At 34.4% G+C, this 72089-nt stretch overlaps 1 protein-coding gene across 1 annotated transcript; it reads left to right on the top strand.

The window, feature by feature from the left end:
* The first annotated feature begins 45513 nt into the window (after positions 1-45513).
* Positions 45514-45903, top strand: LOC145665221 (histone-lysine N-methyltransferase SETMAR-like). Its single transcript, XM_081732506.1, has one exon. It carries the CDS (start codon positions 45514-45516, stop codon positions 45901-45903), a length of 390 nt encoding a protein of 129 aa, XP_081588632.1.
* The last annotated feature ends 26186 nt before the right edge of the window (positions 45904-72089 follow it).

Genomic DNA, 72089 nt, shown 5'->3' with positions numbered 1-72089 from the left:
TTTAGCTACAGTGACTGAATGAAAATGTTGTGTATTATTGCATTCGTATCTTTCTAGTTTTGTTTAGATTTTTAGAGATGGCAGGAATTTTTCCATTCGATATTTTAACCCTTATTGAACTTGTGGAATGAAGACCTTGCATATGGGGTAACAGACTCTTTCAAGGACAGAATTGAAAAGCAAAAAGCATGGCGAAAAGTTTATGCAAGCCTTGCCCAGGATTTTGAGTTCATGGACAAAAAGAAACGAGAAACGACAGGTATGTATGCAACAGCGCAAATCTGTCTTCAACATTGAGGGGGCGGGTAAGATCGTTCCCATATTATATATATAGCGATGTTCAAAATATTTCTGTAGTCGAGAAACAATGCTGTGAAGGGTCAGGGGAGCAGAGTTGTCTTCAACATTGGGAGGCGGGCAGATTTGAGGCTTATTCTGAGTGGACATTAAGTTCATCTCACTTTCCTTTCTGGCGATCGGACAAAATCAAATTTCTCTCCCAAAAACACGTTTCAAATCGGATTATTGGGGGGGGATAATCTCCCCAGTTCCAAGATTGGAGGGGACATGTCCCTTTCATCCCCCCAGGATTTGCGCCAGTGTATGTATGGAGCAATGTAAAACAGAATTACTAATTCGAATCTTATCATTTAATCTACTATGACATTAATGTTAATTGCATGGAAAACAAAATAATATACATACAACGAAAATAATATGTTTACAGCATCTATTTAAAGCGGCACTGTTAAATCTAAACATGTTTAGGCATAGGACTATTTTTTTCTAAGTTTTGTACCGTCCTCCACACCTCTTCAGAACAGTTTTTGTAGTTCTTGTTTAAAAAAAATTCCCAATTATTATTTTTTTATTATTTGTTTTCATATATGGAGAAGATTTTTTGTGTGTCGCTTACTTCGCTCATCACCGGCAACGATATTATCGGGGCTTACTCCGATTTTGTTGGTATCGTGTGCAAACATGCTTACATTGTCAAAGTATGAACCTTTGAATGCAGTGTTATGTTAAGAAATAGAAAATAATCATAAGAGTCCAGATCTGGTGAATAGGTGGTGAGACAAGACATAGATCCCCTCTTGGGACATAAAGTCTTGCACAATCACTGCATTGTGACTTGGGGTATTGTCATGGAGCAGACGCCACTAAATATCACCCCGATACTTGAGCCTTACACGTGTAATACGTTACAGTAACCGCTCCAATACCTCAGGGTAAAATGAGTCATTAACTGTCTATCCTGTATGCACAATTCCCTTACTATCGTGAAAAACAATGGGCAAAAACTTCATTTTTCACTTTGACTGGTGCAGTTTTTTGGTTTGTGGAGAGTTAGAAGACTTTCCCTTTGCACTTTGACGTTTTGTCGACTGTTGATATTGAAAAATTCATGTCTCATCTCCAATAAAGATATTCAGAAGGAAGTTGGGATCTCCATTGGCGGTAGCAATCAGTTCTTTGCAGTGATCAACCCTGCCTCTTTATTGGTCATTTGTTAAGGAATGAAGCACGAAACGGGCGCAGATCTTCCTTTGCTGAGATCGTGGGTTATTATTTACCGCACAGTTTCTTTATTCACATGCAACTCCTCAGCAAGGATTCACAGTATCACATTTCAGTATCCTAGCTTTCTCCACCAATTCCTGTCTTCTCACTGTCCTTGCTGTACCCGGATGTTTATCGTCTTCAATTGACTCCTGTTACTCCCTGAAGCAACTGTGTCATGCAAATACACGCGCACGGGATAAACAAGTGGCTTCATGCACTTGTTGCAACATTTAATAAATTTCTGTAGCAGTCTTACCCAGACGCGCACAAAACTTGATGTTCGTTCTTTGTTCCATGTTAAAATCACAACGAAGCTTAGTAACACTAGTCTACATTCACCACGTCTATACACACAACTGTCAGTCACAATCAATGCACTTGGTATCAGTTACTCATGAAACATTCGTCTTTTATTTGCACCACAACTCACTTGCACAACTGCGCCACATGTTGAGAAAAAATCAGTCTCGATTACAAATTGCCACAGTGTGCATGTTCACTGTTTTATCTCTCCTAAAATAAAAAATAAAATAAAGTAAAAAATCTAAAATAACAATATATCCATCATTGTCAACTTGGGTGAGTGTCCATTTTTCATCTTAAAAGTTGTTATATGCTATGTCTAAACAAAGTATAATAATAAAATGGTCATATCCAAGGAATATTTATAAAAACGATTGTTATTTTCATATTCTTTAACTAAAACCCTTTCTAAGCAATTAAAATATGGCGGGACGAAGTCCTAGCAACTAGTCCTGATTGTACTTATCGTTTCAATGTAAACAAACACGGAATTTATTAGCTCAAAATGTATATTCATTTATAGAGAAATAAGTTTTATTATTATTATTATTATTATTATTATTATTATTATTATTATTATTATTATTATTATTATTATTATTATTATTATTATTATTATTATTATTATTATTATTAAATTTTTGTAAATGATTTACCAGGATTAATTAACGACGTCGGTGTCCTGATGTACAAGGTTATAAGGGTACAATTCGAATCTAAGTTCCAGTTATTAGCTAAGCTATGGAACGCATAACCTCTTACACCGTATATCGAATGTGACTAGTACAATGTGATTCAGGTAATATATCAACTTGTCTCATAGGAGGACCCGAAATGGACACTTATGATGTCTTTCTATGGCCCCACACTTTAAGATACATAGGTCTTGAAAGGTTTGGTTTCGATCCTATCTTGAATCTCCTCTAGTCAAGTCAACAATTCTAGATGTTTCACAAGAACTGGATTTCGAAATCCGGTGGTTACTAGCCCAGCAAAACGGTCGACGAGTAGACTCCAACTAGGCATCGAACTGAGAACTCATACAAGTCATTGGTTACCTGAGATGTCCACAACCTCCACAACAATATTTAACATGTCCATAAAAGTATGATTTTACAAAACACATGGAAATAAACAATTCACTTACAAAATATATTGATTGGATTAAACAATTACGCATCACAAATAAAACAGTATTAAATTTGCTGTAAAATCTTTCCGGTAACCTTTTCCTTTGCCAAATCAAAAATATTATAAAAATTTTTACACGAAAATAAAATGAAATGCGGGTATATATTGCAGAAGAACAAAATTATTAACTTTACATTTTTCTCTGTAATACGTATTCACATAGTTATTCCTTCATTTTGCTATAATTCATTTTGCCCCTATAATGAACATCCATACGCGGGGCAATGATAACAGTGAATTTCGGAACACGAACCAAGTACGAAAGGATCACTAAGCTAAAGACAAATAACTGCATTCACAAAAACTGCAGCAAATACAAAAGAATTTTATCAGATTTTTTTTAAAAAACCAAATAAGATTTTACCGCTTTTAGTTATGTACAATGGACAATCTTTTTAAAACTTATTGACAAGCAGACGCGTATTAAATGATCAGACACTAGTAGAAAACTTTGAAAATAATAAATTATTCATCACTTACTTAATTTAAAACATTTTATTGAAAGTTTCTAATATTTGGACAATGAAAAAAACTTCAAGAAAGTTAACAAAAAAATTGATAATTGTACTCTCAGGTTTTAAATAAAACAACAGTATACGAGATAGCAAGCTATAAATTTTAGGATTAACTTAAAACTATAGTAAAGTAATCGAAAATTGTATTTACGTACTTTTATAAACATTTATACCTCTGAGTGTACTTAAGTTTAAACTTGACAAAATGCTGTATTTGGCTGATTGCAGTATAAATAAACCATTATTATTATTATTATTATTATTATTATTATTATTATTATTATTATTATTATTATTATTATTATTATTATTATTATTATTATATTCTCTTTTAAAAAATAAAACTTTCTTGAATATTGGTGAAAAGCTTTTGTCTTCACAAGAAAGCACTTATCAATAAACCGTAAAGGAAAAAAAAAGGAATAATCTTGAAAAAAATTATTTAATTTTTACCAATCCGGTAGAATCTTTTTACAAATTACTAATGTTGGGGCTGTACTTGCTTCATCAGATTCATCAGAGAATTTAAAAATTTATTTCAATCGTCGCTTGTGGAGATTTTCAGAGTAATATTTCCGGAGCTGACGATACCCTAGCTTGTCCTTATAACTGCAGAACATGACAGTTTCTAAAACGAAATAGAATTCCCTCGAAATTACAAGTCTACCAAAGAAACAAACATTTCCACTAATCTTCCAAAATTTTGAGTTGCAGATGGGTAGCAATGCTTTAAAAAAAGAGGGGGGCTCCAATATACTAAATATAGAAAATGTGATTGCACAGGAAACTTACCTTTGTATGTTTTACAGAAATAAAGTCAACAGATGAAGGGACAAAACTTACAGAAAATACAAGCCAAGTGACTGCAAGTGATTAGACGGGCAATTTTCGAAAAGTAGAAAATAGTGAGAGAAGATACCATCTAATTATAAAGAAGGAACGTGAAGTTACAGATCAAAACCGTACTGAAAGAGGGATGGATATTTGGTGCAAAAATTCTTACCTCAAAATTTTCTGGCATACAGGATGTCCAAATGAAACCTCGCTGATTACAAATATTAATTGCATGGAAACTATTAGTTCCAGTGAATAACGGTTTGCGTCATATTGAAGAGCAACTCAAAGTTTGTTTTTTTTTTTTTGTCTATATATGCACTTCTATATGGGCCCCGTTAGTAGCTCTCAGAATGTCCAGTCGCTATTCAATCTCCCGCCATGTGTTATGTAGCATGTCCGGTGTGATCGAGTAGATAGCTTCTTCAAGTTTGTGACGAAGAGCAGGAATATCACGTACAGGTGTGACGTAGACTCTATCTTTGACATAGCCCCATAGAAAGAAATCCATATGGCTTATGTCGGGAGATCGCGGTGCCCAAGGAGTGGGTCCATCGCGTCGAATCCATCGCTGTGGAAATGTTCGGTCTATAGTCCTACGAACATCTAAACACCAGTGTGGTGGACACCATCCTGTTGGAATATCACGTTTGGTTGCAAAGAGAGTAGCTGTGGAAAAGCAAAGTGTTCAAGTATTTCCAGATAAACGGGGCCAGTTATTGTGTGCTCGATGAAGAAAAATGGTCCGATAATTCTGTCACGTTCCAAAGCACACCACACATTCACTTTCCCGCTATCTCTGATATATTCACGAACAACGTAGCAAACAATTTCATGCGTTTTCAGGTGGATTTAAATTGGCAGATATTTTGGTTGGTATATGGGAATGTTTACAGTATACTCATCATGAAGTTCTTGGAGAAATCGCAACATTTTGCCATTGAGAATGTCCAAATAAATATGCTGCTTCACGTTTATATTCACTTATTTTCATTCTGAATCCCTCCTTCCCCTTACCATCATAGAACATAGTCCAAAAATGAATGAAATAAGTTTAACGTTCCACGATAATGCTCTTTAGGCTAAGGGGGGTGATTAAAGCAAGTGAATGATGATGGAATAATTAGTGGAATGAGAAAGAGAGAGGAAACGGGAGTACCTCGAGAAAACTCACGGGCACGTTGTTGTTCACCACAAACTTACTTGACCGGAGATCGAACCAGCTGCCCCACGCACCAGTGGTAACCGCTCTACTACTGAGCCACCGTGTCCCTCTAGAACCTCGTCCAGCTTAAACCACATACTGTATGTGAAGCGTTTCATTGGGCTTCTAATGCATTCGATCTTAGTTTTTAATTGGAATACAGGGAAAACCACAACTTGTTGGCCCAAATCACACGTTTCCAGTCCGTAGCAAAAGCTGGCCCTTTTCCTTGTACGCGATGCCAAATGTCCATTATGTGAAGTTCCCTTTACAATGTTCTTTCACAAATTAGTTGAGATGTCCCTAAACCTTTCCGAACTTTGTAATTCCCGTATTTCGATAAGTAATTTTCATTGTCTACTTCATATATGTAAATCAATGTTTAGATACAAATATTGGGTAAATGCAAGTAATATCTATAATACTTTTATGGTAGAGAAAGATGATAAAATGTTTCGTATCTAGATCTGAAGCACCATAACGTTACCTTGTTTTTCCAAGTTAAGTCTTAATATTGAACATTGAGTAATAAAATTTCCAGCAGTCCTGGTAGGAACTCCCTTTTACAATATTGACAGTGAAAGAGTGTTTGTCCATACTTAAGTCTTCTAATTTAATTATTTTACTTTAATGTTGAATGAAAATACGTATGTGAAGTAAAGAGTCGGAAAAATACCAGAACTTTTGGAAAATAAACTTGTTTTTTATCGTTTTTTTTCAAGGCCAGAGGAAAAAGGAATATTTAAGAAGGTGAAAAAAGAAAACGAAAAATCGTAGTTTGTAATTTGTTAGCAGTTCTTTCTTGCACAGTCCTTGCAAGTCTAAATTTGAGTAGTAAATTTTATGCAATGTGCAATATCCTGTTTCTGTTGCACACAGTTACGTATCTATACTTCTTGTTACCAGGAAAGGAATTCATTCTCAGCCCCATCTTTGCTGTAATATATACTGTATAACAGAAAATATACTCAGAGGAAGATTTTTTTTTTTTTTTTTTTTTGAAGCAATGATACATTCATTAGATGGAAGCTCAATTATTTAAAGTTTAGAGCCTAATTATTTCCTTTTCTTCCTTAAATTTATTACCTTATTATAACTTTAAACTCGTTGTTTTTGATAATGTTAGATGCATTGTATTTACAATTTCGAATACTTTTAACAGAATTGAATGATTTTTATGTGTGAAACTTTTTCTGTTCTGAAGTAACATTTAAAAAATTTAAAAGAACTAGGCCTATATTCGCTGAGTAAACAAAACTAGAATTACTTAACTTTCAAAGTGCCGTCTTCTTTAAAAATCCTAGCCATTTACCTCTCCTTAAAAAATCCTGTACTCTTTATTTATTTATTTATTGAACAAATTCCCAGATACAGCATAACTTTGCCATTTTACACAGGGACATGCTAACAAAAGAAAGAAAAAAAACAAGACAACAATAACAATAACATAGAAAGAAGAGTGTAAAAGTAAAACTATTCCGTCAAAACTCGTTTAATTGCTCTTTCAAACACTGGGTAGCTCGAAAAAAATGTCCACATCAGTTGTTACTTGATTATAACAGTTTGGTATTCTATAAAAAAGAGTCCTCTGTATAATAGCCAACTAGGACGGGCAAGATGGAATAGGTGGGTATTCCGGGTGATGCGGGAAGGGACACGTAATGATAGTTCCTGAAGTAATATTTCCGATCTTAAGTTTCCATCTAGATACTTCAGGTCAGAGATAATTCTGCGTACTTCAGGAGTCTGAATATTAAGATGTTGCAAGAGTTCCTTCTTAGATAATGATCGAAGTGTAGGAACACGAAAACGGACTATAGCGAGGAAGAAATTGAGAACAGAATCAAGTCTGGAGAGATGTGTAGGTGCTGCCATGGCCCATATGGGAGAGCAGTATTCGATCTTGGGTGCTATTAAAGTTTTATAAAAAGTTGCTAATGAAGAAACAGTGCGTAGTTCGGTGAATCGATAAAGAAGTCCCAACATGCGCATTGAATTCTTTAATATTGAGGAGATGTGGTCAGAGAATGTGAATTTTGAATCAAACATGACACCAAGATCATTGTGACTAGCAGAATGTGTGATAGGGGAATCGTTGATATGGTATGTGGAAGGAACTGGAGACTTTTTCAAGGTAATAGTAATACTGTCACATTTCTTACTGTTGAGTTTCAAGTGCCACATTTCACACCAGCTTATAAGGTAATTTATGTCTTCCTCTAGAGCAATTGTGTCATGGAGACACGATATTTCTCTGTATAACTTACAATCGTCAGCGAAAAGCAGAAGGTCACTAGGTTGAGCTGATAAGTGCGTGTAGAGATCATCCATATACAGGACAAACAGCAGAGGCCCAAGTACACTCCCCTGAGGCACCCCTGAGATCACGGGTTGGGGGTTAGAAGTCGCCCCTGAAAGAACAACTCTCTGTTTACGGTCCTTCAAGTAGCTTGTGATTAGAGAGAGAAATTTACCATGTACATTAAATCTATTGGAGAGCTTATGAAGAAGATGAATGTGACTGACAGAATCAAAAGCCTTCGAGAGATCAAAGTAGATAACATCTAATTGAGGATTGTTATTCATACATTTGACTGCACAGGAGAGAAGAGTACTTAAATTTGAGAGACTTGAGCTTTTCGGTAGAAAGCCGTGCTGAGAACTGTGGATGTAAGGTGAGGTGAATTTAAGTAGCCTGTCTTTGATTATTTTTTCGCAGATAATTGATATTACAGAAAGGAGAGATATTGGCCTATAGGAGGATACATGATCTTTAAGTCCTGATTTATATATTGGGGTCACGTGAGCTAGTTTCCAACTGGTGGGATAATACCCTTCCTTGAAGCATCTATTGAATAAGATAGATAGAGGAACCGCAATAACTGAAGCAGTTTTGTTGAGAAAGAGAGGACTAATTTTATCAGGCCCAAGTGATCTATATGGAGATAACGATAGCAAGAGAGTCAGAACTTCGCCTGGGGCGGTAGAGAGATTGGATAAGGTTTCCGAACAGATGGGGCGGAGAGGGGGAAGATGGGTTGTAGAGGGAAGGGAAGTAAATGTTTTGCAGAAGTAGTTATTGAAGAGGTCGGGTCTTTGATCATCACTCGCTTCAGTATTTTCATCTTGAACTGTTGCCGGTATCCCCGGAGATTTTGTTCTAGATTTAATTACAGACCAAAAGACTTTAGGGTTACTAACAGTAAAATCACCAATTGAGTCCATGTATTCAAAATACTTACGCCGCTGTACCTTCTTGGCAAGACTTCTAATTTTAGCAAAGTTTTTGTATGTGTAGTCACTCGGATGTGATTTCCATAGAGACCAGGCAAGCTTTTTGTTTTTAAGAAGTTAAATTTATTTATTATTTATTTCAAATACAAATGCTGTAATAATTTTATACACGACTTAAAACTGAGATTACTGCCTCTTAAAGAATTTTTTTTTTTGGTTAAAGTTTCGAGATTATATTATACAAAAAAAAGTGTTATAGCAAAAAAAGAAAAAAGACAAAGAAACTAGTCCACAACCTCACGCAACACATGTATCATAAAAATTCGAAAGAAAAAATCTTTAATAAAGGTTTCAACTTCAGTTTGTGCAATTTGCAACTAATTATTCCAAAGTTTGTTTCCTCTATAGAGAAAAGAGCAAACTGTATTGAGAATCCAACAGACAAAGAAAAGTTCCTCATAAACAATCGCTTTGTGTTAGGTAACAGAACTCAGAATGAAAACTTTTACGAGTCAAAATCATGTACAGACTCATTAGGGATTTTAAAAAAATAGATGTTTTCTAAGAACTGTTGGTTGCTTTAGATCACATAAGGGAACGCTTTCACAATCAATGACAAAGAGCATTACAGAGACAAATTGCCCTCCAAAATAGATGCATTTCCCACAGTCAATTACACTACATGATGTCATAAGGAAGGTTAATACAATTTTGGAAAAATCCTGAATCATTGACCCGAACACAGCTAAATCACTGAAAATGGAAGTCCCTGCACTTTCTTGCATATTTGGTTTACCAAAGATACATAAAGATTGAGCGTCTTTAACTTACTAAGTAGCAAAATAGTTAATCTTAGTTCATCCCTCTGCTAGTTGTTGAGATGAGTTCGCCAGTAAACGTTAAAGCTGACATCTCATTCGTACAAACCCAATACGATTCAGAAAGTGTTAAAGTACATAATATTAGTCATATAGAGTGGTAAATGATGAAAATAATTTGATTTACGAGGAACAATCTGTATATTCCGTAATTATCTTCATATCCAGTCCCACTTATAAAATAAATAGCAGAATGAATATACTTTGAACCGAAAGTATGGAAAGTATGTGAAAAACATATACATTTTTATTGGTATCAAAGTAATAATTGTGGTGCGAGTTCGATTTCACTGGAATTACATAAACACTCATCCCCGTTTTCTCTCCTAGGGGTCACATTTCGTAAATCTCCATTGGTACTTACATTGATGTGAAATATACTGCGTATAATTAGCTCTTTTAGTTCCGAAGTTCTGATAACACAAATTTGGGCTGCTTTGAATTGTAAATCAAATTGTTCTTGTTCAAACATCTTTTCTGCATGTTTTAGCTTTGGTGTTTAACTGGCTAACAGGTGGTATTTTAATGTAAGAATAATTTGGTTAAGAAGAATGATTTTTCACTTACGGAAGCTATTGAATGCATATTTATTATTAGAAGAAAAAATGCTTCTACCTTGCATCCTGGACATGATAATTGTAAGAACATGTTGTTTCAGGACTTCTTCTGTCCCTTTTTCAATACTTCTGCTGCTACAGTAAAACATTGAAAAAGGGACCACAATAACCCTGAAACAGTATGCCGAGTCCCATGCCCGGGATGCGAGGTAGAAGCAGTTGTTTCCAATGAAGGATAACTAACTCAACCAACATCGTGTTTCCCGTTCCTTCCTATTGAATTTGATGCACTCCAGGATCATCTTCATTTGTGGTCTAATGAAGATATCAGCTTTACTGTTTGCCTCAAATGAATTGGTGGGATAGTGTCGACAGAATGTCCACCCGTCTGGAAATCCAGGAAATGTCAGGGAATTTTCCACTGCTTGCCGCTTCAGAAAAAAGATCAACAAAAAATCAATTAAATTTAAATAATTTGCTCGCATATTTTATGTTAAGTTGCGAGTCGAGGAAGATTTGTGTCTAAATTACGGCGCAAGCGAGATTGACTGATGCAGCAGGGTGCCTAGGAGTTTGTATGTCTTGTCTCACCCGTCTCTGGAAGATTGTGTGGCTTTTAGTGTCAGCATGTCGTCTGATCTTTAAGAAATATCTACTTCGAGAGCAAGTTAGAAAGGTTGAAATCATTTGGTGTTTGTACACTGTTATGCAACACCATTCATTATGTGGAAGGTGTCAAATGTTGATTTGTTCAAGCTAATGTTTCCGGATTCTGAGATTGCATCCAAAATGCAATTGCAGAGAACGAAGATTGCATACTCATTTGTACATGGTTTAGGTCCATATTTTCATAGAGAACCTCTTGATTTATGTAGTAAGCGCTCTCACTTTACTGTTGAGTTTGACGAATCATTGAATACGGTGGCCTAGGAGGGACAAATGGACTTTGCCATACGTTTCTGGAATCAGACTCCAATGAAGTGAACACTTGTTATTTTGATTCTGTATTCCTTGGTCATTGTACTTCTGCCAATTTACTTACAGCTTTTATTTCTGCCCTAAAAAGAGTCAACTTACGGAAACTGATATAAGTTTAAATGGATGGACCTAACGTCAACCTAAAAGTTTTTCAAGAAATAAAATCTTATCTTCATTAGGATCCGAGTTACCCTATGTTGTTGTATATAGGAACTTGTGGATTACATACAGTACACAAGTAGCGGTAAGGGAAACTGGCTGGGACATCACAAATTTTCTTCGTACTCTTCATTATCTATTCAGTAATGTTTCTGCACGTCGTGCCGATTACTCTCACTATTCAGGATCGAATGTGTTTCCCTTGAAGTATTGTGCTATAAGGTGGCTAGTAAACTCCAGGGTTATTGAACATGCAATTGAAATACTGCCACATGTGCAGAAATACGTTGAAGGAGTAAAAAAGGACCACAAAGTACCATTGTTTCTACTATATTGATGATAAATTTCTGAAAGCAAAGTTATCATTTCTGCTCTTTTTAGCAACTGATGTACAAATATTTTTACAAAGCTTTCAATCAGATCTTCAATTAGCGTCAATGTTGTATGAGTCCATTCTTGTCATTATGAAGAATGTTAGAGGTCCTTCAGAAGGGGTCCTTCAGAATTCCCAGAATCTCACAAATATTGACTTGTAAAAGCCAGAAAGTCTCCTATCAGCCAGAAATGTTGACTTAGGCTTTGCTACGAGAGCAGCTCTTTCAAGTTACAGGTCAAATAAACGAAAGAGATGTGCTTGAATTCAGATTACAGTGTCTCAAGGCAATGATTAGTTTGTACAGTAAATTGCTTTCTAAGTCCCCTTTGGCTTATAAGCTTACAAAAGGAATTTCTTACTTTGACCCAGAAGTAGCTAGACTATCTGATAAACGAAGCAAGCTAATGACTCTTGCATTGAACCAGGATCATGTCAAGGATCATCAGTTAGAAACATGGAACAAAGTAAGTACGTATCTATTTCATATTCACATTTATGACATGTACAAGACAAAGTGTTCAATTGATATAAAGGCAAAGGTACATGAGTACAAAGGAGCTTAATATTTCCAGTTTAGAATAATTTATCATTTTACATGTAGTTACAATCCTTGTACGATCACCATTCTTAGTGTATGCATCAACATTTCATCTTATAATCATCGAATTTAATACTGTATATAGAAAATGCCTTTCATAGGTTTGAAATTGTTTGTCAGGAAAAACATTGCCTGTTTGTTAGGGAAAACCGGGAAATGTCAGGGGATTTTAGAATTGAGCTCGAGTGGACACCCTGGTCGAGTGTATTTAAAGGTTGAAAACTTCTCAGTAAGAACTATGGCGAATTGTTTCATGAGATTCAGTTATATATGCAATGATTACAACACTTGAATGTCCATTAATGATACTTGACGTTACTTCCTTCAGAGAAATAGTTCTTTCTGTGGTAATGTGTTACAGTGTTCTTGCTGTTCCAAAGGTAAGCATAAGAACGAAAATGGTTAAACCCTTCTTGAAGACCAATCAGGAACGCCACCACACAATTTTGAAGCGTCAGTTCTGTTTATCATATTTCAATGTTTGTAGCAAGAGATGACGTAATGTATTTTTCTTTCAAGTACATGGAATGATCCAGGGAAGTGAGATATATTTATTGTCATATAACGCCGTACTCAAATGGTTTTAATCGTAAAAGACATATTTTAATCACAAAAAAGAAATTCAAAGATATTAACTTTCGTTTGATGTTTCACTTTGAGTAATAACAGTTTTGCATAAACGGTACAAACAATTCATTATTATAATAACATAATAATAATAATAATAATAATAATAATAATAATAATAATAATAATAATAATAATAATAATAATAATAATAATAATAATAATAATGTTTGAAATATTTATTGGAAACAAACAGCATTACACAGCCACAAGTGCCCCAAAAAAGAAAATAAAAAGGGGTTTATACAAGCATAGGGCGCATGCAGATAAACATAACATACAATTGATCATACAAAAATAGATAAATGAAATAAAATATTGGTTCAAAAAAAAAAAAACATGCAATGCTTATTACAAAGTGAAAAATACAAAGAAAGCAGTAGTAAAAAAATATATATAAGCATAATTATCATGCATTTAGAATAAGTGTAGCGTATAAAATACAAAAATAAAACATTATTCACGGTATGGTTGAAACAGTTTACAAAATATTAAAAAAAAAAAAAAAAAAAAAAAGGTTTCAGAAAAACATTATGTACATACTATTAGAGATTGAAAATAAGCATATCAAGTAAAATACACTATTCATAAGACTAATAATAATACCAAAAATAAAATGAGCATACAAAAAAGTAAAAGAATTGCATATGACATATTAATAAAAACTCAGAGCAAGATTAAAAAAAGAAGTGCAGTATCCGAAGAAAAAATGAACAAGGATAGAAGAGAGGAAAAGATGATTGGAAAATAAAAGATGAGAAAAAAAAACAACCTAAAAAACTTTAAAAAATCTTTCAAATGTCACCTTACAAGTTAATTAGGAAGCATTATAGGTCTTTTAGAATTTTAATTAATTGTGAACGGACTTTAGCAAAGTTACTTTGGAAGATATCTAGAACATAGTAATACTTGTTGGCTGTATCTGTAGTTTTATAGACTGAACATTTCAAAGTAGGAACATTCGAAACAAAAGGCACAAAATTTCTGACAATAATAATAATAATAATAATAATAATAATAATAATAATAATACGTGTACTAAAGTAGCATCTGCTACCAACTTATGAAAATTTAGCTATCAGAGAAATGTAAGGAAAGTTTGAGGGGAAAAAATTATTTCTTTCATTTAATTTCGGCATAAACAATCGAAAAGACCATTGATTTCTATATTGAGATAATTTTCATATGATCCAAGGTGAATTTGCTTTAATTGTTCATTCAAAAACACGATGGGATATATCTACTAACAGTTAATATAAATCCTCACATGTTAAAACATCCAAAAGTACTAACTGTTTCAAGGTACTCCTTGCCTCTTCCTCAGCAAGACGTCAATTGCGTGCTCATTTGTGATCTTACGTAGAAGTACATACCAATGGCTTTTGTTTACCCATAAATTAGAAAGAGAAGGAAATCTCATCACTTTATTCTACACGATGGACAAGCAGAGAAATTTCAACATCATGTATTTTAAGCACTAATAAGTTTTCTTTAGGATCACGGAGGAATTCTTCGAAACCGTTCCCAGATTTTATATTTTTGGATGTTTAATGTCTGCAAATTTTTATTTACTGTGAAATTATACTAAGATAATTCAAAAATCATAGAAGTTTATCTTTTTTCATCATGTTCGCAAAATGTTAGATTTCAGTATTTACGTACCTTAAAATTCAGACAGAGCAACGATTATGCTCTGTAACTGTGTAGCTGAAGGAAATGAATAAGAAATGAAAGTGTCATGAAGAAATGAATTAAGTGTAATGAAATTTTACTTTAATGTCCCACGATTATTCCCTTTATGCTGATGAAGAAGAATGATTCTGAAATTAAATTTTTATGCTCTCCTATTAGGAATCGTATCCGGAACTATGTGCACCAAAGGCAGAGTCAAATAAAGTAAGTGAAATAGAGAAAGGAAACAGGAGAACTCAAGAAAAATCACGAACACGGTGCTATCCACTACCATTTTGCATGTCCTGAACTTTAGTCAACAGACTAATAGTCTACTTTTGGCACAAAATATCCGTAAAATGATTTTATATTTGAAAAATAAATTAATGAATTAAAATAAAAATTTTACTGGGAAGTTGTTTTACGCTTACTATTGTATACATACTATTGTAGCAGATATGAAAAACATAACCCGCCTACTGTTTTATTTAATAGTACATGACACTGTCACGTTCCACGGAGGTGTTCAGGCAATGCCAATCTCAAAACAGTTAATTCATGCAGCAATAAATGCAAATGCCAAATGGAAAGAGGCTCTCAGAAGGAAGCAGACAACAACTAAGGCACATAAAATCGTTCGAGAAAAAGAAAAGAACAGCTGCAGAGTTGGAAAAACTTAAGAAAAAGGAAGAAAAAATTCCTTGAGAAGGCAGGAACGAAATCAACAAAATTAATGAACACAAGAAAAATTTTAAGAGAAAGATCCAGTAACGTGATCATAATTGGAAATCACAATATAGATTTTAGTGTTCTAGATTATAAAAATATTCTATATTTAGTATTCTACATGGAAATACTAAATATAGAATACTTTTATAATCTATAATACTAAAATTCACAATGTTTGTCAGTATTTGTATCTCGCAGCGACATTCTTGTGTGTATTTTCGTGTATATATTAGCCCTAGTTCATGTCCTGGAGTAATAATAATAATAATAATAATAATAATAATAATAATAATAATAATAATAATAATAATAATAATAATAATAATAATAATAATAATAATAACAATAATAATAAATCTAATAGAAGCAAATCACGTGAAGAGTCCAGTTTATGAAACTGAGTGTACTTTACAAGAAAGCAGTATGAAATGTAAAAACTTTTTACGATTTTTTGGGTATTATTATGTATGTTTTGTCATTCACATTTTTTGTATTTGAAATAAGGAGCGGAGAGGGATGGCTATAAGGAGAGATGGGAGGCCATCAAAAAATACATTGTATTTAATAATATTGTTCTTGCTAAAAATAAATAGGTATTTATTTTAACGTTGTTCATATTTTTATAACAGCTGTTACAACTAAGAGGGCAGATATTATAAAACTATAAATGTTTAGAGAATAGCGGTTACTTTACTTCACTAAAATTTAGTCTGGAAAAAAAATGTTTTGGTCTGGAAAACCTGGAAAAGTCAGGGAATTCTATTTGTCTGAAATAGTAGACACCCTGTATATATCCTAGAAATCGAATGTCTAGGATCCCTGTTCATGTGAGATAATAGGATTTAAAATGAAAGACTTCTGTGAAATTTAATTTTAATATACGCCACTCTGACAATGAGAAACACAGTAAAATGTACTGAACTGATCGCAGAAACTATTAGATACTCTTATAGACTAAGGCCAGTGAACGCGTTGACTGATAAATCGTGAGAGGTAGCCCTCAGTGGTCTGTATCATAATGTTTGTCCATCATTTATTGTTTCATAATTCTTCCCTCTAGCTGGCAGTGAATGAATAAGTATACCGCTAGTCATTTCTGAAATGAATAGCAGCCCCAAACCTAAAAAGGTTGGTCACCACTGTTATAAACTATAGATTGTTGATACTTATCATATGAGACGTTCTAAGTAATAAGGGCGAGCAAAAAAAAAAAAAAAAAAAAAAAAAAAAAAAAAAAAAAAATTGGTGAGTTCGCCCTAAATAATCGTAACGCCTCTATATGCTTATATTAACAATAAATTTAAAATCACCATGATTCTTTCCTAAACACATCATGTGTGGGAATACTTTTCCTTACATTATTCTCAGTAGAGTATATATCAGGATTTGCAATATTATATTTATCTATAATGAGTATGGCAACCAACTTGATGCTTTATACAGCTGTACATTATGCTTTATTTTTCCTTACATTGTACTTTATTATGCTTTTTCCCTAAATTATGCCTTAATATGCTGTTCCTTGAATTATACTTCATTTTTAACCATTTATATTACATATTTGTTTTATTTTACTCGTTTTTATTATACAAGAATTAAAAATGTATATGAAACTATTCATTTTCCCACTAAAAATTACATCAATACAACATACTACCTCATTTTGTGCAATTTTCCTTAATCGGTGTTTCGAAGAAGAAACATTTATCTTCTTATATTTAACGAATTTATAACAAACAGTACAAAATTGATAACCGCCTTCTACTTTGAAATGGTCAGTTGGGAATTCTCTTACTCTCTGAGATTGTATATACTCTTGATTTTGGCATCTTGGAATAGCTAAGCACAACCAGTCTTGCCTGTCTGTTAACACAAAGTGAGGAAATAAAATATCATTCTGAGCGGAAGGTGCGGACAGAGAAGGGATTCGAACTTTCCATTATTAGGCGTAAAGGCAATTGGTAGTTGATTTCCATTGTTTATGGCATTGATAAAGCCTTTGTTGACCAGTTTTTTCTTTGGAACAAAATGAATTAACAATTTTTCTTTATTGTACACATACACAAGGTTCTGGAATAAAAAGCATTAAGCATTATGGTTCATACTTTATTTCTGTAAATTACAGGGACGTTGCCAGAGTTCTGAGTTTTGGGGGGCTATATTTGCAAATGGAATAACCCATATTATATTATATATATATATATATATATATATATATATATATATATATATATATATATATATATATATATATATATTGTGTATTCACGATAATTCGCGGAATCGAGTGGCGCGGCAACTGCGGATAATCAACACGTAAGTATCGTTTGGAGAGCTCACCAATAAATTGTCCTAAATTAAACTTTAACTACTATTTCGGGGGTTAGAAGAGAAAAAAACATCTCTCTCCTACGAAATGTGATAATGAAACAATGATTTCAACTATGTATTAATAGTGTTTACTTATGCAATAAATTTCAGCTAGAACATTATTAAATGCAGTGCTTCATATAAATACTTTTTTATACATTTATATATAACTTTTTGCCTTGTATCTTTATATTCTTTGTAGCTGGAGAAAATAGTTACAAATAATATAGTAACAGACGTTCACTACTGTAAAAGGGTGACATGACTTCCAAGAGGCTACCTAAACTGAATACACAAGATATCAAGACTAAAATGCACTATTCTACATAGTTGAAGAAACATTATATGCTAGACTAATAAACTTCAATATAATTTCAACTGCATCTTCCGTGCGTCTCAAAAATAACATGAATATCAAAGAGGCCTACAATTATTTGAACTTTCGTGAACATAAAATATCTAATCAACGAAGTACATATACAATAAAATAATAATTGGTAAAATATTGTTCTAATATTACACCACCAATTTTTATGCTGTTCTTGCATCATCTGACAAGGCTCTGCCACACTGCATTTACAAATTACTTGCTAGATACAAACTGTGATGCTTATGCAACGACTTTGCGAATATGTCAATAACTTTCTTTCTTCTTCAAGCTTAGAAGCTATCACTTGTTCAAGTGCGACTAACACTGATGTTCTGTCCTGGCCTGACTTACAACGAAGATATGATTTGAGCCTCTTATGCACGCTGAAAGAACGCTCATAAGAAGCTGATGACAATGGTAGCGTGAAGACTATTTTGAGCAAATTCGCAGCAAGGGAAAAAATTGCCTTGGGCAGAGCAGCATGCAGGTCCGAGAGATTCTACTTTATATTTATATATGTGTGTGTGTGTGAAACCTGTCAACTTGGCCACCTCTCTAAGTTGGCCACCTGCTTATCTTGGCCTAGTTCGTCTTGAACCTGCATTTTCCCGTAAGACATTCGTTACTTACTACTCTATAAGTTGGCCACCTGCCTATCTTGGAAGTTGGCCACACTGAAGCAATGTTTACCCTATGATGATAATGATAAATTTATCTGTGTATCTTGGCCACGAAAAATACAGTTTTGTTATTTTTCTTAACTCTTTCGAATTCCCATATGAGAGGCAGATGTTCTGTATTTCTGACTGGACACAAAGAAACATAGATTCGCACGATTTGTTCTTGGAGGTCAATGGCCAGAACACTACCCTCATAAAAGGGTGGTGAAGGAAGATGTGAATAAGAAAAAGCACGTACAGGAATTCAGGAAATGGTTGTACGTATTTGTTTACCCTGTCTGTTTTGGTAAAACCATTAGCTATATCGGCTCCTTTCATCAGTGGAAAGCTTTAGTAATTCCGGAAAATTCTCAAGGTTAAAGCTCAATTGTCATTTATTGGCACCTGACTGCATGTCAAAAGGTAGCGGAGGTTTTGAGATATGAATTCCCTCAAGATTTTCTCAAAACATTTTTTGCTTCGAAGGAAACACTTCTATGTCATTAACAAGAGGTAGATAATTACAATATTAGAATGTGCATATCTGCCAAAAAGAATAAAGCAAATATGTCTTGAGTGAACCACCATTCAGTAACAACTGAAAAGAAGTCATATAAATTGCATATGAATTTCTCAATTTATAACTTAGTTTTTCTTGTTTTCAATCTGAATAACTCAGTGTGCTATAATATCAATTTTAATAAACTGCGTACATACACTTCTATTTCATGGTTGTTTGTGTTATTGTGTTTTCAAATCCGAATAATCTAATGTACCAGACTAGTTTTCAGGAAGAGAAAGGTATGCATATATAATAAACATACTATCAAGAGCGCCGATCCTGGGGGGACCGAGGGTCCCGGGTCCCCCAAAGCTCATGTAGCCCCTATTTTATTTATGAGTATACAATATTTGGTATAATTTGAGTGCAATTTGTCTTAAAATCTTCATATTTGCATTTGAATGGGCTCCCCCAAATTTACAGAGAAATCGGCGCTCTCGCATACTATAGTAATATTTTCTAGTACTTATATTTTTATGATTACTCTATATACATTATTTCTAAGTAGCTGTCGTGCCACTGCTTATTAAAATTTTACAATTAAGTAATACTAGAACTCCTATTGTAAAAATACACAAATCACACTTATTTTCTGTAAGTTGGCCACCTGTCTAAGTTGGCCACTTTTCGATGGAACCGATGGTGGCCAACATAGACAGGTTTCACTGTATATAACAACGCATGCATGTTCAGGAAAATCTATTTTGAATTGCGCAGCAAACTCTTTCATTGCTTCTCCATCAAGAATAGTAGAATAGTTTTGATTTAGGATGACATGCTTGAATTCTACGAATAACAGATAGCCTACATTTTCCTTGCAGAATCGTCCGTCGAACTCGTTCACAATGTTGTCAACTACTGGATATAGGAGTTCTGTACGAAAACTAGCTTCCGTGTAACCCTGTGATTTTTCTTCGAAATACTACCCGAAACTAGCAAATCTTTCATACTACTATGTCGCTTTTCTCTGCTCTTTGGTTGATTAAAGCACTCTATGCCATTTTGTTTGGCAAACATCAATGCTTTAGTGTAGAAACGCGATGTATTTTCCTCTGCTTTAATTTCTTTTATGGCTTCAACAACCGAACACATAAGTAGCTGGGTGCCTGCTTTGGTATATACAGAGGTTTTGCTGTGAGGTGCTAGCAACTTTCTTAGCTTCTTCCTTATCAACAGTGTCCGAATGAATATTTTCCTAAGTAACAATATTCACCTTATCAATTTCGCTATAGATACTCTCCAATTGCTTATCACTTTTTGCATGTGAAATAAAATATCCAGATTTTATAAATCTCTCCATACTTAACTTAATTTCAAGAACACATACATAGTAAACTTAACACAGCGCACTCCACGTTCAGGAAGAAAATAGACTCTTTCCCGCTCAGCTACAGTGTTGCCAGCGCCAGCACAGATAAGGGTCTAAGTAGTTTACATATTCCATCCTCCTCTGTTTTGACAGAATCGTTGTTAAATATAATAAAAATAAGAAAGTAAGTCTACACTCAGTATCTTCTCGTAAAACAATTAAAATATAAGACACTTTATTGTAAAACCCAGCAATGGGGGAGGTGGGCATCCTCCTAACCTCTAAGTCGAATCGATCTTTCAGCTTTGTCTTAGTCGGTTACAAAAAGTGAATTCGCATAGATTTTTAGCCCTTAATACCTCAAGGCAACTATAAGGCTGGAATCACTCAGAGCTGGAAGAACCTCGCAATGTTAACGAAGATGACGCCCAGTCCCCAAAGTTACTGATCTTATACTCTTATTACCACTCATTTAAGAAATAGCCTATAAATGGATTTTAAAAAATAACCTTTTCTTAGAAGTATGAATAATCTCAGTTTACTATGGATAACTTTTTCATTTATTGTCAGATAAAAACAATTTGTAACATATAATTGTAAATAAATATTTAGGGGGGGGGCAAGCCAAGATTTGAGTTGGCCGCTGCCCCCCATGCCCCTCCCTAGCTACGTCCCTGGTAAATTATACTTTATTATGCTTATAAGATTAGCAAATTTGAACATGTAAAATGGTCAAAATCACAGATATGGTACCAATCATAGGTGGAAGATTCCATTATGTTTTTACTGCTTTTTATGCTTTATGCCCTAATAATGAGAGAGCGAACTCGTCACGAATGCTTCCTAACTATAAAATGGGTTTTGCATAATCTAATAACAAATTTGGATAGTTCCTTCGAAGGTGAAACATATTCCAAAGTTGTAACTGCTAATGGACATAAATAATGATGAAGTTAATGACACAATAAAGATTTCAGAAAAGTGAACCCAAGCAATGGTAAAATTTTAAGATAAATTTAAATAATTTCAAATGTATTTAAACGATCTTTAAGAAGTTTCAATTACATTATACATACCATAGAGTCTATTTAAAAACGTTACCATTAGTGCTGTAAGTAATGCAGTGTTGCCAACTCGGTGTGCACTATTTTATTTTCAAATGGGATTGTGTTATGTTATTACGTATATAAGGTGACTGTACAATGATGAACAAAATGTCTCTTACGTTGCAGTGTTGCAAACTTTAGGAGTTATTTAGGGAGATAAATTGCTATAGTTTTAGCCCATAGATTGCAAAATACATGAGAAAAAAAATATGATTTCTGACAAGAGAGCCCCAAAGAGGACTATTCTAATCTTAAGTACAAAAATATGTAGACTGACTCAATAGTATTTTAAGATTATAAAATTATTTATAAATAATTGTCACTGCGTCTCTTTGTGGTTATTGTCGACTTGGTTAACACAGAACAAGGACGAGAAATAAACAAGACTATTATTTTTGGTTCAGGAAGTCTTCTAATTTTGGCGTACAGTGTTATCTCAGGCCGCCTTACAAGAGGAAACTGTAAGACTAATACAACGGATGCATACCACAAAGTAGACATAACACCGATTAGCTATCTTCTGTTTTTTCCTTACCTTATTGAATGTACGTAATTCTACTCAAATCCTTAATGAAAGATATAGATGTGAGTGAGAAACGATATGGCCGTGCTTCTTTACTATTAAGGTACGGGCAATATAAATGATACAAATGCTGATCAGTAATACATATGTGAGCGTGGAGTAATTATGGGTATTCACGGAGTTACAACGCCAGCACCAAGCACGGATAAACTTATTACATCCGGCTGAAGGACTAAAGCAAGACTTGTCATTCACCCCTGTATCCGTTATCTAACTGTCCTATGCAGCTACACTATTGGTACAAAACAGTCAACAATCAAACTATAACAGCACCGTAAAAGATTTCAGCAGCTCGTCGAATATATGTCTCTTATATCTTAAACTATATATTACACTTGGTGAAGAAGGGTTATTTCAGATTACAGTAACATTTATTAGCTAATGACAGTAAAACGCAGACATATATCCAATTGCTTGTCCAGAGAAGAAAACATATTCGGCGTAAATGGGTTGGATGGAAATAGGTACTTGTTTCAAAATTTGAAACATAATGTTTTTCATATCTAAGAAGTAAATCACAAATGAACTTTCTTACAGAAATACAAAGCAGTTTATTAGGAGCACTTGACATTATTATAAAAAGACAGGCTACCTTATGCTGAACTGCGATTTAAACAGACAACAATATTTAACTATTGAATATATTTGTAAAGATTTGAAGTACACTATTTCTTTCTTTTCTTTTTAACATAAGATATTCTCAGTTGTGCACATTTAAAGACAAAAGAAATATTCTAATCAATAAATTGTTAAAAAATTTTCATATTTTACCTCTTTCAATCAACATGATGTTGGTTGCGAAAAACTGGGAAATAATTAAATTCATATTACGATTTATACAAGACAATAACATAAGTAAAAAAAAGAAAAAAAAAAAAAAATCAAAGGAGTGTATGTGTTCAATGAATATAATTGTACAACAGACCACCTTAAAAAAGGAAATTATCTGGGTCTCATTCAATTTTTATCTCCAGCAATTACAGAAATTTAGTCAATATACCATTACTTTGGGCACTATTTAAATTTATGAATATATATATACGTGTGGAAAAAAAGTGTTAACAACGATATTTTCCAGTGTGTGCAGTTTTACTATACGGATCCATAGTATAAGAAGTAGTAATAGCAGGAGAAGGAGAAGGAGTAGCAATAGTAGTAGGAACGGGTTAGAAGCCCCGCAGGGGTTCTCTGGGTTCTCTTCTCGACATAAAATGGGTAAATTAAAGACTTCCTAACATTTTTCCGTGCATTTTAGAATCTGTGGATGCGTATAGTAAAATTGCACCTTCCAGTGTTTCCAGTGTACAATTATAAATCGAAAAGTTAGTTAAATCATTCACAAATCTACCATATTACTGTTGTAGGGAAAGGCTACAGGGCTATAGGTCGAGCCTCTGAAGAAGGCGTCTAAGGGAGGCCGAAATGGAAATGGTTGTGCACATCGAAATCGTACTGCTATTTCAGTACACAATAATCTAAATTAATACTAATTTAGTTCACATTTGCGCACACACTAAATTATAGATATACACCATTTTATAATTAAATTTACAGTATTAATTATATATCCTGTTTTTGTTACATGAATATTATCTACATAAACAGTAATGCTTATGTACTCATCTTATAAAAAATTTTTGGATTTTAAAACAATTTAACAGCAAGCTTCTGCATTTTCTCGGAATCAGTAATTACTGAAGTGAACATGACTTTCATAGTTGAAGAATTTTTACGATCCATTACGTACTTTTGGAAAGAATATTCAGAAGAGAATTGTTTCCAAACGAACACATCACATTTCTCATATCAAAATATTAAAAGCGTACAAATCAGAATTTCACAGTGAATTAAGCTAACCATTAAAGAACCAGGTCAGGAAGAGAGAGTGACCTGAAAAACACTAAAATTAACCAACTAATCAATGTGGTCTTGTGATTAGCATTATGGATTCCTACGCGGAAAATTAAGATTGGTATCTTACCCACTCCAGCTGTTTTTATTTTTACTTTCTTCCTTTCATTTTAATTTTGATTTTACTATTCAGAAAAAAACATTAGAAAACTTCATACGATGCGAGATATTGTCAAATGCTAACATCAAACAAATAGTGTCAAACGCCTGGACAAATGCAATCCAGCTTACACGAAACATTCCCCCACAGATTCAGGTTCTTATGCAAGTAAAAATTGGGAGTAGATGACGCACGAAACGGTTCTCCATTCTGAGATGAATCTCTAATGGAGAACTGTTCTGAGATGGAATCTCTGGAGCATGTTGTCTAATGAATACCACATAGTAATCTCAATATTGCTATGTATGTAATGTATTATTTCATTATATACTATATAGTAAGACTATCCATGGCTTTGGATTGATTATTTTAACAAAAGAAACACTGACCAAAGCTTAAAACCCTTCTATAATTTGTAACGGTTTGAAAATGTCTGTATTTTCATTTATTGTCGATAGTGTCTGAAGAAGGATATGTTAGATATCCGAAACCGTTACAAATTATAGAAGGGTTTTAAGCTTTGGTCAGTCTTTCTTTTGTTAAAATATACTATATGTTCAAAGAAATAAAAACATTGACCACGCATGAATCAGAAAATCCTTGAAAGCTTGAAAGTAGATGAAAATATCAAATCTAGAACAACTGCAGGAAGCAAGTTGGTAAATCATTGTCTCCATTGACAGACCTTCTCCTATTTTCCTCATTCCAACATCTTTTTCTTTCTGGAGCCTCTGGTCCTCAAGTTATTAACCAGCAAATTTGGGATTTGAAGTTGAACTCAATTCAAGTAAACGTCTACTATCATGCCAAATTTGCAAGTGCAAATCTGGTCAATATCGAATGAGTTCTATCAATGGCGTTTAGTGAAGTTCTTTTCTTTCTTCGAAAATTTGATTATGTCCAAATCTCAAATTTGATAGTCAATAACTCGAGAATGAAAGGTTTCCACTTGGCCATATCTGAGATGGTAGTAGAAGCATATGTAAGTACTATATTATGCTGTGCAAGCTTTTGGTTCCAGATTTAATGGCAATCAAAGTTGAAGTTTGAATAAGTCCAACTAAACTCCAACTCTAATATGTCTAAACTCCAACTTTGATGAACAATACCCAAAAGTGTGTACACAATATCTTACATGTTTTATAACCTCGTAAAGCTCTACCACCATGCCAATCTCGGTGAAAATAGGATGAGTTGCAATCAACCACTTTTTAATTATTTCTTTTTTAATTTCACCGAGAACATTACCAATGTTGAGGCCAATAACTCGGTAACCAAGGGTCTGCACAGCTTAATACGTCATATGCTTACTAAACTCCTCTAGGTCTATCTTCATACCAAAGAACTAAAGGTTATGCCACAAGTAAAACGGACCTATGTTTGGATACATTTCTAATTGCGGTTTTTATATTAATTAGAGGGTCCCGAATCCAATTGAACTATTTTTAAACATAGGCGAACAGTTTTCAGCACCTAGGTTGTATAATTAAAAAAAGACACGAAATGCGAACGGTAAGTATAAAACAACGGGGAAAATGGTGAAAGATGTTTAAAATAATTGTGGCTATAATGATGAGATGCATATTCTATGAGTACTAAATGAAGAGGTACAAAAATACCCATATTAATATCAACATACACGAAGCAAAAATGTGGGCATTACGAAAACAAAATGTATTTGAGTTTACGGAAATTTGTACGTTGAGGAGGATGGAAAACCTAGCTGACTGAAATGATAAATCAATAGGGGCACTGGACAATAGAATGGTTCAATAATAGTATTTTAAATACAGTGTGTCCGTAAAGTTGCGCAACCCAAAGTTTGATTGCGTATTTCTTTTGATCTAAGAATGATAACGACCTGAGACTTGAAACAAATCTAAGCATGATCTATGTAAATATTTTCGAGATCATGACCAATGCTGGAACTTGTAAAGTTTTTGTGTAGTAACGAAAGAAGTTATCGTAAGTGTAAAATAAAAAATGTGTAAAGTGAAGAAAATCAATATTCAGTTGCAGAAAACTGATTTCCTGCGGGTAAATTCCTGTGTATATGTACAGTATATCAACATTTATCCATTGGTGAGAAAATGTGACAAAGTTGATGCAATGTTGCCATATAAAAAGGCTATTTAATGCAAGTTCTTAAAATGGGTGTTTTTTGACAGAAACGCAACCCCTGTCAACACTGTTGTCGTAACATTACTGCAACACGTCTGTTTTAGTTTAGTTAATAATAAACAATGAGCATTTGCACATAATTGATAACATGAATTTTTATGCAAAAATTTGCCATCTTTCGTTACTACACAAAAACATTACAAGTTCCAGCATTGGTCATAATCTCGAAAATATCTACATAGAACATGCTTATATTTGTTTCAAGTCTCAGGTCTTTATCATTCTTCGATCAAAAGATATGCGCAATCAACTGCGCAACTTTACAGACACGCTGTAGTTAAGAGGTTAGGGCTTGTTGGGAAAGAAATTATAGTGTTGTCCATGAGAGGAGTCTCATATACTTTGTAGAATTCTCATTTCATCTGGATTGTCGAAATTCTTTCTCGTTTCGTTTCGTTTCGATTTACGGAACCCTTTTTCTCGTCTCGAAATTTTTTCGTCTCGTTTCGTAAATGTATATGGAAAATTTGTCCTGATTTTCTTCTTAATTTCATCTAGAAGTTATCAGATTTCTTCCGCCGCGTCACGAGAGGTCCATGAAAGATGTGACTTACCAATATTTAGTTTATATTATTATTATTGGACTATATTATATAATGACTTGCGTACCTTTAAACATTGATAAATGCTCATCATTATATTTATATAATTACTGTATTAATTTATAGTATAAGATTGTGAATCATGCAACACTAAAACAGTGTTCGAGATGTGCTCTAATAATACCCACTAGACTCGAGAGATTTTTTTGTCTCGTCTCGAAAACTAGATGAGAATTATCATGTTTCTCGTCTCGTCTATAATTTGAAAATTCTATCTCGGTTTCGAGAAGAGAAATTTTTCGTCTCATGAGTAATAAATACTAACTCTGTGAGACTTATCAGAAGCTAGTCAGAGGGGCCAACCCTGCTCTCAAGCCCACTTCCCCATTAGTACAGTGATGTTGAAATTGGATTTTGCTTATACTTAGTACGTTCCATTTGTCATCCCCGATGTTTATATACAAAAAACGTTAATGATTTCGATACATTTTACGCAACATACAAACTGAAACTATTTTCTCTTAAGTTTACATGTTCTGTTTCTCTTCGGAATACATTTCTCTCCTTCTATATTTCATTCGCTTTTATAATCTATCCAAAAATCAAATACTGTACAGTTATATTTATCACTATGTAAGTATTATACATACTTTCCAGAAACCTTATCTTTAACCCTTCACAAAATTCCAGCAAATTTGTTATATACTGTATTACTTATCTTTGTGAACTCTGTCGCCAGCATGTCCACAAAATTTTAACATCTACGAATGCAAATACATAACATTGGAAAAGAAAGTGAATTTAAAAAAAAAATGTATTCACACCTCTTATACTTAGCCGAATTGTTAGTACGTGTGATTTCGATATGTGTAGTCGAATTGTTAGTACGTGTGATTTCGATATGTGTAGTCTCTGGTTTTATTCCCGGCGGGAGAGCTAATTTGATCAAACATCATCACGTAATCGAGGAGCTACATGAATTAAGAGGCAGCAAACTCCGTTCCAGAAAGCCAGAAATAATGGCGCGTGGAAGTCGATGCTCTGATCAAGCATCACCCAGTGAACTTACGCCATTTGGCTTGCCAGAGCTCTTCATAATCTGTAGCACTAGGAAGTTGTTTTAATACGGTTAGCTAAATTCATCAGTACTTCAATGTCGTGAAATTAAAGAAAACTGAAAAGAATATAATAGCTCTGAAGATGTTACCGCTGTATAGTAACGAAAGCTCAGCACAGCAACATTCACTCTGGCAGCAATCCCGAGAACATTGGCTTAATAATTTCTTTATTATCTGTCTATCTTGCAATCCGCCTTACCTCTATATACACTGAAATAAAATACTAAACTTCGTGTCTTGCTGAAATAAAATACTAAACTTCGTGTCATAAAAGCCTCTGGCTGGACATACACCTAACATTTCAACTTATAACGCGTGATCATTGCATTTACTTCGAATGCCATTTTTCTAATATTGTCAGACCAGGGTAGTTTCCCAATTAATACAATGTGCTGCTGAAAAGTTCGTAAGCCAACCCAGAAGGAATGTACGTGGAATGATGAAATTTTACAGTTATTCTACATACTCCTTCTGAAGTTCAGTAGCCCACATTTTCTTGCAGGGTGCTCCAATTTTTGTAGACCAGTTAAAAAATTCTGAAAACTGTTCTTCTCACAACTGTACCGTAGCACTAATCACTTCCTTCTTAGATCAAAAATAGATCCTTTCAAACGTTATTTGAGTTTGAGAATAAGTAATTGTTTGACGGAGTTAGATCTGGGGAATAAGACACTAAAACTCTAGATCATGCAATATCATTTGTTTGTATTTCTCGATGGTCTCGATTGTCCTAAAGGAGCGATTTCTTTTCTTTTTTTAAAAAAAGAAAGACCTGTGGCGTTACACTTTCAATTTATCTTTCGGTTTTGTGAGTACAGTAATGCAGAGTAATGCTTTGGATTAAATGTCTGACCCTTGGTCACGTAGTTTATGAGTGCGACTCCATCCTTATCTCAGAAGAATGTTGCAAACACTTTTACAGCCGACTTCTGTCTCTGGAACTTTTTGGGCCGAGGGGAACCTGAGTGCCACCACTCCATTGACTGTGGTTTCGTTTTAGGATCATAGTGGTACAGCCATATTTTGTCCATGGTTACCATTCGTAATGCAGAAATTTGTCGGCATTGAGGTCAAAATGGGAAATGACTTTCCTTGATGATCTTACTCTTTCACGCTTTTGATTTGCTGACAGATTTTTGGGAATCTATTTTACCAAGAGTTTGTTTATGCCCAAATCATTATCAATTATGCTACCGACGCGTTCCGAGAAATGTCCACAATCTCTGCTGCACGTTTTGCTGAGACTCTGCTATTTTCAAGAATAATGTCATGAATTTCCTCCACAATTTTGGGAATAGTCATGTTTTTGGTCTTTCTGCATGTGGAGTGTCATCTGTTGAGAAATCACCACATCTAACTGTACCACGCACTTCTTCATATGTCAGAGGACAGTCCCGTAGTGTTTTACTGATGTCCTTCCGAATTTGTTTCGGTGACTTTCCTTGGTGGAACAAAGAAATAATGACAGCTCTGATCTTGATGTTCGTGAATTTCGCTGCTTGGACATAGACTACACGATCACTTGAGACCTGAAAAACAGAATAAGAATTTCGTTATTAATACGAAAATTTGTATTTGTACATACAGAATAATGTTCTTTAAAACTGTGCAATTTCATAATACTTGCACCCTTTCTGGGTTGAGCTACGAACTTTTCAGCTGTTCCTCGTCTAATACATGTTTATTTTTCCATAATGTCTTGCTCAAGAGGGTTTAAATCCCCTTGAGAAGGATGTTATGAAGAAATAAACATTTACCATCCTGTATATATATATATGACATTTCTGAAAGGATATAGGATTGAATGCTTGAAGTCCCCATGATAAAATTCTGTGTACGCTACTATTAACTGTAATATCACTGAAAGCCTCATGTTCTGAATATACAGTAAGGTCCCAAAGTCTTGTCACCTTTCGTGTTCCTGCTTGGTTATAGAAGGCCAGCAAGAGAAGGTCTCTGACAGCTCGCAATGACGCTGCCTCTACTCACGTGTCAAAGCTTTTTCGGTGCATCTATAGTAGCAATGTAATTAATGGTGTAAGACAGGGTGACCGTGGTTATTAACACTAGTCCCAAAGTAGGGACTGCAGTATCCCTCTGTATGTGGCAAGAAACGTCAGAGACCCTCTCTTGCTGACCCTGCTATAGTTATCTAGAACATCAGTATGGGCACCATCATTGTCAAGGCACAATATGAGGCGGCGCCATGTCCTGTGTGATCTTTTTCAATACCTCCCTAACAGGCTTGCTTTAAAACTTAAGTTGTCTGATATTGTTGTTTCGAGACATGTGGTTTAACTATTTCCCACCTGGAATTGTCACACGAGTTATCTCCTGGGAGGCTGCTATCTATTCACTTACCCCTTTACTCTCTCTCCCTATCTATCTCTAGGGTAACACCTTATCCAAGAATGGCCAAACAAGGGGAATGTAGTGAGCTGGAGCTCCATCCTGTATTTACAGGTTTTTCTTGCTCCGAAAAAGAACTCCCGTATTCCTACAAAGTCAATAAATTGCACCTTCGTTTGAGAAGAGAACTTTGCCCGTGGAATGGTCACAAACACATTTTTTTTTTTTTTTTTTTTTTTTTAAAGCAAGGTTCATGTCTTCGTCGCACGTTCTTATATCATCACTCAACTCAGTTACGAACGATGGCCTAGACTTTTTCATGTGTGTCAACATAGTCGTTTTTTGAACTCTAAGCTCATAGGATCTTTTCCGCAATGATTTTTTTTTGAGGGGGAAATCTCACCACAGTGCCCGCCACTGCTGCATATGTTTCTTGTCATGTTGATTGTCGACCTGTCCTCTTCTTACCCGAAGAAGTGTCGTTCGCTTCGGCGTAGCTTCTTTATTGAATCGTGCTGCAAAGTAACGTTGCACGTCTTTCATGGTTTACAAGGTGTGTGGATGTTTATAAGCCCATACACTTGCCAGAACACGTTCTTCCACACTGTAGGTACTTGTGTTAGCTATGTGAAGGGGACTTGGAGAATATATACGCAGACACGTTTAAAGAAAAACGGAGGTGTCAGTCATCTGAAAAGAAAATGGAATAAAAACACACATACATACAAACAAAAAGGAGGGGCAGGACTTTTTGATCATACTGTACATTTAATAATAAGTATTTGTAAAAGATCTTCCCCATTCTGTTTCACAAATAGTATTTTGGGGATAACACTATATTCTTAACATAAGAAGTACTGGGCTGCGGTGGGTCAGTGGTAGTGCATTCACTTCTGGTTCGTGGGGTCTCTGGTTTGGTCCCAGCTCTCTCCGAATGAAATTTAAGGTTCTATCGTTTCCTTCCACTTTCTTTATTCCACCATTATAATTATCTATGTCTTTATAACCGTCTCCCTCAGCCTCGGTGGATAATAATTGAACGTTAAACTAACATAAAATAAAAATTAAAAACTGCTCAGAGTCAACAATAGAAAGGAACAATAGAAATTCGTTTAAATTATAAAATTTTGAATTTACTTTATTTGTTGCAATAATTTAAATATCTATTACCATGAACACTCTAATTGTTATGTTAAGAATATAATGGTATCTCCAAAATATGGACGTAAGGTGAGTTTATAATAATTTCTTTCAATCTTTCTTTTTTATTCATATATTTTGATTAATTCATTTGCAAAATTTACGATAAAGTGTGCAGAATTTGGATTCTTAAAGGAAAAAAAAAATATGCGGGATTTTCAATAGTTAATATTTTTCATAAATAATAATGTAAGTGCAGCCTACGTACCTACGACGAGATTTCAATTTAATCTTACTATAAACCAATAGCCCTATGGAACAATGAAAGTTTACATATATTGGCGTAGATTTTTTATGAAAATTTGTATGCATGGACATATGATTGGATATAGTAAAATTTGGCGGTAATTCTAATTTGAAACTGGATATGGTTGTCTTAATCTAACAGTTGGAAAGATGAACATAAATACAGCTATGGTAGAGATTAGGTGTAACATCTATTACGGTAATTATTGAAAACTTACATATTTCAGTGGATGAACACAGAATTTTAACAAAAGGGATTCAAGCACAGTCTCATATCATTTCAGTACAAACGTGACCAATTTTATTTTTCCAAAATACCTTTCTCAATGTGGGACTTAAATCCAGAAAACTCCCCTTGCGTACGCCACTGACAGATATACCTGTACTTCATAATAAACGACATAGTTCGTTTTCACGGGTCACCGAGAAGTAGGACTCGTTTATGAGGGTTTTGCGACATATTGTATTGATAGAGCTTTCGGGTCTTCGTTATGTCAAGGGTATCAAGGTTAAGATTGGATATTTTTCGCGACAGATGGTGTAACTATCGGTATAGCTATGTAGCATGTCTTTCAAATTTGATATGAATTTCTATTACTTATCGTCTCTGCGACAGATAGCATTGATTCCAAAGTGTATCAACTTTTCACGATATATGGTGTTGATGCAGCTGTGGTTTATCTGGGTAGGCGTGTTATGCTATTCGATGAATTTTCTTTGAAAATTAAATTGAGTATGCAGCAAGTTGTGAAGTTTACAATTCTGTGGTGTTTTTGTTTAACCCTTAAGTACTCTCGCGGGATGTACACAAACCCCTAAACAGAACAGGTAAATTTTGTGTTGCTATAGCACGGCCAACAAGAGATGGTCTCTGACGTTTCTTACCACATGCGGTGGGACATTGCAGCACCTACTATGATACCAGTGTTACCAACCACTATCACTCTGTCTTATACCATTAATTAAATTGCCACTACAGTTGCACCGAAAAAAAACTTGACACGCGAGTAGTGGCAATGTCACTGCGAGCTGTCAGAGACGTTCTCTTACTGGACGCACTATAGCCTGTTTAAAAAATATAACAATGTTTCAAAACGAGTACAAAAAGTCTAATTGCAGAAAATACTTTTAAAAACATGTCTGGAGTTATGCTACATTGTCTTAATTATTTAAAAAATATTTTTATTGTAAAAAAGTAATATCAATTTGGGGCTCTATTGGACCCCTGCGCGAGTACTGCTATCACCAAAAACTGCGCGAGTACTTACGGGTTAAGAGGGTAGAGGGCTAGACATAGTTTTATTGACCATGAGCTTGGCTATCGGCTCAGACGATTGTTGATCTATTTCATAGAATGCTTATACTGTTTGGGGGTTAGGGAGCGCCCTTTCAAGTATGAAAAAAAAAACCTGAAAAAGTTTTTTTTTTCATCCCGTCCTGCATGGGCGGAGTAAGAAATTGTCTGCTGGAGGGAGGCAATGGGGGACAGACTTTTTGGTCGGTCTCGGAGGTTTTTAAAATGGAAATGTCTGTTTCTTGCACCAAACTCTACGTATATTACAAAATCATTTGTATAAGAAAAGTGGACTCGTAGTTCGCCTAGGAACATAACCAATTTTTATCAGCAGTAAAACTGTCAAAAGAGCATTAGCAGACACGAGTGGTCTGTCGATGAGTCGGATGTTGCCACCCTATTTTACAGTTAGCCGCTATCTACCATCACAAGGAGGAACAAGTAAGACTGGCCTATTCTTCCTAAGACTGGCCTATTCCACAAACGAACAAAAAAATCAAAGTAGGAATAAAATACAACTCATTTAACGAAGTAAATTCCCCTCATATTATTATTATTATTATTATTATTATTATTATTATTATTATTATTATTATTATTATTATTATTATTATTATTATTTCTTGTTGATGTTTTCTTGTGAAACTCAGAATCAATCTCACATAAAGCACTGGACCAGGAATCTCCAAACTACGGCCCACGGGCCAACACTGGCTCGCGAGCACCATCAATCCGGCCCACCACAGTTTATTTTGATTAAATTTTAAAATTTACTAAGTAAATTATAGAAAATAAGTCTGATATTTTATTCGACCAAATAGACAAATTAACTGACATGCATAATGAAATTCGACATTTAAACTGCAATTAAAGATATGAAATTTATCCTAAAACTACAATAAGTAACATACAATAAGTAATTTACATAATGAAATTCAATATTATAATTACGATTAATGAGATTTGTGTATATAGTTCTAATTTTCCGTTGTCAAATGTCCAGTTGTGGTTCAAATTTATTAGTGGGTATTATCAAGAATGACCTCAAGTTCAAATGCTCATCAGTTAACTTGGATCTGTGATTTTTTTTTTTTTTTTTTTGTATCTTTCATTTCAATGTTTTTTCACACAGATAAGCAGTTCCGAAAATAGAAAGAATTGAACGAACAAATTTATGCAACTGATCAATCTGTGTTAGTGGAAGACTCTTGGGGAATTTCAACAATGACGATTAAAAAAAAATATATATATATTGCTATACTGCAAATCAATCATTTCTATTTGAAGTTCTGGGTCAAACGCTTTTCTATCGGCATTAAAAAGATTTTGAAAAATCTTAATGTCGTTTGCAATTGCATCAAAATTTGAAAAACGAGTCTCAAAATTTATTTTTAAAGGGCTCAAAGCTTCAATCGCAAAGTCTACGGGAAATGGAGTCTCAGTTTGCTGACTGAATGTTTGTCATCTTCTAAAATATGTGAAACTTTTATTTTTCAATTGGGATTAGGCGATTAGGGAGGGCAAGAGGGGACAGTTGCCCCCCACTTTTTTGAAGTGACTCCTTAATGTATATAGTTTCATTTGAAAATGTAAAGTTTTTGTATATATTACTGGTTTATAGAAAAAATGATGCCATATAATATTTGGCGTTGCGTGAGTACGTATTGGTTACTTGTCTTCCCGTGGATTTGAGAAAGCTTTAGGAATTGTGTTTTAATTGGAATTCAAAGCAATTACTGGGGGGCGCGGTGGCTCAGTGGTAGAGCGTTCATCTCCGGTGCTTGGGGCCCCTAGTTCGATCCCAGCTCGCGCCGTGTGGACTTTGTGGTGAACAAACCGTGCTCGTGGGTTTTCTCGGGGTTCTCCCGTTTCCTCCCACTTTCTTCATTCCACCGTTTCATTCATCTCTCATCATCACCGTCTCCTTTAGCCTTGCTGGCATAACTGTGGGTTGTAAAATTCAAAGATTTCATTTTTTCAAAGCAATTACTATTGCAATTACGTATTTCTTTAAACGTCGTAGCATATGCTTGTAGTATTTACTATCTTTCATTTTCTAAGAGTAATAACACACATTTAATATCATGTGTGGAAGTTGTTCATTAATTCCCAATTTCAATATAATTTCTACAAAACAAGCCTCATTATTCATCACTATACTTAATATTATCCTTTCTATTTATTTGTTTTGCAATTTTTTATTAAATAATCTGAATGAAATCTCTTCTTACAGTTTCGTTCTTTAATAGTACAAAGGGCTAGTACCTACTTGCGTTGCTCTTGTCAATTTACTTAATAAAATATGAAGTAAGATATACAGTATTTTAACTGAAAAAGATAGTATCCTATTAGAAACAATAAGAAAACTAACATTGATATGCAAATATTCAGATTATGTCTTGCCCCCCACTTTTAACGTCCAATCGCCGTCACTGATTAAAACAAAATATTTTTGTCGAAAGAATTTAATGTAAGAGTATAAATGAGGCAGAAGCTGGTTTTCTCCTGGTAATTTTAAATAAGTCATTCATAGGTTTAGTTAAGTCTGTATAAATTGCTAACTTTCCTAACCACTCATTGCTGAACAACTCAGCCAGAGGACGATTCTTCTCTTTCAAAAAAATTTCGATGATTCTTCAGAGTTCAAAAAATTGCGTCAGAACTTTTTCCCAATTTGGTCAACGTACTGCAGTATAATATTATATATGACAAAGAATCCTTGTAAAACACACGGCGAAATTTCTATTGTATTTGTATAACACTTCATAGTACACATAGGTTGTATTCTTTCTTCAATGAAAGTCATTTTTGTTTAAGCTACACCCAGCACCAAATTCAGAAATTCACAAATTTACTATTACTTTCGCGAGTTTAGTTAACCAGAAAGTCCGTTTGTTGAAATGTGTAATAAATATTTAAAAGCTGTCAATTAGAATTTGGACATTCTGTATTATTCAGACTTTTTAAACATTAAATAAATTACTTTAAGCTGCATGCTAATTATTACTTTTTTAAATTTTATTTCCAGATTGTGCCTCATTTAAGAAATGTGGTTCCTTCAACAGACGAAAGAATCTGTCTGGATCCGAGTGGGTCACGTGTGCTGCTTAGGCAGCTTTGGTAAGCTCCTTATCAAGTAGAATAAAATAAGTGTGTTTCTTCTATTGACCTTTATTTGCAGGTTAGCAGCGATGATGACAAAAATATTAAAGGCATCGTGTACACATTAGCATATCGAAAACATGAATACAAAATTTCAATTAACGTAATTGTTCATAGTAGAATTAATTTTTAATGCTTCTTTTCAGCAATGAGTCCATATGAGACACGTACTGACAGTTTGATGGGATTCGAATCAGTGTAGAATTCCGTGACTAAGGTTAGCGTACTCGCTTTCGGTCCGTGCGATTCGATCATAGACTGACTGTCCGTGAAACTACAGGGGCGTTAAATATTTCAATCGACTCCAAATTTTACCAAATCATACACGAAGACCTAGGCGTGTATTTGCAAAATTCCCGCAGAGGATTCTCATATAGTTCCAGAAGGACGTTCATGGCACCATCGGTAGGGAATTGAAGAAAACAGAAGCCAATGATCCGAAAATTCTGAGCACAATCGTCACACAGAATGAATTATGGGTTTACGGATACAGAAAACCGAGCTAATGTTGTCAAATTGGAATCACGAAGACCCAGAAAATCCAGGCAAGCCCGATACCGGTGAAAGTACTACTGTGTTGTCTTTTATTGATATATTTGGGATCGTACATTGCAAATTTCTTTCTTGTGGCCAAACTGTCAATAAGGAGATCTACGCAGCTGTGTTACGAGGATTACGCGATTTTGTTCGACGTAAATATCCGGACTATAATATACTTAAGGAATGATGTTCGACTTCTTGCTCAAAGACAACATCGCCGTCGAACACCATTGCTCCTAATCATTGGATCTAATTCGATGTGACTTTTTCCTTTCTCCTACTGTTGATGATTGTGTTCGAAGGATCAATCACCGTTGATGTCAATTCTAGGAATCATCGTTAATTTTATTTATTTTTTTATGTAAGCACATTATTGATGTAGTCTCAAACTCTCTGAGCGCTATTGTAACTTCTTTATTTTTTCTAATTTACTCTGTACAATAAAATCAGGTACATTATATAGACTTGCTTCTTAGCCGACTTCCACTACTATTCTCTTTTATAGCTCTTCTTCATTCTCTCCTGTTATTGCACCCCTCTGCCTGTATTTTACTTCCCCATGTGTCGGGTTGTGAGAAATACAATGGAGTTACGATGGACGAGAATTAAAAAAAACATGTTCGCAGACTCTTTAGTAATTTTTTATCACCGTCAGGAGTTTCATTCTGCCTTTTAGCTACATCAAGATTTCACCGGGTTCGATGGCATCAAGTGAGGTTTCAAGAAAACGCATGCAACTGAGGTTTACAACCTTCGTTGACAACACCCGAGATTACGTCTATCGTCATAATTGTAGGATGTGTTATACCAAGTACCAGTTTCCATATTTGGAATTGGAAGAGATCGAAGGCGGAATCCGGAAAACGAACCAAGAACAAAATTATCAACCAGAAAAAGGAAAAGGAGATTGGAGAACCAGATTTCGACGGATTCACATCAGCTCATCGACCAGGGAGATACTGGATCTTCACCTGCAAAGCAAGATGATGTGTCAAACTGAGATTTGGAAACTCTTACGCCAAACACGTTTAAAGTACATCCTCAAAGTAATTCGCATCTCTATACCTTAACCCTTAGTGTGCAGTGCTTTTTCAAAAAGTCAATGTGTTCGTGTTTTATTTAAAATTCTAAAACTTCAAATCAGATTCCCTAGTAGATTATGTGTTACTTTTAGCATACGGCTGTCAAGTCTGTTAAATCTTTAAGTAAATGGTATTTTATGACATACTCATTTTATGTATAATAGCTTTAGATATAAATTTATAACATATCATTTAGGTTACATTTCACTATATTGAATCGTATTTAAAACTAAAGTATTGACGGGGCCGCGGTGGCTCAGTGGTAGAGCGTTCACCTCTGATGCATGGAGTCCCGGGTTCAAACCCTGCTACCGCCAGGTGAACTTTGTGGTGGACAAACACCGTGTGCGTGGGTTTTCTCGGGGTTCTCCCGTTTCCTCCCACTTTCTTCATTCCACCATTTCATTCATTTCTCATAATCACCCTCTCCTTTAGCCTAATCGGCATAACTGTGGGACGTAAAACTCAAAGATTTCATTTCAACTAAAGTATTGACACTATTAAGGACATTTAAAATAATATGACAAGGGAACACCGGCCTATTTCACAGTTTTATCACATCATTTGCTGAATGTACATACAATGAATATGGAAATACAATGATATGAACATACAATGAATTAGACATTTTGGTTCCAAAACTAGCTATATTGACAAGATCATTACTAAAAAAAAAAAAAAAAAAAAAAAAAAAAAAAAAAAAAAAAAAAGTGATCATTACATCCAAAGTATTGTCCCTTAATACATCAAGGCGTACGTTCCTTGGTGCAAAAACTGATCTATTAATAAACAAAATCCAATTCTAGAAAAGAAGAGCAGAATGAATTAAAATTATCTGAATGCAGAAACAGTAGATGAAAGTCATAAATATATTGGAGTATTTGCTTGTCACCTTCATTTACATGCAGCAAGATAAATAGTTTCAAATATTGAACACAAATATTACTTTTATACTCGCAAAACATAAACGACGTTCCCGCTAACTTGTTTTGTTCATGTAAATAATTATTTCATGGAATGCAAATCCCCTGAGAAAAATTACTTTATTGGAAGAAGAAAAAGTTGCCAAAGAAATTCAGGAGGACTGCAGATGCAGTGTCCCTAGTACATGCTATCCCTGGGATAAGGAGCCACCCGTACACATTTATTCATCTGACTCCCATCTGGAAATTGTAGTAATATTTTCACTTCATTATTTTTATTGTTTCCCTCTATGAGTGTCTTACATTCCAATAACTTCATCAAACTCATTTTGGAAAACAAAAACAAAAAGGCAAATCATAAACAAGAAGATCTATTGCAATTTCACTAACCACAACCTTGTCTAATCGAATTCTCTCCTCAGATTTCGATTGCACTAAAGGATCATTCTGCTACTATAGAGTCTCAAACAATTGCTAGTTGCTATGAAAGTTATAACTTTTGCTATAGTTCTATTATGATTTTGTTTACATCACTCATACACGCAGATCTATCTGCATATAGTACAAAGTAGCTAGGAAACGACTACGTACGTTGATGGAAGAAACAATTATTTTATCGGCGCGATTAGTTTTTCTACTTTTTCCGTACTGTGTACTGGTCCAACTACAACTCTGAGTGGCGTAGTTAAAAGAAACTTTTACCCAAAAAACAGAGGTTTAAACTTTTAAAAAAAAATATGAAAGTAATGTTCTATTTGTTTACAATTAATTACTGTACTTGGGTCATTCAGAGTTTATTTCTATCATACTTGAAAGCAAAAGGTGTTTTGGAAAATACAGTATTTAAAAACAGATAAGACTTTGATATGTCGGGCGATTAGTGTGTTCTGTCTTCCTGTCAGAGATTTCGCACCATATTAACTACTAAATGTAAATATTTGCTATTGTTTGTTTTCATTAGAATTTTAGCCTGAAAATAATGAATATACAAAATAATTTATTCAGATATTAATAATTTTTAAGAACTTGAATTTACGAAGGCTTGCTCAAACATTAGTAACAAATATGTTTTCTCGTCAAAAGATACTCTCTACTAGTAAAATATCTGTGTTGCATACTCATCAACAAAATCACTTTGATATTTTATACTTATTGATGAGCTATTTAATCTTAAATACCATAAAGCAGAGAACAATTCTCAGCTAGTAATCAATTTCTTCCAAAATGTGATGATGGTACCACTGAGTGATTGATATTATAATTGAAATACCTAATGTTTTTAGATGTGTAGGTTCTTTCAAAGGTTCTATATTTACAGGCAGATTCTCATTCGTCAGATCTACCAACCAAAGGTCTTGGTTTGGATCCAAAAATAAATGGAAATTCCTTGAGGAAACAAGAAGGATGGAAGAAGTTACAAGTGTTTTCAAGGAGCAATGGATCTAAACTTACTCTGGTCACATCCTTGATATTATGGAACTAAAAAAAAAAAAAAAATGATATTCTTTGTGGCATGAGTACAAAACCTACAGAGATAACTTGTGATGCAGAGGGAAATTGTGTACATATAGTCCTTAAATTACGTCTTCAACAAATGCTTGGATTGGATGATTAAGAGAATAATATACCGCCTAACTTCAAATTATAGGAAGAAATTAGTAAAATATACTGAAAAATATAGTTCGATAAAGCAGATAGCTTTGATATGATCATGAGTAACATAATGAACACTTCTTTGAAACAGATACGATAACTCCTTACTTTGAATGCAGTGATCTTATGTACTTCTAATATATTAAAAAAAAAAAAAAAAAAAAAGTTTGTTAATTTTAAGACGGGTTCCATAACTCTTGTGATTCATTTATCAGAAGATTGTAACGGAACTAAATTTGGAGAAGAAACATTCAATGTGAAGCCATTGCATTTGCAAAAACAGTTGCTCTTCTAATTTCAAAGGAACTTACCAGGTTTTAAATATAAAAGAAACTAAAACTGTGCAAATTGATAGTACATATCACACATCAAGACATATTTTTGCTAAAGCGGAATTGCCAATAAACGTCAATGCAAAGCGAAAAACAAGTAAACTCAAATGAGCGATCAGAAGAATCTAGAAAAGATGAACTTGAAAGAATATACAACTGTATACAACCTTCGTCAGCACGATATTTTTCTTAGTTTTTCCATGGACTACGTTGTTAAAGAATGAAAAATATATACACAATCAATTGTAAACTACACGGACAAGATGTTCCGATATGCGATGGAATACTTCGAAAACTTCACAACACACTTACGCCAAAACAACATTTTCTACAAAATATTTTATGACTAGTTGCATGTGAACAGTATTCACAAAAAAAAAAAAAAAAAAAAAAAAAAAAAGATTGAGAAGACAGTGTTCACCCAAAGAAGAATGTACAGTACAAAGTTGCTTCTCAACACAGTAAATGATTGTAGAGACATCGAACAACTAATAGCAATTATTTTAAAGAAGATGCTGTAATGTTTCACCGCTTATGACATTCTTTAACCTCTTCAAGACTATCCTATTCACTCTTTATTGTGCACCTGAGATCATTACACTCAATAGTACATGCAATTAGCAGAAGGTTTTAACATAACATCTTCAAAGAACTGAAACATCCAACACCTGCAATGAATTGTTGCTGTTACTGATTGTGGATTTTGAAACCAGCTTCTACATTAGAACTGCAGTTCGTGCCTGTTTTAAGTGCTATGGATGTTAGTAAGTATAATGTTAAGTCTAAATATTAATTTACTGTAGCATCTTTTTCTTTATTTTCAGAACAAGAAACAAAGTGGTTGAAGAGTCAAATATTATATACATATAACCATTTGAATTGTTTTTCAGGAAACTCACTGAGCAAGTCAAATTTATCATAGTTCCAGACTGTCACCAAATTCCTTCGAAATGACTTTCCCGAAGTCAAGAATTAGTTAAATCGCTTTCACGCTTACGCGAAATATATGAATTCATCTTATTTGGTGGAAATTGTTAAGCACGTAAAAGAAAGAATTTACAAGACACGAGTTAAAAGCTATTAGTCAATTTTATACACACACTTTGCTTTCACCACTAAAAGTTTCCTTAAAATTGTCCAGTAGCACAGCCCAACGCCCCAATCTCTCTGATCTATCGATTTCTGTGTAATCATTGCTGCCCCCTTGGCCAATACTTGTATAAGATGGGTGGGAAAGCAGATGGTGTTGGCATTGTTGTTTTTACTTAGCGTTTACCCCTCACCTGCCGGCAGCCATGGCCCTGGTGCAGTGCCATACAATGGATGTCGTCGCCATACAATGTCGTATTTCATCTGTATAAATTGAGGATAGAACATGTAGGGAATAAGCAGCATTAATTTTGACTTGTGTTTTGGTCTTTCCTCTAGAGCAGAAGAAAGTAAAAATCATAAAACCTTTCGATAAACCTTGAATTGATGTATCAAGTTACATCGGTCTTTTGGACGAACAGCCACAATCCCTTAGATAAATTTATGCTTCCCACATTGTCACAACAAATTTCTAACGGTTCCAGTTAGGTAGAACTCGTACAGCCTTCTGCCCATGCTCTTTGTCTCCGTAATGTTAACGCATGCAGCTGTCCTTGTGGACAGTTTGCAGCCTCAATTTGTGAAGGATTGCACGACTCACTGTAATTGGGCCACATGTAACCGTTTGACCGTAACATTGTGAGACAGTATATCTGGGATCTTTATTATCACAGATCTTGTAAGTTCCACTGATGTCCTCTTTGGATGCAATTCCTTTGGTAATAACAGTTGTAGAGAAGGATGCTGTGCATAACGTTTAATTAAATCACTAACAGTGGCCCGTCTCATGACAAAGCCATTATTTTGACACTGTTCTACTATGAAGGATATGTTAAAGTTTCCATGGGTCAGAGCCATGACGTATCTTCTTATCGGCATTTTGCCTTACTACAAGACCTTCACTCTGCTACATAAGTGAGAGATTGATTCACGTTGCGTACAGTTTTCTTGCTCTGTAAAACCCAATTTGACAGGTGTCACTGTCTTCAAGTTGTTCGGATGAAAAAATGATCAGCTTCTGTACTGAAGTGGAAGGAAGACCGAACTCAGTGCTTTGAGCTAACTACACAGGTTGTGTTTGTTAGAGAAGGTCTTTTAACTATTTATAGTTTACTTCTGTTGTTATTTTTGTTAGTTATTCATTTATTGAATTCTATGATCCATGATTTTGACTGACAAGATAAAAAGATCATGTAAAAACAACTGCAATGATAAAAATGATATAAAGGGAGTTATCCCTTGATTTCTAAATTATTGATATTGAGAATGTTGAATCTCAACTTAAATCTAATACAGTGAAACCTGTCTTGAGCAGAATCGAGCGGGACTCGCAAAAATTTCCGTTGAAGTCAGGTTTCCGCTTAATGAAGGTAGAATTTTCCTTTAAAAAGTATATGCTTATAACAAACATACTGGGAAAACATATTGCTGTGCGTACGTTGTTCAATTACAGTACTTCTTTCTTCTACAAATTAAAACACAAAATCTTCAAATGAACATAAAATATGCTTGACTTTTATTTTTTCCAATAGTCAGTATTGATTTCTGTATATATTGCTACTTGGCTGCTAGATTTTCCGCACACACTTTAGCCTCAGATACTACATTTACTAAATCAGTGACATTTTTCCGCAAAGAAAATTGTCCAGAAATATTTAACAAAGGAACGAAGAATTTATTGCAGATAGTGTAATGTATATGTTTGCCGCTCACAGGATGCCTAAAAATTTTCTAAACGCTGTAGTCCAGAATTCAGAATTTTCCTTTAAAGGTTTATTTTGCCTTCTGTTGTCCACATAAAACAGTTTTCATTTAATGAAGGAATTTATACACGTTTTTTACTCCAAAATTCATGAGACCTTGAAATGTTTTCGTTTAAGACAATTTTCGGTCTAATAAGGAGTCTGTTGAAGACAGGTTTTACTGTAGTAAACAAGTTAAGAAAACTCTTACAAAGAACGTAAAACTTCTTAAATATCATTGAATAAAGTTAACAAAACTTTAAAATATTTTATTCCTTTTAGGTTTTAGATATCTTCAAAGAAACTATGGTTATATGATCTTAATCTTGGAAATTACCTTGAAATTTAACATAAAGAAGAGCAAGATGTATCTCTTCCCTCTCAAGAAAGTAAGTTTTCTCTTTATCTTTGTTTAATTATAGACATTCCTTCTACTCCCACTAAGCGTGAAATCTTGGTTTCGATTACAAAGGGTGTAATTTTTATGTATATTTTTAAAATGTTATTTATATTCTCGAGAATCTCAACGTCTTATGTTTATTTCTATTAACAATTGTAACGTGGAGGTTGGGTTTCACGTTACTTCCTGGGTTCTGTCTCATGCTTGGGCGATATTTTGTAATAATAATAGGTATTTTTAGTTTTACATATGGAACGGACAAATACAATTTAGTAATTTGTCATGCTTTCATCTAGCCAAACGACCTTCTTGAATGTCTTTCATGAAATATGGTACCGAGCTCGATTATGACGAATGTATAGAATTCTTTTGTTGCCTCACCATTGTGAGGCAATCGGGATCATTGGATTAAAAGATAACAAATCCCAATCTATACAGAATGAGACAACAACGAAATGATGTGAACACCCACCAATCAACTGAAATCCGTCTAATCGGCCATAATACTTTGTGGGTTGAAGCGATAGAAAGAAAAAATAGTAGTGGTTATTATCCATTTAGCTATATTATTAGTTGGTTGGGTTGATATTTAGCTTCTCTCTCAGCATCAAAGCTATATGAGACGTGAACCTAGAATGTGTGTTCCAGACCGCATGATCTCCAGTCGGAATCGAACCCGGGACTTGAGCATCGAAGATGCGTATAGCCATGAGGGAGCTTAGCGATATTATTAAAATCACAAATTCTACATAGTATAGGGGTTTGGAATGAATTTAATCACTAACTAATTTAATCACTTACCAAGAAAAACAGAAAACACTTAAAAAAAAGAGAGAGAATAAATTAAATACAATATTGTTTCGCTTGGTACGATCAAAATGTCTGCTCTTATGTCTGCAGAGAAACCACTCTCTATATTGCAGCCAATGGATGAGCCGGAGTCACGCGTACGACGTCACAAACTCAGTAGATGTTCACGAAACAAACTGAGGTGCCCAGTCGTCAAGATGAAGTGTATTGTTGAACAGAGTCGTTTGAAAACGCATCATGGAGAGCACACAGCTGTGAGTGCTTACCCTTTACGAGTTTAAACTAAGGCTTTTAACACACAATTATGAGTAGTTATCCTTTATGAGCTTAAACTGAGACATTCTACTATCTAGTCGCGAAAAACAACAACAGTACATTTTCTTGCCTGTGACTAGGGACTGATAAATGAGAACTATAGCAATCAACAAAAGGGATTTATGATGAGCCCCTCAGCAATATCATGGAAGCGGGCCCAGGAAAAAGTGTTCGCGCCCTTGCAGACGGGTTGGACATAGACTCTACCACTGTCGTTCGGTGGTTTCCTGTAATAGGTAAGGTGAAAAAGTTAGAGTGGGTGTCACATGAGTTGATACCAGCTGACAAGGATCCTCATCTGGAGGTGTGCAGTTCTCTTAGTGTACTTAATAACCGGGAAGGTTTCCTACATCAGAGTGTCAATTGGATGAAAAATGGCTGTGCTGCGACAAACACAGTCCATCAGGATTGGATGGATCGTGATCAACGTCCAAACTCACCTCTCCAGTCTCACCATGCTTTTCTCCATCGATGTGAAACCGTCACTGTTGAACATTATAGTGGAGAATTGAATCAAATCACCGAAAACGTGTAAACAACCATCCAGCAATGAGTGACAGACATGATATATTTCTGCTAAACTTTCATATTACGCTGGAAGGACGGTGCAGACTCTCCATAAGTTGCAGTATGAAACCCTTCCTCACCAACCATATTCTACTGTTCTACTGACGTTTCTCCCACCGACTATTGTTTCTTCTGGCATCTTGATCACTTTTTAGTAGAGAATCCATGACAATCGGGCGATGCAATGCGCAGTTGAGAGCTTCGCATCGCAGACTCTAACCTTGTTTCATCATGAATATGCTGCTATAGCTGGAGACTGTTCTAACCAGGTATTTCTTCGACCTTTGAAAGTTACATGTCAGTCGGAGATTTCAAGAGCCACCAATCCTATCTCTCTCTCTCTCTTTTCTCTTTTCTTCTCTTCTCTTCTCTCTTCTCTCTCTCTCTCTCTCTCTCTCTCTCTCTCTCTCTCTCTATATATATATATATATATATATATATATATATATATATATATATATATATATATATATATGTGTGTGTGTGTGGTGTGTCATGACGTCTGTTAGCAGCGAAGTACTTATATGTTTTTTTTTTTTTTTTTTTCCACCATCCATCTTGGAAACAGTTATATTCCTATCGTTTCCATATTTGGGTAGGTAGTGAATATTACTTATAACAAAAATAATCCAAAGAACTAATCTCGTTTGGAATTTTTGGATTTATCATTAACTATGTTCTCATATTTTAAATTGGATTAGCTATAAGGAAACAAAAGAAACATTATGGGTTTTATGGTTTTAGTCCTTATAAAATTGTGCTTTATATGTTTAGTTCCAGTGCTCTTCCACATAATTTTGAGAATAGCATCTCGGTGGTATAATATTCTCTTCTGATTTAAAGTATCGTACTTTAATCTTGGGTCATATGTGTGCAAATTAATGACATTATTCCCGCAGATTCTCCTATTTTCTTCCACATCCTAACTTTTTTGCCCTTTCCCCCCAAACGTATTCACTTGCATCTATCAACTAAAAATTTTTATTCCATTTTCTTTCTACAGCACAACTCGTTCCATGGAAAATATCTTGGGTAGTATATTAAACGGAATCTCCTTCTTTGTATTTAGTCATATGATTGGTGTGAACCAGTCCACAATGCACGGTCGTCTGCAAGCCCTTGTCAGTGTCAGTGTGTCTTTTATCAGTATTTCGTAGCTTTTGCAATAGGTATCTTCTATTATCTGATGTATGTACTATAGTCTAGGTCTTACCTTAGGATTCTCTCCCACTCTAAATCTTTCTCCTAATTTTTTAACTAGTCATCATGTCATAAGAGTGTTCACATCAGATATTCCTATTTTATCGTATCTAATCCTTTTCAATAATTTTTGATTTGTTACTTTGTCCACTCTTGGAATTTTGGAAACAAGTCTGTAGCACCACACTTCAAAGGCTGTTATGCGTTTCTTATCTATTTGGCCGAACATCCTGGTCTCATTACCATATAAATATAAAGGTAGTTAGTAAGCTCTTGCGAATATCAATATTACAGAAAGTAAATATATTCTGTTTACTGTTAAAGGTGGCTTTAGCTTGATTTATTCTACTAACAACTTTTACCTTGAATCTTCCATTTGGTGTTATCTTACAACCAAGATATGTGAAATCTGACATTCTTCAACTTCTGTCCATCAATAGAACATCTTAATCTTGTTTTGTTCTTACTTGCTACCATTACCTTTGTCTTAGCTGTCTTAGAGTGATTGATCTTTATATTATAATTTTTGAGTACTTGACCAATCATATTAAGCACGGCTTTCTACTCTTGCTCATCTTCTGCTAACACAACTATGTCATCGGCAAATCCAAAGAAGTCCACTTTCTCATCGTGTATCCCCACTCCTTTATTTATTTATTTATTTTATTTTCTCTAGTAATTAGTCCGTTCTGTTAAATATAGTATCCATTAAATACAATAGGTAATAAAGAACAACTTTGCCTTACACTTGCTTGATGGCATCTTCCTCAATATATTCGCCACATCTTATCACAGTGGTTTCATTTCTATAGAACCGTTGTATTAACTCCCTATTTCTATAATTTACGCTCAACCGTTTCAGCATTCTAAACATTATTTTCCAATCAACTCTTCCAACTGACTTTTTCACATCGACAACAGCAATACACGTACTTTTATCTTTCGTATCCTCTTCTTCAAGACTAAATTCAATCCTAATATTGCTTTTCATTTCCTCTTACTCTTCTGAATCCAAATTGCTCACCTCAATGATAGATTCCAGCTTTCCTTCAATTATTCATAGAACGGTGGCCGCTGGTACTTTCAACTCATGAATTTATTAAGCTCATAGTTCTCTATTGTTCACATTTGATGGCTGACTGTTTTGCGTAATAGTACAGTAACACACTTTCTCAAGCCTTCCAGAAGTTGTCCTATCTCATACATTCTTTTGCACCAAGCGAAACAGCTCGTTAGTATTTGACAATCTGTGGCCTTGATAAGTTCTGTCAGAACGATATAAATACCCCCTTTCTTCTGTTTCTTTATGGTCTTTCAAATTCAGAGCCCAGTATACAATCTTCTTTCTCATCCTGAGCAGCCTTATCTTCCTCTTAGATCTTTTCCATGGAATAAACATATAATACAGAGTACATTCGGTGAACCACTTCAGCCACAAATAAGTATTCTTTGAATACTATACATACATTCAGTACTAAATTTTGATAAAGAAAAGAATAGGATAAAATATTTTATTGTCGTTAAACTTTACAATCTATAGACAATGTCCATTTAGTATGTAAATATAACTAATGTTATTCATCAGTAATAATAATCAACCATAATATAAAAAAATTCAGTGAATGGTTGATGTAATAACAAAATAAGCAAACTTCGTAATACTACAGAGATGATCAACCTTACCCCGAATTGACACCCATTCTTTTTCTTTTATATATAGTTTAGTATATAAGTCCATATGTTAACTAATGTTACTGAATACTTTGTACGTATTTCAGTGTTCTGTGATAAAAGGCTAAGGAATCATGGGCTCAATTTTATAAAGTGGTAATATTGATTTCATTATCATAATCATAATTTCTCACTATCATCTTTGTTCTAAAGGTTATAGATGTAAAATGTAAAATTCAAACAAATAACATTAGTTAACATTTTTTAAAAAATAATTTAAGCGAAAGAGGTATTGAGAGTACAAAGAGGTTTGAAGTGATAAAGAAGGAAATAATGTATACATAATTTTATTTATTTATTCCAAAGTTCATTCTAAAGTTCAACATAATTTGCACATTATTGTTTAAAAACTTTTCCAAGAAGAATTACTTGATCTGGCCTGCAGAGAACTGCTCTTTGCTCTTATAATGTCTAAATCTTTTAAAATTTCAGTCTATGCTACTATATAGATTATAATCATAGGGATCAAGATCTAGTGAATACAGTGGATTGGTCTTGCATTGAAGCTACAAATATCCAGTGATTTACAATCCTAGCATGAAAAAGATTTGTTGTTCGTTAAAAAGTAAACTTACATGTCATTCTCGCTTTCCTTTCAACACTTCTGAATTTTATTCAGGACGTTTCAATTATAATCTTCATTAGTTCTTTGGCTCTTCTAACGATACTTTGTATTTGGTAACCTTACTTTGCAGTTATAAAATAAGAACTATTATAATATAATAAGTAAAAACAATTGTTTAATCTTGTGTTTACATTTACATTATATTATAAATCATTAATATATACTAAACAAATATGTACTTTGAATTAAGAATAGATTTCTATTGTTTCTATTTGTTTCTTATTGCAAAAGCAATTAGCATTCTCAATATTTGGAGCGCTAAATATATTTTTGTCAATTTTTAGATCACTCAGGGTATGCAGCGTTGATTTTATGGTATGTAGCTTTAATTAAATGGGGTGGTTGGATCAATGGGTGGGTGGGGATAGTGTACCATCAATCTTCAGACACTTCAAAGGGTCAAAGGTGAAGATTGATGGTGGTTGGATTGACAGACAGGGGAACAGGCAGTGGAAGGAGGGCGTTTGGGCCGCTGGGCAGACGGTTGGATGTAGTTACGACTTTTTTTTTTAAAATCTGCACTTAACATATTGATCTTTTTTTTTTCTTGGGTGGCGTCGGATTGGGTGCGTGGGATGTCTTACAGAGGTAATGCCAGTCAAGTCTAGAGATATCCCAATTAAGAGGCAGAAAGGTTTTACTCTGAGCACACACACATCTATACGTAGACATATACACGTACGACACCACTTCCATGCACGCATACACAAGTACATACGTATAAATATATTAAATTACACACACACACACACACACATATATACACATAGATAGATAGATAGATAGATAGATAGATAGATAGATAGATAGATAGATAGATAGATAGATAGATAGATAGATAGATAGATAGATAGATAGATAGATAGATATGACACATACACATTTTGGCGCGGGACATCCGGATCCGATTCTCGACGGGAGCTCAAGTGGTTTAGATCTAATGTTAAACTGTAGCCCACGTCTCACATAGTCTCGTTGCTCAAAGGAATGTTAAACTCAAAAATATAACACACACACATTTGACACTGCAACACACACATCCATTACGTCATTTTTAGAAGATACTTGTTAACTGAATCCTGAGGATACCCAAGTAATCCTAACTTTTTCGATGACTGTGCCTTACAGTTTCTTGCCAACAATCATCAAACATTAATATCATTCCAATCGCATCTACAAATAGTTATGAATTTATTTCTTAAAAGAAAATCTACTTCTTACAGTTTTTCTCTCCATTCCTAAAACTTTACAAGGTCACTGTTCAATTCACATAATATAGAGAAATGGTGTCATAAATTGGTCTTCACATCCACCCCCGAATTTCATAAACCACGATATAAATCGTAGCCTCTTTTGACCTTAATTTGAACTTCGGAAACATAGTGACAACTGTAATTCCATTCTTTACCAAACATTCAGTGTTATCCCTTTTATTATGTTTTTAATTTGCATTTGTGTCCTTTTTAATTATGTTCTTTATAATACCTATAATTGTTTTCTTCGTTCTTCTCTTTGTACAACTTTTACTCCAAATGAATTCGCTGTTTAGTGTTATCTCCTCTTGTTTCAATTTCTTCGATATAATCGCTTTTCTATAATTTATTTTCCAATTCTTTTACTTCTTCAAGCTTCCATCATATTTTCCTTTTAATAATACTCATTGATTTCTACAGCTTCAAATTTTTATTCCTCTCTTTTTTCATTCCCATTATTCCGTTCTTTTCTAACCTTTCGTTCTCTTTACGCCGACATTCACCATAATTCAATAGTTATGTTGGAAATAAAATACTACTAGTGTGGTTATATCCATAGATATATCTTCAATATATTTTAATATTCTAAAGCTTATTTTTAATATTTTACAGCTGGCATGATCTTTATTTTTTTTCTAATTTACTAACAGTGTGCCATACCGACTCATATCGGCTTAATTTCATCACTGCCTTTATCATCTCATATTGTAATCTTGACTTTAAATGTTTCTACACATCTTCATGTGTACTCCACATAATGACACTTCTTTAATAAACAAACGTAATTGTTATATACAAAGAAACATTTTATTGTTTTCAACTTTTTCTTTTCTTTCTTAATGACTGATACTGAGACATGGATCTATAGCATAACGTAATCAAAACCACATGATCTCCCACCGATAGTGGAACCGGAGACACCTACGATTTGTAGATTTAAAAAAAACACACATTTTTTCTTAGTTTAACGTCTCATGTTTATGCACTGAGGCTAAGGAAGACGGTGATGATGAGATGGATGATAATGATGAAATGACGAAAGTGAGAGGAAACGGAAAACCCTGAGAAAATCCATGCACACGGTGTTTTTCCATCATATAGCTTACTTGGCTGGAGCTGGGGTTGACCCAAGGACTTACGCATCAGAAGTGAGCGCTCTAGCACTGAACCTCGCCGCATTCTTTTACATAAATATACTACACTACACAGATATTTCCAAATACGCGCACTCTAGCACTTCAGTTCGTAAGTAAGATGGAATACCCAAACCAACCAGAATTGCAACACAACATGCACGCATTTTGTGGTTACGGAAAGCATGTCACTAGCCGAGTTGCGTCACTTCTGTGTGGAGTTGGAATTGTTTATCATTGATATTTAATTGTATATGTCCCTGCTCATAGTGTCCAGTGTGATGTATGACTACAAGGACTGAAGGGTGAGCCTGAAATTTCGTTGTTACTCGACGATTGTTACACTTCCTTGATGAGTTCATCCACTTTAGCAATATGCTGGTCTGTAACACGCTTCGGTGCACCACTCTGCTTGTCATCCTCGAGCGACATCCATTCTTCGCGAAAGTGCTTGTTCTACTCATGAACTTCGGATAGTGATATACTGTCTTCTTTTTTCTTTTACTCTTTCTTTTTCTGCTTATGTAGGATCGATAGTTTTGAGGATTTGCTTCCACCTTGCTCACTTTCAAATAACAGTCTCTATTAACCTTTTTTCTTCTAAGTTAGCAGTTGTGCAATCTATCCACCTTGCTCTTCCTCTTTTGGCTTCTACTACCAAATTCCCACTTTCTTGTCGACATAATAATCATTTTCTCTCATAGTATGACCATACCACTGAAATCTTCTCTCTCGTACTTTCTTAGATATCTTGGTCATTTTAACGCTGTTATTATTTTCTTTCTGAACTCTTTCAACATAGATCTTTCTGTTAACGCATTTCTTCTGAGCACTTTTGTGTTGGCCAAGTCTAGTTTATTCTCTTACACCTTTCTTTATTTCCCATGTTTTTCTTTTTGCTCCGTACAAAATTGCAGGTCTTACTATGGTCTTGTAGACTCTTCCTTTCACCTTGAAACTTACCCTTTAATTACAAAGAGTACCTGCGATCTTCTTCCATTTCGTATCCCATCTTAATTGTGTGCTCTATTTCTTCGTCTAAATTCCCATTCTTATTCACTGTGGAACATAGGTATTCAAATCTTTTTACTTTCTTTATATCCTGTCCTTCCATCTGTACGGTTTCGTTTCTATCTCCTCCAAAGTTCACATATTCAGTTTTCTTCCCACTGGTTTCTGATCCTCTATCCTCCGAAGCTTTTTTCCACTCTTCCAACTCTTTTATGTTGGTATTATATTAAACAGTGTCATCTGCAAACAGCATATCCCAAACGTGATTGATCTTTCATACCTTCCTTATACGTATTTTGGATGAGACGAACACACCTTTCTGTTATACCTATACTTCTTATGAATCTTCAGAGCTCTTGAAGCGACATACAGTCATAAGCTTTCTCCAGGTCGAGAAACACTGCATGTAGTTCTTCTTTTTTTCTTGGTATTTTTACATCATTTGTCAAATTGCAAAAATCGCATCTGTTCTTCGACATGCATGAATCCGAATTATTCATCTCCTATAGATGTCTCCTCCCGAAGCCATCTCTCAAGGATTCCTTCCCAAATCTTCATTTTATGGGACATTAGCTTAGTCCCTCTTAAACCATCGCTACCTTGAATATCATCCTTCTCCTTAAAAATTGGTATTTTCATACTCTCTCTAATTCTTTGGGTATTCTTTCTTCAGCAAATACCCTGCATCAAATTTAACAATAGATTTTCTCTTTCTTCGTCGAAGCATATCCATATTTCCACAGATATTTCCTTATGGCCGGTTGTGTCCCTATTCTTTGTTTTGAGTACCGCTAATATTACTTCTTCTTTCTTTATGTTGTCTACAACTCCTTGGTTTGGTACATTGTTCTTCAAAATTAGTTACAAGTTATCTTCATTTAACAGTTTTCTATAGTAGTCTCATATGTTTACTTTATTCTCATATGTGACTTTATTCTTTCTGTAGTACTTCCCCTTTTTCGTTCTTTATTTGTATAGTATGAGAGAAATCTTTTGTCGCTTTGTCTCGTGCCTTAGCTATCCACAGGAGTTTCCTCTCAATTTTGCTAGTTTCAAGTTCTTTGTACACTTCTCGCTAGGCTTCTGACTTTACTTTTTCCACTTCTCTTTTAGCTACTGTGTTCAGTTTGCACAATCATTCTCGAACCTCGTCAATTCCTAATTTATCCCATTTTACTTTAGTACCTCTTTTCTCTTTATTGCTATCTGAACATCTTTATCTCACCACCAAATGTCTTTATCTACTGGAGCACTTTACCTGAAGTCATATCTACTACTTCTTCTCCTATATTTTTTAATGTAGGCAGTATTCATCTTCCACCATTTCTTGGCTCCTTTCATGACTTTTACTCTTTGTAATACATTTCCCTTGGACTCGCATCTTAGATTTTGGTCTTTGAATTGACACCACTTAATGTTAGTTGTAGTTCTCTTAGCGATTCTTTTCCTTTTGCAGGTGAATCACGATCAAGTACTACGACTCTTGTTCCAACTGCTTTTTGTTGATGATTATACAATTCTTTGCAAGTTGTCTTCTTCATAAGAGAGAATCTATTTTGGCTCTCCCTTGTTCCACCTTTATATGTAACAAACTGCTTTGTATTCTCTTGGATTAATGTGTTACATACAGTATAATCACATGCCAGTGCAAAATTTAATATTCTCACCCCTTACCCATTCTTTTCTCTGACATTTCAACCTTCGTGGACTTTTGAAGATATAACTCCTCCTCTGCATCAACATACCCGTTTAGATCGCCAATTATTCTTCCTTCCTTTGGTATGTTCATTCCAAATCATTCCACAAAGTGTCATTTTCTTCGGATTCGCATCCAACTTGCGGGTTGTGCACGTTCATAATACTAAACATTTCTTCAAGACACGGTTTGAGACTCATTGTTCTATAAGTCCTATTTGCAACAACTACCCATTCAGTTAGTTCACTAGTCAGGACAATTTCTGCCCCCATTGCTACCTTGTTGAGTTGCTTCACCATACAGTAGTTCATATCTATTTCTTAGGTTCTTCGCTGTATTTCCTCTCCACCTTGTTTCCTGCACACATAGTGCTTCTATTCTTTCTCTTGCCATTAGGTCTACCATTTTTTCTTTTGTTCTGCTCATTGACCCCACATTTATGATTCCTAATCGTATATGACGTAGCTTCTTTAAGGCAGTCTCTTATGCATCGCTTCCGAAGAACACTATGATTTTCCTAGGCATTATGTTGGTTTGACAGGATGTTGTTACATCCGGATGCATTTCCTGACGCTAATCCTTACCATTTATCCGGGCTTTGAATCAGCACTAAATTGTACTGGCGTGCACCTCCAGTAGTTCGTTTGAGAGTATTCCATAAATCCTTTCCATCCTCTTTATTCCTTGTGGTCATGCATCACAATAATCACAGAACATTACGCTCGGGTAGGAGAATATGCAATGTAGTATCAAGAAGGAACCACTTCACAAAGATTGACACTACTTATGACATTGATGCGGGAACTCCAAGCTAACAATGTCTAGTGGCACATTCCATAACTACAAAACGTATCCATACTGTGTTGTAATTCCGATTAGTTTTGTGTACCCTCTCCTATGATTGATAGTTATATGAACAATTACACTTCCACGACACATACCTTACCTGGCTCTCCATATGTTATGTATATTTCTACATAGCTTATGGCATTTTTATCAGCGCCCTAACACTTGGTCCGATGCCTACATTTTCATCCGACCCGATGTCCTATGGCCCAGATGTCTCTCCTGAAGTTTTCGTGCTCCCCTGTCTGTCTTCCCCCTACCCAGCCATTCTTTCAGCCACCCCATTGAAGCTGAAGGAGGAAAGCTGTTCTAAAGTTGGCCTAATAAAAAGGAATACTGAAGAAAAAGCAATGTAAGAAAGGAAGATCAACGTCCAAGACAGGAAATACCCTTCCATTAAGAAGATAAGTCATGCTAGAAGAGATTCGTAATTTAAAGCCAAGTTGAAATCATAATCCAAGGAGAGGGAAGGATATCAGCGAAGTACTAGTGAATGGAAAGCTGGATCATCAATAGAATGAAAAGAACATTAAGGTCAACATTGGATAGATTTGTTGTCAAGATCAATTATGTTCACATACTTGTTTTATAAATAAATATAAGAATTTGCTTTCAACTCAATACGTTTCTTTTAATTTCTTCAGTTTGTTTCTTAAAATATATTTTTTGAGACATGTTTTAACGATGTTGAATACCTGCGCTTTCTTTATTTTTTTAGCCTATTGATTTTTACGGGGAATTATTTTTTTCTTTCTTTCAAGTGAAAGGGAATTTTACTAGTTTTATTTTAAATGTACCTTTGTAAAAATTGTTTCTGTAATACAATAATTTGATTATTTAATGATCAAATTTAATTTCAGTAATATTGTAATGCAAATTGGTTTCGAAAAAGTAGCGGACCAAGAAGAAATCAGTAAAATAAGATCTTTAAAATTCCAGTTTATTTCCAAGAAAACAGAAAAATAATTCCATATACACAATAAAACAATGGGCTATGGAATAAAGATGTGGGTCTCAGCACGAGTTAATAAGGACGTATTCAGTGACTTTTAAAGGGATGAAAAGAGACATTTACGTGAGACCACGCATCCACATAACTTGTTAACAATAACGTTATCCATGAATTTCTTAAGAATCCAAAAACATACATTATCCATTGTCACTACTACTTATGTTCACTATCTTACCTCTCCTCTCTAAAGAGGGGAGGGGAGGGGACTAAACTGCTATTTTTATGTCTCACCTTCAACTGGAGTGACTCTGACCAGTGTTCATCTGAAAAGTTATTGTATTCTATGACTAAACAAAGTATAAAAATAAAATGATCATATCCATGGAAAATGATTTTTTATTGTCATATTCTTTATATAAGACCCTTTCTAAACAATCGAAATGTAAGCGGACAAAGTTCTGGTAATTAGTTATGGTTGTACCCATCCTCTGTTTTTCAATGTGAACAAACATGAAATTTATTAGCTTGCAATATATATATCTATTGTATAGAGAAATGAGCAAGTTCTCATTATTATTATTATTATTATTATTATTATTATATTTGTAAATCTTAAAATAAATAAATAAATAAATAAAACAGTAAAAAATTTTGCTATTCACAATTTAAGTTACTAATTCAAAGAGAGAAAAAAACACGTATCACTGAACTGTAAAGAATAATAAAAGAAATAATCTTGACAAATTTGATTTAATATTCATTTGGTAGAATGCATTAGAAAATTACCATGATGAAAGTAGGATTGTTTCATTAGATTCATAAGGAAATTAAAATGTTTATTTTAAACGTTGCTTGTGGAGACATTGAGCATAATTCAGCTTACGGTACCGTAGTTTATCCTGATAACTGCTGAACATTATAGCAGGTTTCTAAAAAAAAAAAAAAAAAAAAAAAAAAAATCCCACGAAGTTACGAGTCTACTAATAAAACATACATCTCGATTAATAACATCTCCCAAAAAATTGACTTCCAGTTGAGTGGTCAGGACTTTTCTTTTCTTGTTTCTTTAGGGAGAGAGGGTACGGTCTAAGTACAGGAAATGTCACTGCATAAAAAAAAAAAAAAGATATCGTTGATGTTTTATAGAAATAAATTAAGAAACATCGCCATAAGGCAAAACTTATTCAAAATACATGGCACGTGACAGCAAATAATTGGATCGACAATTTTTCAAAAGTGAACAAACTAGTGAGAGGAGTTATTAACTAATTATAAAGAAAGGACGTGAAGTTACAAATTAAGGCCGCATTGAAAGGAAGATGTTCAGTGACCTTGAAATTTATGAAATCACTAAAATTCTTGAGGTAATACTTGCTTAATACTCATTTTAAATTCGACGATAATTGTTATGAACAAAAACATGGGCTAACTATGGGGAGTCCACTACCTGTACTATTAGCAATCAATAACTTTAGGTCAGGCATTCTTGAGAACTCGGAATTAAGATTCACAAAATATTTTCATTATGCTGATGACACGCTTATAATCTACAAGCCTGACCAATTAAAATTTCTAATGGCCTAATTGGAACCAATAACCTCTAAAATTAAGTTTACTCTTGATTTGGAAGAATTTCATCAGGTTCTTGGAGGTTACTTTTTATAGACTATACAATAAATTTGAGGCAAAAATGCATAGGAAACCTACTGCTAGTAGCTGCTAAATGCACACACAAAATTAGGACATCCTTGGATTAAAGCGAATACCTGGATTAATATGTTCATCAGAGCTTATAAATTAGTGACTTCAAGGGCTGACTTAAACGACGAAACTGAATACTTAAGAACTAAGAACTGATTTAATTCTTAGGAATGGGTACAATAGACTCAGGCACGTAGCCAAGAGGGGAAGGTCCGGGGGGTCCGGACCCCCCTTTTCAAGACCAGAAATGAAAAAATTAAGGAAGGAAGAAACAAAATGAAATGAGAAAAAAAGGATAAGAGTTAAAATAAACTACAGGAAGCTTTTGGTTACTCTTTTTATGAGGAGATTTGTATTACTTGCAATACATAGTGGCGAAGTGAGCGAGATATCCTGGAAGAGTCAGGGAATTTGAAATTTCTACAAAAGTTACCGATTTTTCAGAATTTCTAGTCAGGGAGATTTCAAGCTTCGGAAAGCATAGTGCCGTTCTGTAATAGCGTGGACATTTTTTTATCATAATTTTTCGTCATCGCATCCTTGCAGTATCAAACATGTTATTTCAAAAACAATTTTCTACTGCTCCTTTAATCTGTCATTTGGAACAGACAGTAGTTGACGGAATAATAAAAACAAAAAAATATGTGGAAAGAAAGTTCTGTTTACATTTGATTCAACAGAGAAAGGAACACAGATATTGTAAAATATTTTACAAAACATTATTGAAAATGTACTTTTTATAATAGTGAATATATATTTTTTATAATAGTTGAGGTCATAATGAAAGAAAAATTGTTATATTTGAATAAACAGAGGAAGGACGTAAATATTGTACAATCTTTTTCAATATTTTTTTTATTATTTTACTCGAGATTTCTTCATATTTTTTTGTTGAAATACTTACCAACATATCCTCATTTTATTGTCCCAACAAACCAATATATGTTGATAGTAAAGTAGTTTAGATTAATCGATCTCCTGGGCCTTCAGAATTTCATGTTACGCCCCCTCTCCCGTTACAAAATCCTGGCTAAACGAACCAATATATGGGTGAACATTTGATTAGGGGTAAAATCGTATCCCATTAAGCTTTCATTGTATTTTGAACAAATACATGTTATATTTGTCTACCTGATATTCCTCATGAACTTTTACGACCGTTACAATATGTTTTTTTGCATTAGCATATATTCTTTGTATTTTTAAATGTCATTACTATTCTTTGTTTTTACTTAAATGTCATTACCGCAACGTGTCCTCACTAACAAGTTGTCAAAATACATAATTGTTTGTGTTACTTTCCAATATTTTATTTTTTAAATAATTGACACATTCAAGAGAATATACATTGCTCCTCATTACTCCGATGAATAAAATATTCCACCTTTAATTCTATTTATTTTATTGTTTGTAAAATCTCAGTCTCCAGCTTAGTATGTCATTACCGCAGAAAGTTGATAATTCAATTATTTAGAAACTTGGAACTGGCAACATTGAAGAAGTAACAATTGAAGAACATTTGACATCCTAGTTGTGTGTGATGTACGCGACAGTTCACTTGTAATGTATATTACTGAAGATTTATTGTGCTTCAAACTTCTGTTTGGGTGAGTATTTTTATTCAACGTCATTACCACAACGTGTGTTTTGTTTTAAGGATTTTTATAATCATAAACCTTTTTACGAAGTTACATTATGCTGTAATACATTATATTCGTCCAACTTACCTCATGGCCGTCATTTAACCATGAACAATGACAATAGGGATTGTGGTTTTGTCATTACCGTAGTTGTCATTACCGCAACATCATTGTTGTTGCGGTAATGATATAGAAGTGTGATAATAGCTATTGAAGTACATAAACATGTTTCTACTGTATAGCATAATTATTTATGGTATGTTTTTTCTTAATAAAATATACAAATTATGCAGATCACATCTTTATACTAGAGGGAAGCAAACTACTGCGAGTTATGCTATTTAAACTGCCAATTACGGCGTTTATGAATTAACTAGGAATTTGACAACAAGTCCTGGATTCAGTGACGGGACCAAAATTAAATAGGCGATGGGGAAGCTACAAAAATTTCTTTCGAAATTAGGGAGCCTAACATCTGTAATATATCAACCAGAAAACATTAAAAATATTGTCTTATTTATTTTATCTGTAGGGGAACTTGTGTCTTAACACCATCTTAGGGGCTTAAGCCCCACCTAGCTCCATCTTGTGCTATCACAGTGTAATGTTACATTTGAAACGTTTCATTCATATTAGGTGGTAGATTAAATAAGTTTTTTTTTTTTTAATTAGAATTTTGCTGTTTAGTTTTAATTAATATTCTTATGTAAGATCATTCACTAATTTCGTAATAATTTCTTAAAGTGTATTAATGGTTTCTCACAGACTTGCTGTACTATGCCACGTCAAGCATTGGCTGTTAAAAGGCGAACGTTCGTTTAGAGCAAAATTAAAGGAAGATTCAATAAAATGGCAAAAGTACTTGAAGATGGAAAGAGAAAATACAAAGAAAGGATCAGTAAGAAGAAGCTGAAACCTGTAAATGAGAGAAGCCCAAGAGAGGAAAAATGACAATGAAAACAGTGGAGAGAGGACCACAGAAGGAAAAGAAGCAAAGACAAACGTTTATCAAATATTATCAAAGAAACTCCACCAGCATCTCCTCGGTCATAAGAATGAACATAAGTTACATATATAGCCTATGATAGAAAAAATATAGGTAATAACTTAGCATATATCTACTGCCGTTTAGCTTTCCTTGTTCTGTTGTCGTTTAGTGATTTTGGTTTTCTTTCTTTTGGAAAGAAAAGAAAGAACAAGACATGGGGACCAACACCGAGTTTATATGCGCCTTTAGGTAAGGTAACGAATGGAAATGGCATTCTATCTGGCGTCAAAGGATGGAAAACCATTAACCTTCTCCTGAAAACAAGTTCCAGGGTGGTGAGTACCCGAACAATTATGACTTCACCGCTACCCATCACGAAAATAAAGTAGATGTTTAGAATACGCCTGATAAGATAATGACCATTAAAAATTATTATATTTGAGTTGTTCAATATATTCATAGACCATAACTCAGAATTTACAATAATTGAAGACTCGCTGTAGAAAACAATGTTAAGTGTTACCTTGAAATTGTTTCACTTATTTTTTAATACGTTTATGCCTTAGTTAGATTTTCATACACAGCTTCACTTTCTTATATGCTAGGTTGTATTTCTAAGAAATAGTATTTTCTACTTTGTGACGCTTGGGCACAATTTACTGTCTTTTGTCTCTACTGCTACAACAGATATTGTTTTTGGCACTTACATTTTTATCTACAGCGAGTCTTCAATTATGTAATAGCCACAGGAAGACATGCAATATTCTTATAGTTCACTAATTCTCATTTTTGAAAAAGAAAAACTGATGACAGGAAAGTATATTTTGAGATAAAAGAAGTCAGAAATTAAATTTGTTCTATGTACATTATTTAGATTATAACTGCAATTTCGTTTCTTTTTTTCCAGAGTCGAGTGTTCGCAGGGAACACGCGGAAGACAACATGTGAGGAGAGAAAGATCCACTGCATATAAAAGAATTAAATAATTGGAGAAAAATAGAGGGCACAAAAGAGAAAAGCTGGAAGATACAAGAACGATATGAACGAACAATAATAATAATAATAATAATAATAATAATAATAATAATAATAATAATAATAATAATAATAAAGTGAAAATTATCAGAGCTTAGACCTCGGAAAGAAACTAGAACATCATGTCATCAGGTCACCGTGAGAGAGAACTAACACCGATAATGGAAGAGACGACATCCTTGAGAACAATTGAAACTCAACACTTAATGGCTCTTTGTGTATAGTCATGTACACTCATGTCCAAAATTATTGTCGCATGTCTATAAATATGTTATTGTAGGAATATAATTTGATAACGAATTCCGCCCGATATTTCTTACAATGTTAGTGTGTGTATAATCGGCAAAGACATGTATGTGGCAAATTTCATGTCAAAAGAGCAGTAAATAAGAACAATAAAATAAAAATAAAACGTTCTCGTCCATTTACCAACATCATTCTAATTTTCGTATTTATAATTCTTTTCCTATGAAATTTACCACAAGTATACATTTCCCGATTACACACATAGTATCAGTATTAAAAGTATCCTGCAAAATCATTATCAAATTAGGTTTATATTCTTACAAGAAGAGCCAGTTATAGATATACGACAATCATTTGGGACATGAGTGTACATGGAAAAATCATATTTAAGTACAGTAAAAAATTATGGAGAATATAACTACGAAGTTCAGTGCATGAAGTCTGTTGGCAAAAATCGATTCTTTTGACCTCCAAAGCCTGATATTTTGTGGTACGAAAGAGATGATATTATAGGTTTCAACATATCTGAACCTCAGCATGTAAGCAGGATATGAGGACATGTTCAAATTGATCCAATTCTGCGGAAAGACTTTTGTGACTATTACAATTTGTAGTGTACATCAACTGTTGGATTGTTGTTTATTTATGTTTGTCATCACCATATAGCATTATGTCATTACCACAACACTGATATCATTCCAACAACGGACTAGTAATTTGTAGTTAATATGTAAAGTAAACAGGTATCAGCTACAGCAAAGTTCTAAATGTACACAACTAACGCATATTTTTGGTATTACGCAATAATTATACTAAAATGTTACTTAATTGTATGGTATATAGATATTTTGGTGTTACTTTTGTGTTCGATTACCGTACTTGCACAGTTATCAGTATTAAATTAGTATTTTTAGTTTGTTTTTTACTTAAATTGTTTATATTACTGTTCAATATATTACAATAGATCTAGCAAGTATGAGAAATAAAAGAAAATTGCAGTACATCAATTATGGTGAAGAAAAATGTAAATGTGACGGTAATGACAAAAATTTGCAAGTACTTCTGAAAAATTAATAATTTCTCTGAGATAGGTCGTGCTTCAGCACTGTCCTATACTGACAGGTATCGTAAAACTATGTACTATTATCTGATGTATCTTTGCTTGAAGATTTTTTTTTTTTTTTTTGAAATCAAGACATGCCATTTTTTCCCCTAATCTAATATCGGCCCACATATTCCAGTAAAATAGTTTAGAATGATCGAGCCCCTGGTATGATGACCACAGCATTTCATGTCACGTACCCCCTTCCCTCACGAAATCCTGGCTACGTGCCTGAATAGACTCACTATGGAAGGTTAACAACAAAAGGGCAATTCAATATTGTAGAAAGTTCAAAAATTGGTAAAACTAAAATAAAGTATAAACAGATAGATAAACGTGTTTCTTTTCCGTTATTTCCTAGTTTGTCGTATAGACTAAGAAAAATTGCAATAAACCATAACTTAAAAGTCAGCTTGAAACCACTTAAATAATTCTAAAGATTTTTGAGTCAATTTAAAAGCTATTTCGATGATAAAAGTTCTGTTAACAACCAACAGCACCGACTTTCCCAAATTTATGTGGGTTTATATCAATGGCCTGACGTGTTTGATTGATTTATTTTTAGTTAAAATATTTCATGAACACTGTCACAAAGGGCTGTGCTGTGATAAAGTAAAATATATCCATACTATAAGGATAAGTTGGGGCTGCTCTAGCTGAGTCGGTAACAGTGCTGACTTAAATATAACAGAAACGGGTTCAAACCTGGGTCCAAACTAAAAATCTCATAGGTGCGGCGCATTCACAAGATTCTTTGTGTGGGTGCTGGATCCTTGGAGCACCCACGTAGTCAGCGCGCATGTTAGCAACATTTACGTGGTATCTTGTTCGTGCTTAGACACTTATATTGGTATGATCAAAAGAAATATCAACACCACACTAAAGGAAGATCCAAGAGAGTCACAAAATGATATAGATTTTATTTCGGAGTTGTCCAAGCATTTACATAAAACCAACATTATGTGTAGGATCTTCAGGTTTTATATCAACGATTGGACGAAAAGTTTTTGAGGCTTATTGCATTAGAACAAAAAGTCCTAAACTAAATACCACGAAAGGAAATGTGGATAGAGAATGGAATACCATTTTCACCAATCATATTAACAAAAATTGAACTCTTACGCTTGTATCGTATATTTTATTTTATTCTACATACATTAATCACAATTTACTACTACATATGTCTATACTGCACCAAAATATTCATTTATAAATTTTGTCCATGATTGAGAAAAAAGAGTTGACAAAAATGTTCCTCGCATGGGCTACATATTGACTTTATATATTTATGCATTTGGCTTAAAATACATCAAGATTATCGCCTAGGGGATTTTATCATTTATCTGAAATAGTAATTATGCATAATTTGTTTAGAACAGGTACTTCTGTTGTAAGTGCAGTTACATAAATTTGAATTTAATTGGGTAATAATATAATCGTGTTTTTCCCCCCACATAAAGTTTAGCACATTAAAATGAGATTACTTCGAAAAATACTTACAAAAAATTTAAAGGGTCCCCTGATATTCATAGAAAAAAGATGTGAGAAAACCTTCTGCATAACATATATTAAGACTCGTAAAAGAATATCGTGTAGAGAAATATTTACGAATGGGTCAACATGGGGCGGCAAATTTTGTCGGATCAGTTTCCTTTTTGTATTCTAATTAAAGAAATCTCAGAAATTTATTATGTATGCGCATATGCATATGAAATGGCATTTTAACATTTACAAATAACCAAGTAACATGAGCTTGTTCGGCAAGGAAGAAGTATTTAGCATTTTATATTTATTACTAGCTGAAATGTCTCATCTTCACAGAGAAAGGGGGAATTGGTTTATGAAAAGTATCTGCACCCTTTCTTCCTTACGATACGCACTTGAATGAAAGTGTAATGTCGCCCACTTCCTAACCATTCCTCCTCACTCCCCATGCCTTGAATGTTGCCGTCCGTACGCCTTGGGCAGCTGACATACACGGGACGAATAAAGTTAAGAACAACGACTTCGGCGCTTCCGTCCTCACACCTTCGTCGAAATGAGAGAAATAACGAACAGCAACGCCTTGAGCATAGCCTCTGTTCATTCCCGCATATCGCCAAGTAAAATTAATTATGTAGAGTAACGCCTTCGGTGTTAGTCCTTTGGATATAGAAATGTGTGAGATAAATAACTAAGAATAACGCCTTTGGTATTGCCATTCTAACGTCTTTTTACAAATGGAGAAATGAGTTAAATAAAAAAATAAAGAGCAATACAATCGGCGTTTCCCGATTCCCTTGTCTATTCCCCAGGCACCACCAAGTAAAATAAACAAAGAAATGCAACACCATTAATGTTTTCTCTTAAAAATAAAGAAAGGGGTGAGATAAACAACAATGATCAAATACTTCTTCATTGCTCTGTCGATACTCAGGCTACTTGACATGTCTATTCTTGTTTAAATCTCAGCTTAAATGTTATAAGAATTGTCACCAATGATGTCAGTGATTGTGAAAAGTACTGTAAAATTACTTTGATAACGTAGTAGGTAGAGAAATATAGCACATGGAGATTCGGTTTTCTTTGACAACCTTTTATTATAAAAGTCACTAATATAACATACAAAGTCACTTTAATTGTCGTCCGAAGACCAATACAGTTCTCTATGTAGTTTGGATAAATAGGTATCCCAAGATCCAGACAGCCAAGAGAAGGATACCACGGAGCCCCAAGCAAGCAAAGAAAGGTTGAGGCCGCGCAAAGCTCTAGGCAATCTAAGCGGACAGGGAAAACACAGAGTTCCACGCAAGATAGGTGGGCAGGAGACCTCAGAACTTCAGGCAAGCTAAGAGAGAGGAGTATCACCAAATAACCAGCACAAGAAGTTTGTGAGTAATTTATCGTGACAAAATTATATTATTTTTGAGCTTGTCTGATTCGGCACCTTGGTGTGATGATCAGTCACTATCTCAAATTTTCTACATCGATATTTATTGATTTTGGAGGCGGCATTTTTATACGAGGGTCACTACGAAAGTTTTGAGATGTGAAATAACTTACATACTTAAAATCAATTTAACACTTACATTTTCTCAAATTATTCACCATTACACTGTACACACTTTTGCATCCTCGAAAACCACTTTTGGAAGCAGTGTTGCCAGTCGTTTTCTTTAAGTGTTGAAAGTTCATTCTCGTAAGCCACTACGGCTGCAAAATCTCTTCCCACGCATGCGATCTTTGATCCTGGGGAACAGAAAAAATCACACGGGGCCAAGTCAGGGCCATACGGCGGATGAGTCATAAGTTGACCTCCGTAGATTCTAAAAACTGAATTGTGATGTTGGCCGTGTGTGCGGACACGTTGTCATGATGAAGCAGGATCCCACGCAATCCAGTTCTTGGACGCACTTGGAAGCTTCTGGAACACTTTTGTTAGGCAAACAGTGGTGTGCCACTGAGCAGTAACAATCCTTTGTTCTTCAAGTGGAACAGTTGCAACATGGACAGATTTGGAAAAGAAAGTTGCGACCATCTTCTTCCCCACACTTCGCGGTCGCTTCACTTTCGTGGGAGGATTTTCGTCTGGAAAGATCCAAGCTGTAGACTGGCGTTTATTTTCAGGGTCAAATTGATAGATCCATTTCTCATCACCAGTAACAATGTCAGAGACGCGTCGAGAATTGCCCCCATCAAATCTTGCAAGCATTTCTTCACACCATTCCACACGCATGCGCTTCTGCTGTTCAATCAAAGTTTGAGGCACCCAACGAGATGATCATGAAGAGCCGAAGATGATCATGAAGAATTTTTGTTACTGTTGGCGATCCAATGTTCATTGTAGATTAAACGTCCTTGAAAGTTGTCCGAGGACGGTGAAATGGATAGTAAAGTTTACGAAAAGTATTTCACTGAGAACTACCTTCCAACATCCTGCTACATTCATTGATTTTTTTCTATAATGCGAGCTACCACAGTGAAAGAGGTGAAACACTGTCCACGAAGAGCAGCAGCAAGAAAGAAATTCAATACTGGTTGACATCGAAAAGAATTTCGTGGGATAAGGACATGTTAAAGTTCGAATTTCATGAAATTGTGTAACAGAATCGAACAAACTATGAACTAAATTAGATGAACTAGCTAAATCTGCCGGTAATGAAGTGTTGCGATTGCCTTCATATCATTGTGAACTAAACCCCATCAAATTGATTTGGAGAAGGCCTAAAGTAAAAAATCACATTGCGAGTGAAAATAAAACTTTTAATCTGAAAGATGTGCATGTGCTAAGGGAAGAAGGTATCAGGAATGGACTCAGGAAGACTAGAAGAATTGTGTAAGTCACGCGCAGAAAGTAGAGAGCAATATGTGGGACGTTGATGGTTTAATGGAAGAAATGTATGGTTCATTAATTATTAATCTTAATAGTAACTGTGCCAGTGAGGAAAATGAAGAATATGATGATTTAGGAGTGGAACCATTGGAATAATTTTAACGTAAGTGCAGGTTTAGAATCATCATTTTTCTAAGATAGATTTTAATATTTTAAGCTCAAATAACTAAACCAGTAATGAAAGAATTGGTGGAGAGAAGGAAGTAGATGGAAACGAGAGAATCCCGAGGAAACCCTCGATTTCTATCAGTAGCAGTGCTCCTTCTAAGTATACTTTCAGGGGACTCTGCCCCTTCACTTCCACCCCTGGAGCTGACCAACCTCCCACACAGAGCTAAGAAAAACTAAATTGCAATTGCCAATATGTCAAAGTGTTCAAGTACACTACATTCAGAAAGAAAGCCTCATCAATATCTTAGTGGTAACCAGTAGCGTAGAGTGCTATGAGACATTGAGACACTGTCTACCCTTTCAAAGTAAAAGAACATAGGTTTAGAATTTCCTTATTAATAAGAACTAATATTAATTTCATGTTGAAGAAAAATATAGAAATAATAGGGCCAGCGATAGCTTGATTAATAAGAATAGTAGTAGAGTCTTTCTAAATAAATTTACTTTTCAAAACTCGGGGAAAAAAAAGTTCTCTCCGTCAAACAGGCTGCACAGAGACAACAAGAAATGTGTCTCAACGCGGCTGAAACAAATACACTTGAGAAAGCGGCGCGCGCATGTGGCTGTAGGCTTCTCACTCGCTGAAACAACATAGCAAAGAAACATCGGGCAAAATGTCTCAATAGCAGTGATGCCATACTTAGCAAAATGACACCATTTTAAATCCAGTATACTTTTCATTCTTCCTTTTAGATATTCAATCATATTGCAAGGAAAATTATTAAGAAATAGAAGGAAATAAAAACCTAAATTAATAACTACCTTAAGGTTTTATCGATACAGTAATTCATATAAATCTTTCATGATCTAGGTTCAACTTCTGTTTAATCGCAATACCAGAGCGTATCAACTCTGGGAAAGGCAAAAGCAAGAGCAGGAGATTTTGTAGTCTGCTATTTTCTTGTTGTTTTTAAAATCGTTAGGTAAACTTGTATTTGGGTCAGTCTGAGTTAGTTCTTTATTATGTGCAAATCAAATGATTGGAAATAGATTTACTGCACCAGTTGTTATTAAATGGCATGTCTAAGCTTAACTTTAAAAATAGCCAATTTATGAGTTTACTTTTTGAAGCAGGAATCGTGCAAAGCTAATAGGAAGATTATACAGAAAAGTAAATTATTAATTCAATTTAATGTATTTAGTGTATATACCGAGATTTGTCAGAATAAATTTATATCGATATACTGGTTTAATTTAATCGCTAATGAATGTGTTCATTGAAATTAGTTTTCTGTACATTATATATACAGTGAAACCTCTCTAAAGCGGACAGCCGTGGGGAATCAGAAATTGTCCGCTATAGAGAGGTGTCCGTCTTAGAGAGGTTTCGATATTTTCTTACGTAAATTAGTAAATAAGGTGATATGTAATTACAAACTATTGAAGGTAATTTATCAAACCGTTCTATGACTGTGGACATGTCGACATCTGCGGATTCTCCACAAATCACTTTGAAAGAAATTTTGTGTCTAATCCGAAACTTCTCTAACCACTCGTTCGAGACCTTGAAATCCGAAACATTCATCTCTGTTGCTACCTCAAAATTCTTAGCTTTTAGCATCGACCCTAACACAGGAATTTTCTTCATTCCGCACTCTACAAAAAACATTCACTTGCACACCAACTTTGTTCAAAGCAATGAGACACTATTTTCATTGTCATCTTCACACCACAACTTTATTAACTTGTCTTGGATTTATATTATCTCAGGTGCTTGTGTTTTACCGATACAAAAATTTTCAGCTATCCTTCGCACACCTCAGTATTCTTCGAAACTTCAGTCAATTCGATTTTAACATTAGTGCTTCTCGTGGCATTTCGAAAGTTCACAACAACTTACACCTTATTGCTTATTCGATGCAGAATGACTTAAAAAGATTTCCGTCTACAAATAGAAGCATTAAGACAATATGCGAATACGCGTACAAAAAATACCAAACATGTCTTCTGCTTGATTCCAGCGGAACATTAGAATGACGTGTCATCCTAAATGGCAGGCAAATGTCAATCACTTTTGATTCTAAAACAAGTTGGGTGGGAGTGGAATGCAAGCAAAGGATATGAGGGTGTTGTTAAATAAAGACGCTTCATCTGAGTTTCTGAACAGCCAGTTGACGAGGAAAAATGTTATTACAATGCTTCCTTGGTGATAAGCTTACATGTATGTATTTCTGAAAATGTATTTTTCTGTACTTTTTAACTTGTTTCTAGAGAAAGTGTCCGTAATATGGAGGTAAATAATACCTATAAGAGACAGAAAAGACTGTCCGTGTCCGTACTAGAGAGTGTCTGCTTTAGAGAGGTTTGTCAACATGGTTTTTTCCTATTACAGTGTTTGGGGATTACAAAATATGTCCGTTATGAGACGTGTCCGTTAGTAGAGGTTTCACTGTAGTAGTGCAACCTCGCGAAAATAAGTTTCTAACGAAATTTTGTTAGGAGTTTGTAAAAATTGTTACACTAAAAATGTTCCTTTCGGAAATTATTATTAAAAGAGAGTTCCTATAATTTTACTCATTCAGAGGTTTTCATCAGGAAGTAAAAACCTTAAACTCATAATTTTATTAGGTTCTGGATATCTATGCGATACTTTGCACCATGTGTCTGCTCTTTCTAATAATATATTAAAAATGAAATGAAATCTTTGAGTTTTACGTCCCACGGTTATGACGGCTGGGCTAAAGTAGACGGTGATGATGAGAAATGAATGAAATGGCGGAATTAAGAAAGTGGAAGGAAACGGCAGAACCCCAAAAAACTCCACACACGGTGTTTGTCCACCACAAAATTCACTTGGCGCGAACTGGGATCGAACCAAAGACACCATGCACCACTGCCACCGCGGCCCCAAGTAATTGATAATTTTCATATATTTGGATATATGTGGAGTATAAACATGTGGATTTCAGGTTACAAGAGACATCAAACTATCTCAATATTGATATGTTTTAAACTGCAAATAACTCCAAAATAAATAAAGAAAATTGTTAAATCGAAAAGTCTAAAGCTATTGTTATTATGGAATAATGTAAATGGAAAAATTTTGTAACAAGTGTTTAAAGAGAAGCCTCGGTAGTTCGGTGGCAGAGCAGTCACCTCTGACGCGTAGGTCCCTGGTTAGATTCCAAATCCCACCAAGTTGGTTTTATACGGGAAATACACTGTGTGTGTAGATTTTCTCGAGATTCTCTCCCACTTTCTTCAATCCACCACTATCATCCAACTCATCACCATTTGCCTTAGTCTCAAAGCATAATCGTGGAGCACTGAACTCTCTCTCTCTCTCTACATATATATATATATATATATATCCTGTCTACCCATTGCGAAACTTAACGCTACGCTACTGGTGGTAACCATGTTTGAGAAGGGAGCCTGAAAAGAAAACCGCCCTTACATCTACTAAAATTTAGTTTAGTAAGCACAAAATCTTTTCTTTTATTTCCATTCTTTTTTTTTTTTTCTGTGCGCGAAATTATAGAAGAACCATTCGTTTCAAACACAAAAAGAAACTTCGGGACTAATGTAGCTAATGTCATTACATACCTTTTCTTCCTTAATACGTAATGGTACAATTAAATTCTGTTCTATAATGATAAAAGTCGTGTAACTGGACATAGACCGGAGAAATGTACGAACAGAAAGTGCCGCCCGCAATACAATAGAATAGCTATATAATCAAAATACAGCAAAATACATTTTGTGTAGTATTTTTTTATTGTATTATATAATACAATTGCTTGTATTATATAATACAGTTGTATAACGATTAATATGATATTGACATCTTTGTTATTTTAACATGGTTTAACATTAAGCGACACAAGTGAAGCAGGCTCCAGGATGTTTACTCTGAGAAGTCTCACGTTCAAATGCGCGGGAGCAGCATTGCCAACGTAATCAGAAGGTATCGTACGTAACACTTAAAATTATCGTTTTTGTTCTAAAAATATCGTACCTTTTGTTTTCAATCTCAATATCAAGCTATATTATTATTATTATTATTATTATTATTATTATTATTATTATTATTATTATTATTATTATTATTATTATTATTATTATTATTATTATTATTATTATTATTGAAACAAAAGTAACACGAACGTTTACAGCTAAAACTTTATTTAAGAAGCTGCATAGTAAACAAGATTGAAGCTTTCTTTACCACTCTATCGAAAAAAAAAAAAAAATCTGACTTTCCTTCTACAATTTATGTTTACTTGTGAAACCTTATCTACATTAAGTAGCTAGTAATTACCCCTTCTTAATCGGTTTCCTGTGTGCGTGGGCGTAGTCCGTGGTTTGGTTACAGGTGGGATTGCGTGTCTGCAGTACAAATATTAGTAATGCTTTGGACCAATCTTACAGTATCTTCCATCTTAAACACTATTGGTGTACAAAATGTATGTTAAAGTGCAGTAATCCGATTAACCAGTCACCTAGTAATAA

Source organism: Thermobia domestica, chromosome 11 (genome assembly GCF_964235325.1).
Source record: "Thermobia domestica chromosome 11, izTheDome1.hap1.1, whole genome shotgun sequence".
Classification (NCBI taxonomy): Eukaryota; Metazoa; Arthropoda; class Insecta; order Zygentoma; family Lepismatidae; genus Thermobia; species Thermobia domestica.
The sequence above is the reverse complement of the archived record's forward strand: the minus strand, read 5'-3'. Positions and strand labels throughout refer to the sequence as shown.

Coding starts and splice junctions, on each gene's coding strand:
- LOC145665221 (XM_081732506.1), top strand. CDS start 45,514: ATGGAAGCGGGCCCAGGAAAAAGTGTTCGCGCCCTTGCAGACGGGTTG.